At 40.3% G+C, this 53,974-nt stretch overlaps 2 protein-coding genes across 2 annotated transcripts; both read right to left on the bottom strand.

Moving 5' to 3' along the window:
- Positions 1 to 21,173: 21,173 nt before the first annotated feature.
- wnt11 (wingless-type MMTV integration site family, member 11) lies at positions 21,174 to 31,257 on the bottom strand. Its single transcript, XM_026328574.2, has 6 exons — positions 30,968 to 31,257; positions 29,178 to 29,380; positions 27,261 to 27,505; positions 24,950 to 25,227; positions 24,146 to 24,438; positions 21,174 to 22,086 (listed from the first exon to the last, which is right to left on the bottom strand). Exons 2-6 carry the CDS (start codon positions 29,258 to 29,260, stop codon positions 21,912 to 21,914), a joined length of 1,074 nt encoding a protein of 357 aa, XP_026184359.1. The 5' UTR covers positions 29,261 to 29,380; positions 30,968 to 31,257; the 3' UTR covers positions 21,174 to 21,911.
- Positions 31,258 to 37,424: 6,167 nt separating this feature from the next.
- LOC113142629 (uncharacterized) lies at positions 37,425 to 52,864 on the bottom strand. The gene is made up of 12 exons (XM_026327683.2): positions 52,773 to 52,864; positions 52,504 to 52,672; positions 50,626 to 50,746; positions 49,998 to 50,105; positions 49,851 to 49,887; positions 47,903 to 49,701; positions 47,752 to 47,782; positions 45,386 to 47,154; positions 42,148 to 42,196; positions 40,148 to 41,946; positions 39,682 to 39,718; positions 37,425 to 39,579 (listed from the first exon to the last, which is right to left on the bottom strand). The coding sequence occupies exons 2-12, from the start codon at positions 52,590 to 52,592 to the stop codon at positions 38,084 to 38,086; spliced, it is 7,335 nt and encodes a 2,444-aa protein (XP_026183468.1). The 5' UTR covers positions 52,593 to 52,672; positions 52,773 to 52,864; the 3' UTR covers positions 37,425 to 38,083.
- Between the last annotated feature and the right edge of the window lie 1,110 nt (positions 52,865 to 53,974).

Raw genomic sequence — 53,974 nt, 5'->3', positions numbered from 1 at the left:
GACAAGTAAACAGAAAGAGCTGCCGAGAGGAATCTGTTTTCTTCTGTTTTTCTTCTGAGAGCTGTAGGTCATCTGTCCAGAGTGAAGGTCACACCAGAGCCGGCTGCTACTGTGCTATCTGAGTGTGATCAGCCAAAGAAACTGAAGCAGAATGGCCCAAACCGAAGAAGTTTACTGTTGTGTCTGCTTAATTTGACTTTGTTCTGCAAAAATGGACTGAACATTGACACCAAATGGGAATTTTGGAGCTGGTAAATCTCTGTAAAAGAAAAAAAATGTTTGAAATTTCATGCTCTGTCCTTCAAAGAGCAGTTTGGTGTCATTAGTGTATTTTTGTATTTTTTAAATTATTAACAGATTCTTTTGTTGTAGGCCTGAAAGAAGACATCAGTAACTAAGCACTTGTGTGAGAACAGTGGAAATGTCAAAATCAAGGCCACAGATTCTGACATGTTCACCATGTGCTGGCAACCACTTTGGCTAAAACTCCAGCAGTCTGATCTAATTGCACACTGCACAATTCTATAAAGTACACAATATCTACCAATCGTTAAACAGCTGCTGTATTTTAACATATGCTAATGTTTTATACAGAACAACAGAAAGTGATACCAGTGGAGCACAATAATAGTTTAATATAAGGTGATTTTTTTCATGATGTTTTTGGAGCTGTCTCACTATTGTCCACAGTTTGTTTTCCAGCTGAGGGTTCCCCACCCTCTTTGCTCTGCATTGCATTGTGGGGAAATTCGGTGCGTCAGTATTTTAGTAATTCAGTATGCCTTTTGACATATGTGAGATTAGTTATTTAGCTTTACTGTTATATTTTACATTTACGTTTTGTGCTCGAAGTAATATTAACTTTTTTTCTTGAAACTACGGTAACAAACACTGTAAATTCTGATGGGATCAGGCAGAAATGCAAGCAGACTTCGTGCTGTCTTGTGATTACCCAGTGTATGACAGCGTATCAGCTTTCCAAAAATATGTGCTGCACATTTCAGTGTGTCTCTGTAGAAGTCATCTTCAAAGTACACAGAGAACAGCAGTTAGAGTTCTTTGTCCACTTTCACAGAACATCAAATCAAAGCTGCAATTACTGCAGTGAATCTGTTTCCTGTAAAGTCCTGATAAAGAATGAGGATGAATAACATTTAAGGGAGGCATGTCTTGTTGAGTGCTTACAAACAACTCCTGAATGGGGCTAGATAATCTCATGCAGCTCTCTCACTGTACTTTGATGGGCTCCATTGTGAGGATGCTTCTCTGGACTCCTCTATCAACAGCAGGGGATGTTTGACAGCAGCATGGGGCGCAGAGGCAGACAGGAGTGGCTGCAAATGTAATCCACAGAAGCCAAGAGGCCAGATTGTGTCTAAGCTTTGGGGGCTAACGACAGGCCACAGCAGGTACCTGACCCATCAATTTCCCTGCAATAAAGCCTAAGTTACAGCCTGCTCCCCTGAGGCTTTAAAGAAAGAGTCAACATAAGCCAGGACATCCCTGCTGAGGGTCACAGCCACTGAGAAGGAACAAAGTTGCAGCTTATAGAAAATATCAGACTGCCTGTCTGTCTGGTCATCCATATATCTCTCTATAAATGACACCTGTGATATATGCTTCTCTGCTGAGTGATATCCCCCTGATAGCAAGGTTAAAGAGGAGTCCTGAGGTTCTTCGGGGGTCAAGGAGGGAGATCAAGAGGCTGCATTGATGTAGTTGCCCCCTGACATCATGTCTCTAGAGGAGGGTGGGATACCACTCAGTTCATGGCAGCATGTGTCCACAGTCTGACCCAAAATCAAAGCCCTTTCTTGGCGAAAGGTCTTCATCAGGCACCTTCTTCACAGTGCATCCAGGCACTGGGAGTCTCCTATTCAAGTTCCTCAAAACACAGGACATGACATACAGCTCCCATTTAGCACCTTTATCCTCTGAAACAAAATAAACACTTTGTGCTGGGAGCAGAGAAATGAGAGGTCAGCTGAAAGAAAACAATAATGGCAAGTTTTTGACTTTAATGAATAGGAGAGGAAATACCACAGTGTGATGAAGTGGCACAGTTCCTTCAGGATATTAGTTGGTTGCCATGGCAGTCGGGAAAAGTCATCCTCACCCATTTTTCTAAAGTCAACACTCAGGACTGAAGAAATAGGACACATTTTTATCATGTAACATGTGCTGTCCCCTTGGACTAAATACATCAGAAGGCAAAGGAAAAACACAACATTATTTTTTAAAATATATTTATTTATTTATATTTTTCCAAGAAATACCATCTTAGAATCTTACCACAGACAATATCCTTGTTCCTTCAGAAAATGCAATTGCAAATGCAAAAAAGGTTTATATTTTAGTCCAGCTTCCTATTTGTTCCTTATTCAGCTGGATATTTGAAAAAGTAGATTTCATTGAATTTTGGCAGAAAGTGAAGTCACTGTATTAGGTACACTGGCACCATGTTGCTCTGTCAGGCCTTACCATTATGTTCAGACTCTCAAACACTGGGTATGCTTATGAAATTTGGTACAGGCATTTATGGTATCCAGAAGACAAAGCCGAATGACTTTGATGACCTCCTGACCTTTCCTCAAGCACCATGAGGACCTTATGAGCTTAATATTGAAATATCTCAAAATCAGTGGAGTGGATTTAAATAAACACACCTTCAGCTCCCTTCAGGATGATTTTTTAACTTTTCGTCCAGGTCTGTCATGTCATGACATTTTTAAAAATATATTCAATAGTTTTGTTAATAACCAAATACCTACAGTTTTAATGACATTCCCTTCAGCCTTAGCTATTAGGATAGCGACACACTAAACTAAGGTGATGAAAATGACAAACATTATCTATCCAGCCTTTATCTATACCTGCTTATTCCTAACCAGGGTCACAGGGATCTGCTGCAGTCTATCCCAGCTCTCTTTGGGTGAAAGGCAGGGGTCCACCCTGGACAGGTCACCAGTCCATCACTGTAACTGCTAAATATCAGCATGTTAGCATCGTTATTGTATGTTAGCATTTAGTTATTAGCATTTAGTTCAAAGCACTTCTGTGTTTGTGTACAGCCACTCAGCTGATAGCATAGCTGTAGCTTCAACATGTCTTAACTTTATAAGCTACAGGGCACTTTTTGACATTTTAGCTCAGTTTCTCAGGAACATCTGCGAATGTAATACATAATCGGTACAGTGTGCATTATAATACTGATTGGATCCAGATTAATAAAAAAGCTCTGAACATATTCTGTTATTACAGCCAATTTAGAGGAGCTGCAGCTTTGACAGAGGTATGGAGTTCTCTGGCTGCTCTAGTTTCAGTCTAGTAGTCAGCCAGATGTTTAAATCACATAAAAAACTATTTCTCCATCACCGCAGTGGCAACATAGCAGTAACATGATGAAATTATAATACAGTACTGCTCAGAAAAATAAACAGAGAATAATCGCACACTTGACTGCCACATAAATGTTTGCAGGTAAACGATGCCCGTCAGGCGGGAGTCTGCTCAGAGCCTATATGCTATGACAAACTGCTGTATCATGCACGGACCAGCATCTCCCTGTGATGTGATTGATAGCACATCAGTTGGGGCATATAATTAGGACCCGTAAATTTGCTTTGAAAGTACTAAGTGCTTGTATCTCTGCACAGCTGAGTGACATACTGAGCCCCAGGCAGTGCATCTGACCGCTGATGGCAGCAGCTCCCCCACACAGACACTGGAGAGCACACAGCACACCACAACAGCATGACTTATTCCACACTGGAATCACACTTGGAAACTGGAGGAATAGTCACCACAGTGGGAAGCCAAGCAAGTTTTTGCTTTTGCAATGATGGGAAACAACTTACTCAAACGTAATCTTGTTGGATTTTATGATTTCAGTTTACATTGGTTTGCTGGCATATGTGATATTCCTTCTCAGGGGGACTGTCAAAGCCCTTTGCTAAATCTCCCACAGTTTGTGTAAGCTAAATTCTGGTGGTCTCTCTTAACCAGTATTGCCTCCGCTTCTATTTTTCCCAGACTCTCAGTATACCTTATAGAACATTACAGCGATAAGCAGAGAGAAAAGATGAAGAAGAAGAAGAAAAAGAAAAATGAATGGGTCTAATCTGGTACAGATAGCTGAGCTGATCTGTAATATGTAGCTTAGAAACACAAACACAAAAACTGGGTCCAAGTTGGATCAGATGAATGTCGACTTGCTAGTTTGGAAAGCTCCCAGGTTTGGACTGTGTACACACACACACACACACACACACACTCACACAGAACAATAGAAGATTAGAGATTATTGAAATGTTTGAGATTTCTGTCTGATGTGATTAACACCTGCTGGATTCGATCCTGTGGCAGATGCTTACAGTTTCTGTGCATCTTTGTTTGGTGAGTGAAGAATCACCGGCATGTGACCCTTTCCTCTGATCAGCACAAACTAAACAAATCATCCCTAAATGTCAGTTCTGGGTGTTCTGGCTCGCAGGGGCCAACAGTTCTCTGCTAATAAGTCATGTAACAGATGGAAAGACTTTAACACAGAAGTGAAAGCGAGTGAGAAATATTTCAGAGCTGCACAGGCACTGCAAAAACACACCTTATCGTTATTATTAAGTGGAAGTGCAATATCAGGTTAGATGCTGCAACCTCACTCTAATATTATGATGTCATCTTCGTTCACTGCATGTCAAAAACAAAATTTGCTAACTATATATTTCCCCTTATATTAAACTGCTGTTTCAGCTGGAAAAGTAAAACACATCACTTCTTCAGTGAAGTCTGTTCAGGCATGCTGAGCAGAGCAAATATAAAAGGTTTCGTGCACAGCACACAGGCTGAATCAGCTCTTCAGCTAAAAATATATCCCTGATTATTACATTTAAAAGATTATTGGTGTTGATAAACATACAATAAAACAGGGTGTCGGGACGTAAGGCATGCCAGTCTGCATCATGTCTGGGAAAACATAACCGTGTTATGTGTCAGCATCTTTCAGTGACAGAGTCTGAAAAATCAGGACCAGTCAAATGTCGTCATTCAGATAAACTTATGCTAAATATGGTCTTCACAAAAGTAGAAATATAAGTACACTCACGCATACCCACCACTGCAGAGGAATGTTTGGGTGACCTCCACAGATCACTCCATTAGGACTGATGGAACCATCACCGTGTAATCCCACTACAACAGGGAGCACCAGGGACAGCTCAGGCGGCCCAACCTCTGTTAAACCAGAAACTCCCTGCAGGGACAAACTCCAGTAAAATCTCTTTGTTCCCCAGTGAGTGCTGCATCTTAGGTCCTCATCAATGACTGGGGTTTCTAGAGAAACTAAACACCCTGTGGCTGCTTTTTCCTAACTCTCATTGTTACCGTAGTGAAGGAAAGAAAGGAGGGAGAGTGTGCAAAGTTATTAGGCCGAATTTAATGAAGCTGAGTTAGAGTCATAAAAGATTCTTCAATTTTGACACACAGAAAACACTGAACACACTGAGGAAATCTAATTTTATATTTGATCTTTTCCTTAGTTTATTACCATCATTATTATTGTCATTTTGACTGTGGTTCTTATTTTTATTTTGTCCCCATATTGTATAGCATTCATATTTATTGATGCAAATAAATAAATTAATCTCAATGAATGTAGGAAGATTATGAAAAATGACTATCACATATAGATACAAATCAAATTTTGGAAAACATTACCCATTTAAAAAAAAAATCAATGCACGTTTGTAAAACTCGTCGACCTTGATTCAGAGTTCATAGTATAAGGAGATTTAATTAGGTGGATGTCATACTTCTCGTGTAATCAAAATTTGACAAACGCTATAAAACATGTCCCTACAGTGTTTCCTGATTCACTATAAAGTCTTGCAGATGATACTTTTACTTCATCTCCCTCAGGTTTTGCGAAACTATAAGTAAATCAGATAATTCCTTGTAGTTAGAACAGTCTGTAATCACACACTGTCATCGCACTACATGAGGTAGTTTGTGATTACAGAAAAAACGTGACTTCTCTATCTGAGAGGTAATTTTAAAGTGCTGTATGTTTGTTTGTGTTGCTATGGAAATTAAAAAAAATGTGTTTATAGCTGAATACCAGAGGTTTGGCTTCATCTGCTGTGTGGTTAGGGAGGCAACATGTTACAACCTTTTAATTAGCACTTCCACATTTTGGGAAAAAACTTGAAAACTTGAGAGGAATTTGATTTGACACCATGGATTATGATAATATTTGTTCTTCTGCTGCTGATGATCCTCTCAATGTTATACCTCTACATCAGCCGTAAAACTTTGCTAGAATATGCTCATCTACAATTTAGCACATTCCTGGAGAAATCTTTTAGAATCACACTGCGCTATACCCTATTATGACGGGAAGGACTAAACACAGAGAAAACAGTCTTACACACTGTCAGATCGCATTTGTTAATGATTCTTCAGATGACTCTATTTACATCAGTTGGGTACCAGCAAGAGAACAATGGAAAGAGTAAATATTTGAAAGATCCATCTTTCTTCTCTGCTGTGTCTAGCCGTCATTACAAATAAAGGGTGATATACAAAAGATTGCATGGCTCAAGTTTATAATGACTCATAAACAGCTTGTGTGAGAAATGAAATATGGTTTTAAATGATGTATAAATGTTTACAGCATTATATGAACCATCAAAGTCACATGTATATAACTGTGGTTGCTATCAAAAAGTGCTAATAATGTTTATCTGAGTTGATGACAAAATTTTCATTGTTACATTTTTAAAGCAAACAACTTTTCAAATGTGTGTGTCTGTGAAAAGTGTCTCAACCTCCACTGCTCATTATTCACGCCAGTTTCCATTCAGGGGAAGCACAATTAGAGAATCTAAGATAGCAGCAGACCCTAACTCACAATCACAGAGAACCACAGTCACTGAAAGCACTAATCAGTAACAACGGTTTGTGGCCCAGAGGGACCCAGAAAAAAAGCATGTCTGCAAATCACAGGTTAAAAACAAAAAGCCTCTTTGTTCTGGCTCCACAATGGGCATGGTTAAAACCAATTCTTCCAGTCTTGTACTTTACTAATCCCTTCCAACAAAGCACATTATTTATGTGTCCCTCCTATTAAAAATGAATCTTGAGTATTGTTACTGGACCTTGATGATGCAGAATCACACCCTGTACTCACCATAAATGTCAGTTGAAGATATTTACATGTGAGCTTGATTTTGCAGCATCGCAACTAGTGTGGAAGCTTCTTATGGTTCAGAATGAAAGAAATGTGATCTGTACTCGTTAAAACTCCAGTGCACAATAAGGGTATGCCATTTCATATAATAATATTCATATTAATCTGAATATGATCAAACTTTGGCAGCTCATGATATTCACGGTATTGTGGCATGTCAAAGTATTTACACTACGGCTTAGTACAGCAGCACCACATATGGCTGGGGCAATGGATTTAAAAATGAAACAATGTCAGAAAAAACACCAGAGGAAAATAACACAATGTCATGTAACAACTACAATATAACTGCAAAGCAAAGATAATGAAGCAAATACTTGGATCAATAAATACTTTAAGATGACAATCTAAATACTTAAACATTAGGTTCTGCAGTATGTAAAATATGTATCCAGTATTTTAGTATCTGTTTAAAGCCATAAACCTACAGTGGAAGCTGATCCTTCTTTTATCCTTGTAATGTCTTACAGTGGCATAGATAGACTACATTTCCATTCTGCTCCTTTGTCTTCTGTAATGTTTGACCCTCATGTTCACACAGGCAATAAACCTGTGGTCCTGCATTAGTGTAGAACGTGTTTCAACAATGTGTGTGTGACTGGGATCAAACCTTGAGTTTATTTTTAATTGAAGTGAAGCACTGTTTCAGCTCTGGTTTTAATAAAACTACTATACACTATCGTGTATGTTCTAACATTATAGATAACCCTGTCAGCTGTACAAAACCTCCTCTAAGCCACTGCAAATATTTTGCACATAAATGGAATCAGAACGGCCGCACTTAAGGTTTTACCCCGAAAATAAGGACGACCAGATAAACATATTTTCCTACAGTCTCAAGACAGATTAGAGAGCTCTCCAAGTGGCATTAGCGTTATGTGGAGTAGGTCCATGTCTGAAGCAGGCTTATAATTGGTAATGAAAGGGGTCTGGTTTTTCTTGCACAGTACTCTGTTTGGAGGGCTTTTGTGCTCCACAGCTTAATAGACAATTCTGTTAAAAAAAAGCTGTGAAAAAATTATGAGTGTGCAGCAAAGACAGGCAGGACAGTCAGGCAGCACAACAGCAGTCTATATGTTCTGAAACCTAAAGACTGATCTCTGAGGACTTACATATGGACAGAGAGAAGGCTTTCTGGGTTGCCTAATGTTCGTCTGTTTGATTATTTTACAACACATCTCTACCTACAGCAGAAAGATGTGAACATGCAAGAATTCACTTCTCTCTTTCTGTCCTACATTGACATCCACTCCCACACTCGCACATGCGTGCGCACACACACTGACACTACATCCAGATGTGATTTAAGCATCCTCTTTGCATATGTATTTGTAGCTGTGTAGCTTCTGGCATGTACCAAGGTTTTATGTTCCCAGAAGTGTAGAGTTATTTCCATGAGCATGTGGGGAACCAAGTAACCACAAGAGTGCTCAGATTACTGTCAGTAATAACATCTCAATTTGTTACGTGTTTTAATATTATAGGGTAAAGTGGCACCGAAAGAAACTACTGGTATTATAAATTGTCATGGTTGTTTGTCTGAATACAGTGCCACTATATGAGTTTTGAATGACTGAATTCCAGCTCATAATCAAGAGCTGACCATATGTCTGTGACACTGTGCTACACAATTCATGTATGATAAAACTGAATGTTGTACTGTTGTTGCAGTGTCTTTCCTTCCCAGACATAAAACACACTGGTTAATTTGAAGCTGCTACATGGTGAACATGTATTAAACATGATAATTGAACATGACTTGTTTCAGTTATTTTTGTCTAACCTGCAGTGTTTTATGCTAAATGAGAGGAGAATGTATTCTATGAAGCCTATATTTCTAACTCATAATCCTTAAGAGGTTTGTTTCTCTCTGACTCTCTTCCTCTCTCTCTCAGGTAAACTTTAGCCTAATAAACATCTCTGATAAATGAAATGAATCAATCGACCTTGTCCTGGATGGATTTTGGGAGGAAAAGAGTAAAACTGAATTTTAACTTCATTTAAAGATGCATTTTCTTGTTATATATGTTATGTTATTGGACTACCATCGATAGTTTTTACACTTACTGTAAACATTATTACTCATCAATTCCCATCTATGCACTATATTTTATTAGCTCAGACACTTTGTATGTAACAGTCAGTAATCCTGGGTGGGAGTGTATAGTATATATATATATATATATATGATACTCCTTGCCATAATATATTTTAAGGCCAGTCTTTATTGTGCATGTAAATCCACCTGTTTTGTCTCAGCTTCTGCATTTTTACAGTCAGAGTAATGAAACTAACAATATTATTTAGACTGTAGTCATGTCAATAACATCCAAATGTCATTTGTTTATTTTATTTACTGACTAACTTGACTTTATTGAATTTCATTTTGCAGAACCTGGCCTTTTGTAAGGTTTTTATTTAAGTCTTGGTAAAACATAAGTGGAGAAAAAAATATGTTCTTCAGGTAATAATTTCAATTTGAAACATGTTTTGCACCACTGGCAGGCAGCAGGCAGGCAGTGCGCAACCAAAGCGATTAGAGCTACTGTCAGCAGGAGAAAGGGCCAAGCGAGGCACAGGAAATGATCGTGGCTCGTCAGAAGCCGGTGCTGCCAGTCCAGCTGCTGCAACCGAGTACAGAAGGAAACGAGGAAAGTGCAACATCAGTAGGGTGTACAGGGAGCACAAGAGAAACACTCACACAGGCCAACATGTGAAGTGAGGGAGGAAGCTAAAAAAAAGAAAATCACTATTGTAAAAATACACAACTGAGCACACAAGCGCTTCATGGTCCAGAGACTAATGCTGAGATTTTTTCACTTAAACTGGTTAGGATTTGTTAAGTAACCTTGTCCTCTGGGCTGTATGGGGTCAGGCAGGGGGAAGGTCAGTACATAGGTGCTCATAAATCATATGTGCTGGTAATGGCTGCTCAGACACATTGCTCAGGCATGTGGAGAAGGAGGAAGTACGCTAGTTTGATTCCCCGGCTCGTCACTCCATGTAGAAGTAGGGTGTTTTCTGATTCACTGAGCTTTTATTAGCAGCAGCAGCTCTGAAGGTGGTAACTGATTCTGGCGGTAGAGCTATGTCTCACGGTTAGACCAAGGTCTAAATGTAAACAAGTGGAGCCCAGCTAATGTGGAATTTCTTTACTACCCGATACGGCCATTAAAAGGATCAGTGTAACTCATATCACAGGATACCAACAGAGGGTCTGTCCTTTCAGCCAAACCAGTTTCAACAAATGAACACAGCGGCCACGTCAGATCTGAAGAGCGGGCAGAACTGAAAAACTATCATCTATCAAAACAAAAGTGGAAAACAAACAAACATGCAGTTTGAGACTCCAAAAATGCAGACATGAACTGGGTTCCTCCCAGCTAAAGCTAGCAATGATCAAAGCACAGAGCCAGGCAGGGCCTTTCATGTGGAGACCATCTCATGTGCCCCTCTCAGCTTCAAGGCCAGAACTTTTCTTTCTTGTCTTTTCTGGTGACATAGACAGATAATTTCTTCCTCTACACCCCTAACCAACAGTTTAGCTTGGGAATGAAAGCGTTATTGCAAATAATTAGTTTCTATTGTCCTGGTGCTTTTACAACTAAAATACCCCAGTAATGCCGGTCTTGTTTGGCAGAAGAGAAAGAATCTGAGAACAATTGAGTTCTTGGCGCTTTCCAGAGTTTCAGCCCAGAGAAGATTTCCAACCTCTACTTGGAGATCTGTTTACCTTCGGCAGAAATCAGTGACTCGCAGTTAAGAGAAAATGATTTCCTTTGCCAGTTTTTCAGGAGCAGATGTTTGAACCTAACTTTACACAATGTAATGAATGCACATGGACACAGGAACATCTGAAAGAGTAACGAGAGAGATTTGAGAATAATTTAAACCTTTATCAACAAGGTGAGTATGTATGAATGGAGAGCAGAATTTCCAGCCCACAGAGATCTCCTATCTGGCGTTTGTCCTTTGCCCATCAGCCACTATTAAAGCTGTTAACATGGTGTCTGTGCTCTGACCTTCACCATATAAACTCTGTGTGAGACAAAGAGCTCAGTACCATGCAAACCTTTTAACAATTTCCATTCTTTGAAGCACCTGTCACACCAGCACACACCCAACAATGCTGCCAAGGTTAAGAATATAAATACCCTGATTAAAAATCATTCTGATAGACTAAAGGCGTGTCTGTGAAATCCTGAGAGGATGAATGATTTAGAGATTCATTCCACGGTCCTCATCAAAGCCTCCTCAAGTTCACAAGCCAAAATAGAGCCGGACACACAGCTGCACCTCGTTGAGGAACTGGGCTGATTTAATCTTTGCTGAACATGATCTAATTTAAAACTAATGTGGCCCTTGTGTGGTCAAAGTCCAGCACAACTTCAGACAGTCAAATTAAAAAAATTTTTTAAAAAAAAGTGACCTCTGTTGTAAAAGAAAATGTTCTGGGGGCCCTTTAAGGCCCCTGTGGGTAAGACTTCCTGTTCTGCATGATAGCTTGTTACCTGGCGCTCACTTCTCCAGGCCTAATAGGTTTGTTTACTCATTAAAGATACAGTGTGTTCTTCCCCTCTTAACCAGACTCTGAATAAATTTGTACCAATATAGATGGCCTCCCAGTGAGTAGTGGGATGCCCCCGGCCCTGTGTCCACCTGTCACAGCCAGTGATTGCTGAGCAGCAGTAATTGTACCATGCGGGCATGAAAGCCCACAGGAAATCCCTCCAACAAAACGCCCGCCTGGCTGGAATGTTAGCACAGCGCTGGTACTCCAATCTATTGGCACAGGGCAGCACAGAGCTCAAGAGCCTTGGAAAGCAGTGAGAGTGGGAGGAATGCCGAAGGCCCAGTTTTTTTTGTTTTTTTTGTTTTTTTTTTTGGAGGACAGTGGTGGGGAACCAGTGAGGTTGGGGGAGGATTTGGGGCCAGCAGCCGAGGCTGTAGTGCTAATCACCAGTTGGCAGTGTGAGGGGCTCTGTCCTGCGAACACCGTCCATCACTGTGAAGTGCTCTGCATCCTTTCTGTCAAACACACTTAAGGAATGAGGGGTGTTTTGCCTTGACACTGAGCTGATGGAGAATTTTAGATGAATCTAATTCTTTTTGACCTCAGCAAAATTAATAGTGCCTTTTTATGTGACGTCAGAAACTAAGTTAAGTTCTGGGAAGTTGTCCCATTTGGTGGTGCAGATAGCAGGAGTGGGAAACTGAAAGAAAAGACACAGGGACACAGAACAGAGTAACTGAACATTGGTGTAATTAACTAACACAGTCGGGAACCTGTTGAGGCTGGAAATCCAACAGTGGTTAGAAAGTAAACAGAAATCCTATAAAAAACCATGACAGTGCTGTTTTAAAGGCAGAGTGGTCACATACTGATCTGTTTTAGAAATCCTTCTGACTTTTAGTGCCCCAAACTGATGCCATTCATACTCTCTGTTAGTTTCTAAAATAATTTATATTTATATATGTGGCCCTGTGATGGACTGGTGACCTGTCCAGGGTGGACCCCTGCCTTTCACCCCAAGAGAGCTGGGATAGGCTCCAGCTGATCTCTGTGACCCTGGTTAGGAATGAGTGGGTATAGATGATGGATGGATGGATGGATTTATATATTTTCTTGTCTTGGGAAGTAGAGCAGCTGATTGTATTCACCATGACATGAGAAAATTACCATTAAGGATGTGGCAAATCCAATGTTTCCTGCTGGAATCTGTGATCATGGCTTCTGAACCACCACAGTCATGAACTGTAGGACACTGTGGAGCAAAGACTGTGGTGTAAATCCTTATATTCATATTCATGTGTAGTGTAGATTTGTGAAACTGTGGTTCTGACAGAGAAAAAGCTTCCTTAATCATTTACTCTCCACTGGATAAACATTAAATGTGGTCCACTGCTGCACCATGCTAAATAGGTGGTTGTGGAAATTCTGATCTATTGTTGCTATTGTCATTCTACTGTGAAACTGTGTCACTGCTTTATAAACAACAGCAGCAAGAAACATCAAATAAATCAAGGCAGGACAATACAAAACTAAACCATGTAATAGATTTTTTCCAGTGACACGTGTTTCATATAATAAAACAAACTTATAGCTAAGTTTACATTTCACTGATATGCATATTTAGTAGTGAGACATCCACCTCTATATGTATTATCAGGTCAATAGTCCAAGGCACAGTATATTTTGCACCAAAACTATAATACAATAATACAAACTCTGCTACTGGGTCCAAAGCTAGCCCTGAGTTCTTTTCTTGTTTGGCAGGCAAGCTCTGCTCACACACTTATGAATGCACCCACAGCTTCAAGCTCCAAATAAGACCACTCCTGTCAGTCTCTAGCTGTGCCCCTCCACAAAGTCACACAAGGCCCTGAAAGCACAAATGTTTGTTTCCCTCTGCAGAATTAATGAGGGCATCAGTTCCTGCACTGACAGACTGCGCCCAGCTCCCACTCTGCCTGGGCTTGAAAGCCAGAAGTAAATATTAGGACTTCACTATTTAGAAAGACTTGGAAATGTGCAGTCCACAGCAGGGCCATGAGAGGGGCAGCAGGAGAAATGAGGAGTGAGTGGGTCCACTGGCAGAACATCTGAAATCTGCTCCCCAGCAGGATGTGACAGAGATGTGTGCTAATTGCTTTAACCCTTCACACCTACTTGTTCTTTGTAATGGCTATCCAGCTATCCCAGATCAAATAAATATTAACCTCACATGTGTTTGTTTCATTTTTATATGTAGGTAATATGTTATAGGTTAAGGCGCAGAAACTCCTCAGTTAGGTTTAGAAAAAGATCTTGTTTGGGGTTAAAATAGCTGCTGAGACAAGTAACATATGGTGGACAGTCTCAGACAGTCCCTGACTGAATGACAAGGAACAATATTGTCTGCATGCCATGTGCAGTCCTGGATACCTGTGGCCGAATAACAGTATCCACATTGTGTCTGGCTTGGGTTGCCGTCACCGCTAACTTGATTTTACTCTACCCAATCAAAACTCCAGCAAAACATCACTTCCACACTGTCTCCTTGTTAAACAGTAAACTGGCACCCATGTTGTCTTATACCTGTTATAATCTGTCGTAATTATTATATTACAGACTTTTTTAACTTGCTCCATCTATCTTAGTGTTGATCAGGAAAGTTCCACTTTTGATTGTGTTTTGGCAACCTATTTCTCTTCTAATCCAAGCAGGAAATACTCTACACTTTTATACAGCTTAACAATGTGACCAAATGTGATTTGTGTGTCAGATCGTCTGTGAGTTCACACCTTGGTCCCTTGATCAGCAGGTTTGAACAGAACCACGCAGACAGCTGTGAAGCTGTGTGTATACGATTTGAAGGGAGCCTTTTGCTGGAGTTTAGTACATACAAGATTCCTCAGCTGTACTCTTCCTGTGTTGGAAGATGAGCTTTCGGTGAAACAATTTAGTAAGCAGGGCGTATCTGGAAGTGGAGCTGCAGCGACTGCTCCCCTCTTGGCTACATCAGCATATAGATTTTACAGCCCAGCCAATGGTTGGGTCCATTCCAGGGCTAACAGAGGCCAATAAATCAGGCTGGCGTCAGGCTGCAGGTATTATATACAGTGGATCTGCAGCCTGTGACTGAAGCCTCAGGGTCAGAGACAGCACAGTGGAGGGGTTTCCGCACCATCATTGTTACTCAGAGCTCCCCCTACAACAACTTAACAAAATAAACCAAAGAAGTCAGATGCTATTTGTCTAGTCACGCTCCACCTGGAAAAAGTTCACAAACCTTTAAAACTATTACATTTACATTTACATTTACATTTACATTTAAGTTTAATAGGGAAAACCTAAAAATAAAAAAGAGATCCAAGTTATAATAAACCAAAATTAGTATTTAATTTAATAGATTTGAATCCCTTTCTTTTAAGGGTTTAAATAAAGTTTAGAGATTGGATAGCAGATTTTCTATTTTTAAAGGAGTTGGATTACTAGGTGGGAAACACTGGATGCTTTGACAAGAAAATAGAAGCTGTTCAACATCAGCCAAACTTTGTCTTTGCTAATTAGGTTTTGGAAAGTCAAGGGAGGGCCACAGTTGGACATTCTTAAATCATAATAACAATAATAATGATTATTCTTAATAATCATTATTATTGTTATTATTATTATTATTAGTGGTAGTAGTAGTATTGTCGTTGTTGTTGTTACTATATTCCACTGGGTGTGTCACCAATCAGACAATTCCTAAATCAAATCAGTGCTGCAAACAGTGCTAAATCACATATAATGGCTTTGCTGGCTGCCTGTCCCACTCATTCCTTTGCCCAATAAATGGTATTACCTCATTCAAGCAGAGAAATATGGAAGCAATTAAAGAGATTGGGGTAATCTGGCTACCACTCAAATTACCCTTATGTTACAAGTGGAGGAAAAATTAAACAAATATGCGTTTGTTTCAGGCTGATTCCCTCCTGAGATCTATTGCTTTTTTCCTATTAAAAATGGATCTTTTAAATGAGAGTTCAAGTTGAAAGACATGCAAGAAACAAGATTGATTTATTGTGATGCGCTTCAGTTGCAACAAGAGAAGTAACGTCTGAATTTTATGCCTCAGCCATCCATTTGGACAACTTGAGAGAGTAACAGACCTCTAAGCAGATCTGGGGGGATTTGAGCTGTGCACTATACTCATATGGACTGACTGTTCTAAGCCAAGGCTGTGTGCATGTTTCAGCCACTCAACAACTATGGCTGTCAAAGGAAGTGGAAAAGACATTTTATCACTTAAAGCTGAGCTTGTCTTCACATTCTAGTTTTCAACCTGAGTTGTCTGTGTTAACAAAATACCAAAGGTGTGATTAGCAGCTTCCTGAGTTAACTAATACAAAATACAAACCTCAAACAAGAACAATTCTCATAGTTACCTTCCAGGCCAGTCGCAATGAGAGGAGAATATTTGCTAAAAGTAAACAGGACTCACATCTGTTTTAAATATATCTATATATATGACAAACAAAGATCTTTTTCAATAATATCCACTTGTGCATTCATTTTATAAAACTGGACACTGAAACAAAGGAATGCTCAAGCTGTGCTGTGCCTCAAATGGAGATCCACAAATCAGTGCGGAGCAGGGCACTTAGTTTATTCCAAATGTTTCTAAACTTTTGTCTTACTACAGTGAACTCATATCATGTGCTCCTCAGCTCAAAGATGCATCAGAATAAAAAGGTTTGAGTAAATAAATTAACAATAAACATCTGTGACACATGAAAAGACACTGTAAATCTGGCAAACAAATCTGTAAACAAAAAAAACAAAAAAAACAACATTATTTTATTTGCATCAACTGATGGATGGATGAAAACACCATGTAACACCATGTCTTTATCATGTTTTCCTATCAAATGCCACCATTTTTACATATTTCATTAGCCATATTCCTTTGATGTGTTTGATGACATCAGTCAACTCTGCAGCCTATGGCAGCTGACTGCTAGATTAGGATATAACCAGGGAAAAATGCTTCACACAGGGTGATGAAATGCAAAAGCAATTGGCCTGACGCCTTAACTGATCTGTGGTTGGTGTGGGGGGCCAGAGAACTCCATTTCTCAGATCATCACAGCTGATGTTAATGCTTCTGGCTAGCTGAATGTTTTTCATCATTGGCCCTCTCACAGTGGGAGGCTTGAAATCTCCACCATCCTCTTCACAGGACACATACACACACACACACACACACATCCACATTAGGCAAAATCCTCTAAAACCTGGGACTAAAGTCGTCTTTAAATTTGTGACCCTGAATTCTCTCCTGGAATTATATGCTGAAGTTTACCTAGTTTAGCTCGTCCAGACACTGGACAAACATGGCCATGTTGTACTAATCTTCATGTGAATAAAACTGTGCGACTTCCCTCTTTAACCCCTCTCAGTAATGTTAGTTGATTAGCTGTTTTTTTCCCTGCGTTTGTTGACTCCTTGACTAAGGGTGCAGCCTGCTCTTTCGGCCCCTCTGCCAGATTTACTGTGGTTACATGGACCTCTGTTTACTTTTCCCAGAGTACTTTGCTTGCTGTTTCTTTTATTCATATTAATTCGCTCTTTTTCTCTAGCACAGCTCTTTTCTTCTATCCAGTCTTTGTTGGTCTATACTGCTGGTCTCCCATTCAATGCTGCCATGTGGAAATTATAAATGTATTTGTTGTAGCATTTAAATTTAGTCAAATTCATTTTTCTTGAGACAATGTGTTATATTGTTTAACTTATAAAAATGTAAAAGCTTCTACTCTTAAAGGACGTACAAAAAACAAAAACAGATCCAGTTTCTCAGGATTCATTTAAATTGGACTATTTACTGATAGCACTGAGCTTTAAGTTGAAAGGCCTTCATGTCTTCATATATGGCCAAGTTATTATACACATATGATTTTGAATTGTGCTTAGTATTAAAAAAACAGACTTACCGCCATTACCTTCTGAGACTCACTGTGACTCATACTAAAAAAATAAAAATCTGCGCTGTAGCTCAGCTTGTTTGAAATATCTAACCATGAAATGAGATCAAAAATAAAAAGTGATATTCACTTAAAGAAAAAGTATATTCACCAAAATTAACAAAGTTTATTTTTTGTATTACTGTTTTCACATGGGTTAGACTTATCTAAATGAATTGAAAGAATACAGCGTGATCTGATGGTTCTTGGTGTTGTTTATATTTTATTGTCTATCCCAGGGTTTTGTTTTCAGTGTAGTGTAATTGATTATTTAAAATGCAGCTCAAACATGGTTTGGTTTAGACAACAACCTACACAAAACACATGGCTGAATATTCAGAAAGCTAACAAATAAAAAAACCAGAACTAAAGAGATGCAGAGACAAAACATATAAAATAAAATAAAATCAAACAAGCTGTAAATAACATAAAACACAAACAAGCTGCACTGCATAAAATATATGGATGACAAAGAATTCTCAATTCAATTCAATTTATTTAAGCTTTTTAATAAAGAATCATCCCAAGGCATGTTACACAGAAACTCAACAAACCCCTTATGAGCAATAAGTTGGCGACTGTGGAGAGGAAACACTCCCTTTAACAGACAAAACCTCCAGCACAACTGGCCTCAGTTTGGGCGGCCATCTGCCTCGACAGTTTCAATGACTTATTTAAGTTACTGAATCACAGCTCTGCATTTCATGAAAAGAAAATTCTAATCAGCAAACAAACTGCATTAAAATTAAGTTAAAAAGTCTTATAAATTATTAATTTGTGAAATGCTAAAATACGCTAAAGTGCTTAAAAGTATTTGACTAAATGAGTTTAACTATCGTAAACTCCCAGTGGTGTTGCTTTCAGCTCCTCAGCCATTTTGTCTTTATCTAGAGGGGTGCATGCTTTGAATGATCTGCTATCTCCCAGCAACATGCCCGAGGACACACACGCGCGCGCGCGCGCGCGCACACACACACACACACGCACACGCACACACACGCACACGCACACACACGCACACACACACCGACAAACAAAAAATGGCCTTTAATGGCAAATACTGCTAGGTTCCTATTTAAAGGCTGGAGGGTGAGGGTGGGGGTGTGTCCACTAAAGTCCATTTACAGTACGGGTCAGTACATTTGAAAGCCTTTACCACTGCAGCCAAATTCTTTGTCTCCTTCATTCACAGCTAGTTTTCTAGACTGCAGGCTACACAAAGGTAATTGACATTATATTGTCCGGGCTGACATTAACCCCTGATATTGTCACTGCTCTCCATTAAAGTCCTCTTTTCCTTCTCTATTACCAGGCAATTCCCACAGAGTGAGAGGTCACGTCGACTATGAAGAGATACTTAGATACTTCCTGACAAAGACAGACAGAAAAAAATAAACATAAACTGCTGCAGAAATTAGTTCCATTTTTAAGTTATCTTTACTTTTGTTTTGTTTTAGACTCAGAAGTCCTTAGCGGCCCGGATGAGGGCTGCGCTAAAGCTGTTTTTAATCCTGGTCCTACCCAAATGACAGCCCATTCAGCTCCCATTTACTCACACGGTCATTCTTCCGCTCCAACACAATTTTTTGTTGACGGATAGAAAGAGGGAAGAATGTGGAGCAAATTTATTTTAACAACAGGTTCATATTGTTGCCACATTCAGTCCTTACACAAATTCTTGTTTTATTGTGTAAACTATGTACTAGTGAGATATTTCAAAAGGGTTAGGCAGAGGTCAGCTGGATAGTCACACGGCTTAATGATAACAGTGGTTGCTCACAGGGTCACAGTTAGTCAGGTTCAGCATTTCCAGACTAAACAGGTCAAACTTAAGACACTGTCTAATCTTTGAATGCATGATGAAATTATTCTAATGTCATGTTTAGGTTTTGGTCGTGATCATTTCACATAGTTTCGGTGTGTGACCAAGAATTTCTCAACCTGATTTAAACATTTGCATAAGAACCATTTCTCAACTTGTGTAAATTCCTAGAGCTGACAGAATAGACATAAGATGAAAAATAGTGGATAAATAATTTTGCAAGGCATTATCATGGGTCATAGCACAGTACTTTAGAGGGTCAAAACTTCAGTTAATTCCCTCCCTGCCAAAAGTGCTTGAAACATTGCACAATATTTGATCTGTTTAAAATACATGTAGAAATGTGCTAAGAACTGAGTTTTGCATCACACTTAGATTTTCAGCCACTGAACTGTCTGCACGCTGCTTAAAGGACAGTGAGTGCTCACACAGAAGGGAAGGCTTCATGTGTCAAGACAGCAGTTGGTGGACTCACAAACACACGTGGACAGCCAAGCTGAGGAATGCCAGTGACAGGAGAGTCCTCGAGGCTGTCGACGGACAGGCCTGTGTGCAGACAGAGCAGCCCACTGCTCACCTGCACACAGAAGATCCACCCTGCCCCCAAACCAAAAGATCAGTACACTGCCACCAGTCCTCACTGGCTGTTTCTGCTTTTGGCTATCCTTCTGGAGTCACATTTCTTCCTTATTACCTGAAATGGACACGATTTGCAACTTTTCTAATTCTGTTTGTGTGAAGGAAAGAAGATGAAAAGCTATGAAATAAGTCCAGAATCATAAAATGGTCACTAAAATTATGGTAATAGCATAAAACAGTCTTGCTTTTCCAGAGTATGTAGGGTTGTTTTAGTAGTTTTTGTGTGCGTCCGCAGGCTATGGTCAAGAGGTGTCACGGCTTCAGTGAGTGTGAGGCTTGTACTCTATCATGTGAGCTCACAGCATGGGCCCTACATCTTCCACAGCTATTTCTGTCAGTGCAAAACATGAAAACCACTTTACCCAACACAAGGCTGGTCAGAGAGTAATATTTTGGCCCTGCACAGTACTAAGTCTGTTCCCTCTGTCAGTCCTACAGTCTGGCTTCATATTCTAAATAAATTGAGTTTTTTTTTTTTTATTTGATGTTTGTCCATTCCAGGTCTGGCTCTCAGACAGATGAATGTTTGAGTGTTAAAGGCATGATAGGAGTGACAAAAAAACCCTTTGCAATGGCCTTTGTGAGGAACGTGGGATGTCCAAACAAACACTTTCCCAGGGTTTGGGTAATTCAGAGCGTGATCCCTGTAGGTTGTTAGATTGAACCAACCAACTCATTAATGATTTAAAGTCATTCTGTGCTATACGTTGTGGTAAACTACTATTTTATAACTTTTGAGTTTATGGTGAATTACGTTACATGTTTACTTTAAATATAATTAGAGTTGGAGGTTATGGAAATTCCACAAAACTGAGCTATATCCTATGTCAATAAAGGCGCAAAGGAAGAGGAGAAAACATGCAACATTCATGTAAACATGGTGAAAATAATTATTTTATAAATACTTCTTTCTTTATTTCAGTATACAAAATAACAGTATGTACATCCACACATAAGTGGTTTACAAAATCCATGAGATCATATGGTGAGAAAAATAGAACATATTTTGAACTGCCTGCATGTCAGACATGAATGAGCTAATGCACCATTTCACAAAGTCCATAATTCTCTTCTCTCAATCCACAGGGATAAAGGCATGTCATGGTCCACACAGGACACATGGTGAGAGTCCAAATCATCAACCACAAAAATGTTCCATGATTGAAAAGTACTTGAAGTTCCCTTTATGTTCCCCTTTCCTCTATTGTCCATTTCTGCAGAGGAAAAGACTTTTAATAGTACCTAAAAAAGTACCACATGGATCCACCAGAACCCTTTGATTTCCATGGAATAAAGCCAAACATAAGTCTCTGTCTAGTGGGGAGAAAAGACAATCCTTCTACTCCAGCATAAGATCCAATATTATTTCTTTTATTAGCAATATAATAAAATAGACGTTCCGAATCCCCTTTGGGGGAAATTATAATCATTAACAAGAAAAAGAAAATACCCAGAAGGACGGCGATCTTCGTTAAACCGACTGGTACTGTCACCACATTTGCCACGTCCAGATTTCTGAAGCTGAAAAGCTCAATTGGCAGCTTGGAGATTCAATATAAAGATGATACTGACACAAGAATAGACCACCTCCCGTTGAAATACAAATGCTAAAGCTTAACACAAAAGTAAGCCTTCTTGGTACTGTAGTGCTTTGGTTAATCTGAAGCGTCAGGTGGCTGAGTACAAGCAGAGGGCTGCCGCTGTGGCCAGAAACAGCGGGACTCATTTGCAAACGTATTTCTCCACGATCACCTCACACTTCTTGCAGGTCACGTAGCAGCACCAGTGATACTTGCAGTGGCAGCGCTCCACCAGCTTCTCTGTGTATGGGTTGTAGCCACGGCCGCAGCACATCAGGTCACAGCTGTCGCTGCCAACAGAGGTTTTATTGCACTGCCTGAAATTAGCACACAGAAAAGGTTAAGTTTGACATTTTATGTGTTACAACTAAACATTTTCCTTTGACAAGATGGAGACAACTAAACCAATTTTTGGACTTAATACACATATGAACACTGTGACAGGTTTCCCTGCCTTAAACCATCACATTTACGACTTAATTCTAAAACATTTAGCATGATCTTGCAGCATGTGAAGAGCCCACAATAGTCCTTTAAAAGTGCTTGACCAACCAGTGTGCCTTAACCTTTTGTGCACTCCTTCTAAACATTTTCTTCTTTCAGTTTCTTTTTGTTTTGTCATCTCTGAGCCAGCAGATGCTTTGGAGCCTCTTGTTTCAGAGGCCAGAGGCATCTTGAATGAGCAGAGAATAGCCCCGTCGTAAATCACGCTGAACACACAGGGCTGCCCTGCCTCTCTTTAGCTTACCCTCTCCACATAATTGCATTGTTTTATGATGGCAGAGTGTTAATGACCAGTATGGTGAGAAAGACACTGAACTGATGGCTGCTGCGACAAGAGAAGCACAGGGAGGAGGGACAAGAGTCATTGAGAGTGTAAGACAGGTTTATTACAGCAGTGGGAGCTAGGAAACTGACAGAAATCCCAACAGAGTTATGTTTTGTCAGGACTAAGGTCTTGTTACATCACTTCTGTGCTGTAAGTTGAGCAAGAGCACGGGACTGTACATTCTGTAGTTCACATCTGCCGGTTTAAAGGAGACAAAATAATGTAATTTAAGACTAAAGCAGAGGCTTCGAGCAGAGCATGCCTGGTTCCTGAGCCATGACACTGGTTTTGCACAAGTGACCACACTTAATCCATCAGGAAGTGCTGCTAAAGTCCACCATCTCAGTTTTCTCCCAGTCAGTGCACGTGTAAACACTAATATGACTGCTCCTGAACTGGCCACAGTGAGTGAAAAATCATTGAATGATTATGACAAAGCAGACCATGCTATGACTCCGTGATCAAGTGTGAAGGTTTAAGACTCCCACCAATGCAATTGGTGTAAAATAAGTGATAACCATGCACACATTCACAATTGCTCATAATCAAACATCGATATTGCATGTTTATGTACAGCGAGCAGCAAAGCAGGTGCCTCATGATTGGGCAGAAACACTATAGCTGCTGTGTTATCAGTCTGCAAGGGATGTGAGTGTCTTTGACATACAGCATGTTTTCTTGTTATTTGCAATGATGCCTAAGTGCTGAGGGACACATAGACACATATGACATGCATACCATACAACATTACGTGCCATTTAGTGGGCCAGCAAAGTGGTAATGTTGAAGTAGTATGAAGATGCACAAAGTTTTACATGTATTCTTACACAGTAGACTTGGTCTATATGATTAGTGTGTCAGTCACTGAATCACTGCTGAAGCTGCTGATATTTTGTGAACTTCAGCAGCTTCAGCACCTGTCAGCAATAACACCTGTCCTTCTCTGAAGCAGAAATTCAAAATGGTACAGAACTAGTGCTGCCATATCTCTCTAATGTTGGTTAGTCATGAGCTGAGTGTGGGTCTGCCGGCTAACTCCACACAGAGCACAAACCAACGGCACTAAACACCATCCCATCTAAAAGACTGGAGCTGAACAGTGGAAGTACATAGGACTATATCTTTGGGGGACCATTAATTATTTCTCCATTTGTGTGGCCCACTCCAACTGATATCAGCTAGGGTGCACTCAATCCTAAGAATAACCACATTAGTCATTGTTTCAGATAGGAGGACAAGGACTCTAGTCACAGTGGCCTTTTCACTGACACATGCTCAGACAAACCACAGACAGAGCACTCTCAGGGACCAATTGTTGTTATCAGCGAGCCTGCAAACTAAACGGTGCCACCAGGCAGGCCAGCACTTCACTCGAGTCAACATCCTGGATGAGCATACATTCAGGATTGATCATTTCCTATTTGTCATCTGGGTGGATCTGTCACTGATGTGAGTCATGCCATTAAATCCGTGGCCAAACAACAGAGGACCATCATTACCACCACCATCCCATTCTTTTTCATGCACACCAAAAAAGATGATCTCACCTGTCCTGTGTGCCAACAGAGCCCTGTTTTTCATTCTTTGTGCAGAAGTCCGGAGAGCTCTGCAGGTAGACCAGCTCATTCTCCCTCACTGGCCTGATGTCAATGTCTTTAGGTACCAGCTGTTTGCGAGTCCCCATGGGCCGGTGAACCACCTTGGTGGCAGACAGGTATTTGGTCTTCAGGTCCATGGCGATATCCCTCAAGTCTTGCAGACCTCTCCAGCAGGTTCGTACAGAGCACGAGCCGGACACACCATGACATTTACATTTCATCACCAGTGCCTCTCTCAGTACCTAAACATGAGGACATGGAAGTAAACTAGAGCTCAGTGCATGCAATAAATGAAATTAGAATTTAAACTACCATATTTTCTGGGCTATAAGTTGTACCAAAGTATAAGTCTCTTTTAGCAAAAACAGCCATGTTGAATAGAAAAAACATATATAAGTTGCTTCGGTGTATAAGTTGCATTTCTAATTACTACTAGTTATAGTCTAAATTAGCCTATGAAGAAGCTAGGCTGGACATAACAACAAGTAATATTATCTTCAATTGAGTATAGAGTGCCATCTAACTCTTTTGACTATTGACAAATTAGTGTAAATATACACATAAGTCACTTAGCTGTAGTCGCAGGACAAGCCAGAGGAATAAAAAAAGAGCGACTTATAGTCCGAAAACTACGATATAATGTTCAGATTAAAAAACATAAATATTATTTCATTGGAAATAATATCTTTTCATTATTCCTGTTGTTATTCCTGTTAAAATTCACAAAACAAAATAAAATTCCATGTTAATAACCTGTCTGCCGACTTCACTGTTGTGTAGGTGCATAAGTTTGTTGGCATGGGATCCTGAACGCTTCAACTTCATGGGGGCATCAGAGAACTTGGATCCCATGATCAAACCGTATTGCAGGTTGTCAGCGCATCCACCCCAGCGATAGCCGGGCTCTGGGATCTCTGCAGGGATAGGACCGCACGAGCAGAATCTCAGATCTCCAGAGGTGCATGCCCGTGCTATGGTATGGCTGATGGTTGCAGCGGAGAGAGCGTAGACAAATGCAGCTTCCCTTGTTCCTGCCGAAACAGATAAGAAACTCTATTATTGCTCATATCAATTATTCTTAAATCATCTGATCAATTAAATGTCAGAAAATAGTGACATTTTCTGTCATTATTTCCTGAATTAGTCATCAAATAGGTGACACCATCACACGCCTCGTTTTGTCCTATCAACAGCCAAGTCGATAGGTCAAGTTTGATCACCTGACGCGTGACCACCTGGAACAAACGTAGCAAATAATCACAATATATAAGCTGGAACTATAGCACGTTTGGCATCCCTACTTGAAAAATTACTTTAATAATTAACTCATTAATAAATAGTTGCAGATCATTTTTAATTAATCAAGTCAATAGATAAACTGATCATTTCAACTTTAGTAAAAGATTTGCAGGTTGAGAAATTTCTTACATTAAATATAAATATTTAGCCAGTATAGTCATTAGTCGATCTGAGGGTGGATGCCATCCCCTTTGTTAACGAAATGACCAAAATGCATCCCCATTGTTAACTGTTTCACGTGTACAGTTACACCAGTGTGATTTGCTGTTTAGCCCGTACGCTAAAAACCAAGGGGCACACAGGAAATAATAATGGGAAGCTCAGATTATTTTAGTGCCTTAATTCTTTGAATCACATCCAACAAATCTTTCCATTTTTTTTGTTTTGTTTTTGAGTCATTTACTTAATTTCATCCTTTAAGCAGAAATAAAATAAAACATTACGTTTTTATTAAACAGATCCCCCTATGTCTACATAGATGAACTCTGACTATACTTCCAAAAATTTCATGTTTATTTTCAGTAATGTTAAAGTTGTTTCTGAGATCCCATTGGGCCATCCCCCGTGTTAAAAACTGACAAATCTCATACTGAGTATAGGGTGATGTCAGTGTCGTGTGTGTGAATACCTCATGTACTTTTAGCTCTTCGTCCACTGGACGTGTACATTTGTTACCCTGGTTATCAGAGTGTTTTCTTACTGCTAAGCTACAGGTCTACCATCATTCCTCATAACGTATGCCTAAGTGTTAGTTTGTAGTTGGCAGCTTGAATTGTTGGTTTCTGTGGATTCCAATTATAAATCTGACAAAACAGTGAATAAAAAATGAATCAAAAGGTCCATAGAAAGATTTCCTGACTCTTCTGCTGCATAATCAGTCTCCACTCTCTGTCTATCTTATTCCCCCATCTCCCTTTCAGTTTTTCAACTTCTCTCAGTGGAAACTGCCTACCCAGAACATACTTATCAAACACAGACCATCATTGCCCATACTGTAACGCAGAGTGAGCCCTGATGTAATTGCTGGTGAAGTTCTTACACAGAAAGCGCATATGTTAAAGGCCGGAGAGCAATTGGAAATAAAGAAGAACGCATGTATGACCGTAGGCTGGTTAGATCAAAGCAATCCCTGGACAGAGATGAGCCATTTCCATTCATTTGGCAAATGGCAGCCATGTCCTTTCTGCACAGCTCCCCCACTCACAACCTAGTAACTGACTCTGGCTGATTCAAGGTCCTTCAGGCAACATAAACAGTGAAGTTAGACTGTGCTGCAACAGGCAGGCAGTAAGATACTGCAAAATAATAATTTCAAACATAATAAACCAATTATTAAATCATACAGAATATACAGGTTGTGAAGGGGATATTCTCAAATCACGGCTTCAGCACAAGTCACTGGTAAAGGCTCCATAGGAATAATGGAATAATTTTGCTGGAAGTGAAAAAAACGGAACAATAAGGTAACACGTCATCTAAAAATCTAAAATAAATTTCAAAAAATAAATGATTCAGTATCAAAGTCATGTTAATTCATACAGATACATCTATGGTGTCATCTGAGCACAGTCATCATTAAAGGACAAAGGATCATTTCACCAGTTATTGTAAACTGAACTGCAATACATGCAGTATTTAATGACCATGGTTTTGGATATTCACTGAATGTCAAACATGACCATAAACATTAGATTCTTGTGGGTAAGAAACTTGGAGCAGCTCTTTGGAAACTACAGCATACACACTTTCATTCCATACTGCTTACCTCGGTCGAGGTCTGGCCGATACTTTGGGGTATTAGCGGGGATGTCAATGGAAGAGCAGTTCCAGCGCATGTCAGCAAAGGTCTTCTGACACGTTTTCTTGACTTCACGGGCAGCTTGGATAATGGTTTGCATGAGCTCCATGTTGCTGCGGCACAATTGAGCTTGGGAGGACACCAGGCCGGGCAGCAGCTTACAGTTCTGGGTCTGGTTGATGTGTAAAGATGCAGGAGCATGTGACAGTGCTCTGCAAAGGGGGAAAGATCAACAAAAACAGGAGGTACTGGTCAGTTTCATGAGTTGTGAAATTATCACATTTATGGGAATAACAAAGCATACTGTGAGTTTTATTTACCCTGGTGTGTTAGCATTTGAGGACCTTGTGTATACACATTTGAAGCTTGTGAGACATGAACTTTGAACAAACACTTGAAAAATCGAAACAGATAATGCTTCAGGCAGGGAAGTTTTTGGCATGCACCACAGAAACAGACCATCTTATCACAGTAAAATCCCAAAGGAAAGTCAGCTGCAGATTCATAAAATATAAGTGACACGTTCTTGGCACAGGGCTTTGCTTTTGTTAAAGCACAGAAGAGGCCTCAAGATATGGCAAAAACTATAAAAACTCTACTAAATTCTGCGCAACGGTCAGATGAAAAACTACATAGATCCCTCACATTTGCATTCTCCACCACAGGAAACATCGTCCTCTTTGGCCTCATTTGATATTAATCATCTGTTTACAGACTTTTATGGGGTGCACACACAATTGATTTAAACAATTAAATCACTTAAACATACTAAGGCTTAACTTAATAGAGAACCCACAGGCAGAGCAGGTTAGCTCTGATCTCGGCTGTTTCTACCTTGCACTGCGCTGATAGTTCGTGAGAACCAGGCAGCACCGCCTGCACCTTGGCCTGTTTTGCATTAGGAGCCGAGGGGCCACCACTCTGTGCCCAATGATAAGCCATGACTCCACTGGGCTCGTGGTAACCCGGCACTCACAGGTGTTTACAGCCACATCTGTTTTGCATTGCACTGCTTGGGCTATCAAGAGTGTAAGACATCTCGCTTAGATTTAGCTCGTGACATCCCAGCTCTCACAGGCACATCTGCTTAAGTCTTCCCACCGTGAATATTACAATCACTCATTCTGATAAGACACCAAAGGATATTTTTGGTAAAGCCAATGTAGAAAGTTATGTTTTCACACTAATCAGACATAAGGTACAGGCATGAAAACTCCGATAGAGAAATACACAACAGTGTATTCGGAAAAGAACCTCCAAGGGTTTATAAGAATGCCAAACAAAACCATCGAAACCGTTCAACCAAATAACAAATTCAAAAAATAGCAACTTGGGAATTTTACGTACTTTCCAAAATTATTGTGTAAATTATTGTTTACTTTGACGTCAACACGACACTGCAGTTTCTTTTTACAGCCTCCGCGTTTCCACTGATTTGAGGCCTCACTAGACTACAGACAGTAAGCAATCACATCACTGCTCTCTGCGACACCATGACCCCCCGTCATCCCATTTTCTGTCCTTATCTTTTTATTATTGCACAGCAGGGAGTAAATTCCATCTGAATGCTGTTTCTTCTTACTGAAGATGAATTCAAGTTAATAAAACAAAGACAGCCTCAAGAACTGCCAGCTAATCTACTGTCCCCTTCATCAGATCCACATGCACACACAACACACAGCCTTCCCCTCGACTGGGGAACAACTTGAAGAATGTTGGGGCCAGTTTCAAAGCTGCCAAGGGCCCTCAAGGGCCATAAAACACTGAAACATGTGGCAAAGAGCCACACAATATCACGCATCTTTGTCACGTCGTCTGTTGTGAAATGGTCTGAATGTAAAGCAATGCAAAGATGGTGATGGTGGCACTCCTGAGAATACTTACAGCCATTTGATGCCAGAGCAGAGCTGAGACAGCAGCAGGGCTGTGAGCACACCAAGAGGCAGGGCATGAGAGCTGCTCCTCATGGTTGGACAGTGGTTGCAGTTCACAGAGAACAACAAAAAAAAAAAAATTCAAAGGACTGTTGGGCTTCTTGGTTCAGACTCAACAATCAGCATTCATGGCACGGTCTCCTCTTCTATAACCTGAAATAAAGAGGATAAATAACATCAGCGAGCTGGGCCTCAGCGGGCCTGTTTCACCTTCAGTTTTTATTTGGTTTTTATCTGATGAGTGATGATGAAAATTACTGTCCTGGCTTTTATACTTTAAAGCTCATAAACCTTAAACCAAGATTTCCAGAAACACATCAAATCTGATGACTGAAAAATGACTGAGAGTATAATTCCGTATTCTATAACTGTCAATGGCCCACACACTTTACTCACTAAATAATGATACCTATAAAAAACATGAAAATTAGCGTAGCCCAGTTTATGTGCTTTGGAAAAACCCTTTCTGAATCCTTCCAGTCATGACAGAGCAACAGTTCAACTCCCTTACATGCAAATAAACACAACAGAACAGAGTAACTGCATTAAAACCATGAAGACTAATGTAAATGGAGGCACTGCCGTTTCGGCGTTCAAAGTGAAGTCGCTCAGCTTTACGCCGTCTTGTAATCTCCAAAGATATCACCGTGTTCCTGTTGCATTCAACGCGACATTCACTGACAGGGAGGTTTAATAAATGGACGGACCGGTTAGGTTAAAAACCCTCTGATTAACTGCTGCTAAACTTTCACCTCCTCCTCGTGAATAAATGCGCCCCAGCCCGGTGGTTTATTTACGCGTGTATTTAGCGTCTGTAAACAGCGTCTGTAGACATGCGGACAATGGCAGGAAGAGCCAGGCGGAGCGGCGCAGAGGCCGGTGAGGGCAGCGCATCAGACGCATTATCTGCGGGCGCTGGAGCTGCTGATAAGGCGTCTCTTTGAAGACAGCTTTCAGTGAGAAGCGCAGGTAGCTGATAATGGCCTGTTTGTTAATGCACCAGCTCTGTCCTCGGCGCTCATTGGCCGACACGCACTCGAAACCGCGTGAAACCACCGAGATGAATTATTTAAATTAGTTGACTGAAACTCACCAGCCTGCTAGTATTGTGCGCTAACAACGCCAACTTTTGGAGCACTAGCTGTGTGCCGCGGTGGCTCCTTAAAAACAACGTAGCTATTTCCTGCGCATTTTACAGTTTTATTGCTCAGATCTGTTGAAATAAATGGATGTACTGCTTTGAGCCCACATCTGGCCACAGTGGTCTGAATATCATGTGGAAATAAAGTTGATCTGACGTGCGTCTCTCGTCAACCTGGGTCAAGTGACCTGTTGATCACATTTCCGAACGAGGGATTTAATTATCAGGCTCGGACAATGCTATTTTCACAGCAGCCTATTAATAATGTGTGCCAGTCTGCCTGTGGAGCCAAAGCCTTTTGATGAGAGACATTTTTTTAAAATAGGCTACAATTGGGCCTAACCCTAATGCAGCGGGTTGCGCTCAAGTTTTCATATTATTACATGAAATAAAAACAGATACCGGGTCTATAAAATCTGTGAAAATGAAATTGGAAAGAAGACCGTGATTTCTTGTGTCTATAAACCAATCTTGGTCACGGTTCTTAACATACTTTCCCCATCAGATCCTCCTCTAAAGTCTCCAAATAAAGCAATCAATTGTGTGACTCGTTTTACAGCGAGAAGCATAAAGTCGGCCACTAACAGCAGCCTACATACCGTAGCACGGGTCTAACCTCGCCTTTGCCGCAGCGCCCAGGTTTCACCGCTGAATTAAACAACACAAGAAAATGAGAAGTGAAATGTCAGCAGGTCGGAATATCCTGGGTGCGCGCTCTGCGTCGGGATCAGCCTGATGTGGGAGTAAAATCCAGCGCGGGGTGGTAGAATAGCTCCGGACAGGTACGCATGGTGTGTCGGTGAGTGTGAGTGAGCGGGGCAGAGAGGTCTGAGCAGAGCAGAGTGTGTGAGTCTGTGTGGGGGCAGACTCAGCTCTAAAGTACCCCTTCCCTGCTTTGATCTCACTGCTGATGTCAGACCAGTATTAGCATAAGAAAGCAAGCTGCACCGGGGCCAGAGCAGAGCAGCTCGGAAATAATATAACACTATGCTGGTAGATTGATATCCTACTCGAAGCACTCCAAAATAGTCCCATAATATTCCCTCAGGGAGCTAAGTGAGTTACAGTGTGTCTGTGATGATGAACAGCACATACAGTCACCTTACTTAAATGGCGTTTTTATAGTTTCTCTGGTAACATTAACATAAACATTCTCAAACTCTGTTGTGACCCTATGATGTTTAATAGGAACTTACGTTTTCATGTCACTCATTTTTCTACACAGGGTTCACAAAAAAAAAGAAGAAAAAAATCACTAGATTACAATAAGATTAGGCTGGTAGAAATATCTAAACATAGTAGCGTAAAGGTCCTCACACAAGTTGTTTTTGTATTAACATATTTTTAGAGAACACTAAATGCCATTCCATTATCTGTGGGTCTAGTTTTGTTTTGGTAATGTTATACTGTCTTTCTTTTTACATGGTGCATCGCTAGTACAATGAAACCCGACATCAGGTTTAATGCGACAGTCCTAAGTAGATAGATAGATAGATAGATAGATAGATAGATAGATAGATAGATAGATAGATAGATAGATAGATAGATAGATAGATAGATATGGTTACGTTTATTTTTTAAGATGTAAAATTATACACATGAAAACAAACTGAGCCTAATCTATCTAATCTAAATGAATGATGGAAAGGGGCATTATTGTTCCAAAAAAAAAAAAAGTTCAAACAAACTCAAGTGTGCACAGTTACGCTTCTTTCAAATAATTGTTTCTAAGAGGAAAATATCTGTCACAGACATGGTTCTTCTGTCATTATCTGCACTGAAATACGTTTTATTAAAATTTTCAAATTTCGAATTTAAAAAGGAAATTTGTTTTCATTATGACACTAAAAATGTATTTTAGCATATTTATTAGCATGGATGACATATAATAGTTGCAATATATGTACTATAATGCAATATGACATGACCCTCAAATTTCTATCCAACATATGTTCTGAAAAAAGCAAAAAAAAAAAAAAAAAAACTCCATAAAGTTACCCAGGGCATTCCTGGACTTGCTGATTCCTTAAATATTAACCACACTGTAAATGATATGTTGCAGAGCCAGCTGTGGGAAAGTAATGTACAGTTTTCTCTGAGAGTCCTCTTTACTTCAAGCGCTCAGACGAAGGCAATACTGAGCTGCTGTCAGGACCTTGACCTTGCAAATGGTATAGCTGGCAGATCAGGTGTTGTCATGCTGTCTCTGGAGCTGACACATTTACAGACCACAACAAGCTCTTTTCCAGTAGGAAAACCCAGATCCCGTGTCCAAATCTGTTTGCCAGGCAGGGTCCAGTACAATGTTTTCTATACAAAATGATAGCCCCATATGTATGTACTTTATTTACACTGAGCCTGTGATCCTGGTTTTACATTTCAGTCAACTGTGAATGGGCACAGGTCGGCATGTGTGTGGGTGTTGTGGAGCTCCAGCAAGACCAGCCCGTCCACAGTCAAAATTTTACACACAGGCTCTCCATTCCTAAGCTAGGATCAACACGCAGCCCCTTCATCCTCACAGCTTACCTTCTAAGCAATACAGAGGGTCGAGGACACTGTCTGAGGGAGACAGACAGGGGTAAGACAGCCACTGGAGATCATGATAATGAAATAAATCATGTCACACAACGGCAGGTTAAGCGTTGAGTTATATTAGTAAATCCACATAAAAACCAGCTTTATGGATATAATGTTACAGTTACACTCTCACTATTACCAGCTTTTGACATGGAGGGATTACGTAAAAGAAAAGCTGTGCAGTTTTTAAGAAAAAGATGTACTATCATATTATTAGTAAATTAATAATAATCTCGAAGTTTACAAATATTTGTTTAAATGTATTTTTAATAACACACAATTGTTTAACAAAAATTAACCTAAGAACCTAAGATGAAAACTTATTTTCCAATAAGTTTTAATCAGTAAATTCAGTAAATGCCTTGCAGTGATTTAGAACCAGGAAAATATATTTCAAGAGCCCAAAATGTAAATGCACATAAGTACAACATTTACTTTGCCTTTGAATCTATTTGTGTGCTGCAAAAATATTATTTTAAATTTTAAGAAATATACAGAATTTTTATATTTGCAAAATGAAACTGGAGTTACCTCAGCCCAGGCTGATTCAGGTGACTGTTGGGGAAGAATGAGTCCATGGGCTCACAGCACTGAGCCATTGTTCTGAATCTCAAAAGGACCAGGCTGATATCATAAATGTGGAGACCGACTAAGGGTAAGTAAGGACACTCAACTTTCACCCATGAGGATCAGAGTGTGAATGGGTGCAGTTACTATTATACTCCTGGAAAATACTCCCATGCTGACATCAGACCGCATATAAAGCTGAAATGGACTCAGCTGAACAGTCAAATCTATCTGAAACTCAAATGATAAAAGAAAATGTTAAATATTAGTTTAGATTTTTTTTTACAGTCTTATATTTGGTTCAAGATTATTTAAAAGAAAAGAAAAGAAATAAAAAAACACAATGAAGACGATCTCAACAAACACATTTTTATTTTTATATCTAGTCCCTTTTTATTTTTCATTTTTGATTAAGTGATGAAAACATGCAAATTATAAATTATCTGATGAGGTATGTTCATCTCTGCCTGCTCTATATTACCAACTAAACCCATTTGACCATAGAGAATTTTCCAATCAAAATTAAAACCAGGAATTAGATTAAGAGCCTTTATAAAGACAATAAAGGAAGAAGTTAAAAGGGAACTTTCAAATGGAAACAATCAGTGAACCACATTCGAGATGGTTACATTTCATTTTGCTTCTTATCTCCAACCAAACACTGGCTTTGCTGCCAAGTGAGTATTGGCAAATAACAAGAACATTATTTTTATCCGAAGAAGCATTTCTAAATACAAACTGTCAGACTAGACCTGCGGAGGGACAGTGACTTCAGATCAGCCATGTGAAAATCCCATCACCCTCTGGTGTCCCTCCTGTGAAAGCTGCCATAGCTCACAGTGGGGATCGCCAGAGAAACAACAAGCTCCATCCAATCTGTCTGACTGGATCCACATCTTTTGTATACCATTTGTTTATAACCTCTATCTCTATTGTGCTTTGAGGACAGAACCCTTTCAAGTGACAGATGGGTGGCACTTTTGAACATGTCATGTGGTCCTCCAGGAGCCTACACCATGGGCCGTGTGTTTTCATGAAGCCTGTGGCAATTACACTGGTCGGGAGTTTACCAGCACTGAAGGATCATTCCCAAAAAACGACATCACCAGGACTATTCTTGTTGGCTGCATCACGGGTTAACCAGACGAGTGGATTCCAGCAATACAGCTAATTAAGAACATTACAGTTCTGTCATATCAGCAGAGCATCATAAATCTGGAGTTAAATGGGTCCAGTCGCTGGATAAAAATGGGCTCCAACAACCAATTTAAAGAAAACATCGACCCTAAAACAGACTTTAAAGCCATATTTTCATTCCTGTGACGAAATTGTTTTAATACACTAGACTAGGCTATTGTCAACGAAAATGGAGATTACAGCATCAAGAAATTAATAATGGCATCAGGTGACATCATTTGCATTTGTTTCACAGAATAAGTGACTTAGTGGAAAAGTGAAAGTGGAATTTTTCCTCACTTATATTTGAAGCATTCATAGCTGTAAACTAGAAGATATGCCCACAGTCCACTAAAATGTTTTAAAGATTTTTCCCACTCTTTACTACATCTGGAACAGCTGCAGGTTTGTCTCATGATGTCATCACTACTGCCTCTCTATTTGCTCTTCAGCAGGTCTAAGGCCTACGACTTAAAATCAATATATGTGAATCCTATTTTTGGGTGGAGCTCCCTGGAGTGGAGCAGCACTGTCTCACACAGGTCCTTTATCACTCCAGATGAAGCTGTATCATTGTGTCTAAAGAGGTGCTGCTGAAGAGGAGCAAAAGGCGTTGAGGCCAGTGAGTGGTGGTGATGGTTTAGGGAGGCACATCGGTGGGGGGGACAACTTCACCAAAGTCTGGGCTGCTCCCTTCATTTAAAAACATCTCTCCACCAGCACCTCCTGGTAAAACACAGGGCACTGGAGCGATAGAGAAATCACAAGGATAGGCACCAGCTCGGCTACAGGCCTTGAAAAATTACAATAAATATATTGTGCCGATACATCTGGTTCTTATGAATCTAGATGTTGATTGGTGGAGGCGTCACAGCACCAGAGCATTCGTATAAATTATTAAAGCTCACTGCTTTAAAAAGCATTTCTATTGCTTTGTGAAACTGTTCCAGGACCAGATAAATAGATAGGTCCAAAAAGGGACTTGAGCACTTCTTGAAAAGCGTAATTTCAAACAAGCAAATAAAGCTTGTGAGCAATTCTAAAGCACATTTTATTCACCACCTCACGATTGACTGAATCTCTTGAAAAAAGCCTTCACATTTCACTTACCTTAAAAATCACTTAGCTTTTCAGTGGAAGGTATATATGAAATGTTCTTTAGGAACACGAAAAACAAGCTGACATCTAAATTATTCAAACCAAACATTTCATTTGTAGGAAAAGAAGCATCTAAATTTTGGCCTGTCCTGGCAATTTCCTTTGAAAGGGAACCTTGAAAAAAAAAACAAAACACTTAAGCTCGCTGTCTCCCCCTCCAGAGTGCAATTAAATCCTAGCTGTGTATGGACATGATTACTGACTGCCACAGGTCTTACATCAGTGCAGAACCTCCACTTCCAGCAGGAAACTTGCTATATGGGTCAATTATGGCAATACCTTGTTTTGCTTAAAGATGGAGGAAGTGCTCTTCATGCTCAAACACACAGGCTGCACTTGAGATTTCAACTGTAACAATGTCCACTTCTACATCTAAAACACAAATGAATAAATGAATGTGTAAGAGGTGCATTGCTCTTGGTGGTATAGGCATGGGATAGGATGCCTGTGTGCTCCTGTGCTACATATGGCCACAGTGAGGCCAGCATGTGAACACTGCTATGGCCCACAGCGGAGACAGATCTGTTTGCTCAGCAGCTGAGCGGGGACACGGAGATGCTCCTTTTACACTGAGCCGAGCACTGACAATCAGGCCTTTGTCACGGAGGCATCTGTTGTTACAGCTCACAGGAAGAAACATGTTTCTTTAAAAAGTGCACTCAGTGGGGTTATCAGTGTTAAAGATAGGGCGGCATCATGTCAACAAACCTAAAATGCGTGTGTCTGGTAAAGTTTAAACAGTAGCGTACTGTCTCTCTTTTGGAGGGGTAAATAGGTCTGACTTTTTTCAGCAGTGTAGTCATGGTTGAAACTGGAACAAGTTTTTAACTCAAAGACATCAACAGGCTCTGAGGTTTTAAATGTCAGCATAGCTTCACACAATTAACACCAAGAACTGCTTTTACCAATTAGCAGTTGTACTGAACAAACGTGGAATAAAACAGAGGTTCGAACACTTTACAGTGAGAACTGTCAGTACATTAACTGTGCATTATTGAAATTCCTTGAATTCCAGTCTGGAATCCATAGTAATAAACAATAAAGGCATACGCTCTCCAACACCAGACCCACAGACATTTGTTTTAATAAATTACATATAACTAAACCATAATAAGAAGAATGGAGCCTCAAAGCAATAATTTGCTTTACTAGCCAAACCTGTCTCACATAACTGGCATTGTAATGGTCAAACACTTTAAGGACAAAAGGCAACTGTAAAATAATATTTACCAGATATTTAGAGATAACAGGTTATGACTTTAAAAACCCTCCCTTAAAACCCACATTCTAGTTGATCAATAACTGAATCATGAAAGAATTTTTTATGCAATATATAACTTAAGGTGAGGTGCTTTCATTAGCAATTAACACTGTCATCCTGTTTTGTGAATTCACATTCTGTTACAAGAGCATGATTAACATAAAAGCCATATGCATGGAAATGGTAGTATACCTTCCTTTTCTTCATCTAAATCAGGTAAATTACAGCCTCACTACGCCATCTTGTGTTTACTTGCACACATGACTATAAGAAAGCCTACTACACACCGGAGGTTGACGAAAAGTGAAACAAAATGTATTTTGGAGCATTTTATTACTTTTTTGACAAATATATATGAAGGTTTTCCTATCAAGGGAACATTCTTTCAAAGATACGTATACAGCAAATTCATTCCTGTAAAGAGACAGGAAACTGGGGAAATCATCAGAAGACATGATGGAGCTAACCATTTCTATTTGTGCCCAGCAAAGGTAAGGGTGCACATTAATTATAAATTCAGGATAGTGATACAGAAGTCAATACATATGTCATATTGATGACAAAAATAGAGTTATTTTAAACTCCAATGGGACATTTTTATTTGTATTACCATAATACACTGGGTGAATTATTAGATTTGCATCAAGGCACGCAAGCATTGGTAACCATCAGTGGAGCATTGCTTTTTGTTTGCCAAGACATTGGTCCCATTGGGTAGTACAACTGTGCAAACTACAGAATAAAAAAACAGAACAAAGGGCTTTGTTTGCAGGATTACAACAAAAGGAAATCTAAAAAAAAAAAAAAAAAAAAATTAAAAAAAAAAATCTGATCAATAATGTACAGAGAAATGTCAAATACAGAACTTGCAACCCTAATCAGGGTTGAGACACATTAGTTCTTCGGTATGGTGATGGTGACATCTCAAACGCATTGGTCATAATTGCTGTCCTTGACAGAAGACCTGCAACTCTTACAGAGGATGTAGTTCAGTAAGGAATCTCTTTTCCTGCTGTAGGAACTCTTGTAAGCTTCTTTTTCCCTGCCTGAAGTTGCTCTCCCTCCTTGAAAATGGCAAAATGACCTGGAGTCTGAGAAGAGTTTCAATGTTACTAAAACTTCTAATCTGTGATGTCTTGAGGGTATCGAGCACTGTAGTTGGAAGATAGCCTGCCATTGGATCCAGCCATTTCTCCTTCCACAACTTCATCTCAGAGTGCAGGGAAGCGTGGTCTGGCAAGTCATCCTTGTACAGGCGGAACACAAGACCACTAAGAATGCTGGTTTCTACTTTGGACATTGCATAAGGCACAATCTCCAGACATCTCAAGGTATCCAATACCTTTTCTGTGAAGAGGTCATCAATTTCTGCTATTGAGTGTTCGACAACTTTCATGCTTATAGATTCTTTGTAAAACTCACTCAGTGGCTCAAGAAGCACTGAATGCAACATTGTGACATGGAGTTTAGAAGCCAATGTGACAGCTTCCTCAAACCAGGTCTTGTGATAGGTGTCAATATCACTCTTAAGTTTACTGATAGATGCTTTGACATCTGGCAAATTACTCACAGCAAGCAACATATCTAAGGGTTTGCCCTGAAAAGACTGACTTAGCTTTTCAGTTACACTCAAGACATTCTTCTGCACCACTGTTGACAGTACAAACTCAAAGTTTCTCATTGCATCAAAGAACTGTGATGCTTGCTGCTGGTTTGAAATACTTTCCTCAGCTTTCAGCTCATTCAAACAGAGCATGACAGCTTCTAAAATCTCTACCATGACTTCATGCATGTCATGACTCTTCTCCCAGTTCTTGATGAGTTTGTCCCTCAGCTCGTTGCCTTTTCCTTCATCATGCTGGTACACGTGACTGATCATGTCTTCGAGTTTGTTCTGGCGTTCTGCATCCTCTGTTAGCCAGTGTAGTACTTTGCCTATGAGAACTGCTCCATCAGCTGCTTCGTCTGTGGGAGACGATTTAGCTAGCCACACATTAAGAGACAAAGCAGAGCTGACAGTTCTTACAGCCTTGGGATATTTCTTAGCTATAGCTAAACTTACAGCCCTCATTTGTACTCCTACTTCACCAATGCTCAGCAAGGCCTGTCCTCTACAGTACTCCATGTTTAGTCCCCACTTCTCAGAAAGGGCAGCCTCAATAGCATCTGCAAGTACAACTGAGTCTTCACTGTAAGGTATGAAAGCCAATGTTTCCTCACACTGAATGTCCTCTTTGTTTAGGTACTTGATACACAAGGGGACATAGAGCTCACCATGAATTTCAACAGCTTGCTCAGTTATTATTGTGAAGAACTGAGAGTCCCAGAGCTCCTTGAGGATTTGTTCACGTAGTTGTGGATCATAGAAAGAGACTGCATTTCTTGGTCCTTCAGTAACCTCCTGTACCACCTCATTCATCTCACCATCAGCAGGCTCCTCTGCTACACTGCAGCCTTGTGATTCTCCTCCTAATTTAAAAAAAAGATACACACCATATATATATGCTTATTAACAGTTTGTCTTCTCAAAAACCAATACTATCTGCAGTGATGTCTGTGTAATGCACTTACCACTGCCCAGCTTTATTCTTTTCAAAGTTTCCATCACCTAAAAAGATGTACAACATTGGTTATATAGTAGTGATGGCAATGGTTGTTAAAAAAATAAAAAAAGTCTAATTTGCTATATGATTAAGCAAATCATGATATAGAGCTTTAACTAATTATTTTAATTTTTGAGAGATGTATTAATTTCTTGATTAATTTGTTGTTACAAAAAGGCCAGCAAAGGGAACATGTCCATTACACTTGTAAAATGTCTTGTTCTGTTTGACCAATATTCTAAACCTATTAAGATATTTAATTTACTATAAAGATGACTAAGAAAATCAAAATATGGAACCAGTAATTTTTGATAAACAAAAATCACCTAGACAATAACACCATGATTAAAATTGTTGCCAAATTTCCTCTTGACCAATTAATCAACTAATTAGTGTAACTCTAGTATGATCCAAAGAAAATATTTGAGATTTACCTCAGATAACCATATGCGACTCTCTGGATCAACCTCCATACACCTCTGAACAACCTCAGGCAGTCTTTGCAGTGTTGCGCAGTGAAAGAAGAGCATCACATATTCCATTCTGCTGCCTTTGCACAAAGTCTTCTTCAACAGATCCCTCATGACATTCAGTGTTGTCTTCATCAGATCACACTCCATACTGACACTTGGCAGAACAGCAACTAGCCTAAGCAGTAAGGCAACAGTTGGATGGCTCTTCGACTCGGGATGGACTAGTGTTTCTGCAATGGATGATGGGGGAGCAACATCATGGTATTTCTCTCCCCAGACAGTAGCCCAGGCGTTGATTTCCTGCTCAGCTGCTTCAGGATCAGGGAGCTCTGTAAGGTAGAGGCTGAATGGGGTGCCTGTAGACTCTGAAAGAATGGGCTGTGGACTGCAGGAAGGTAGCAATGACAAGACTGATAGGGCCTTTAAGTGGCTGTCAGAAAAGCTGTACTTCATTTCGTCTATGAGACTTCTGAGGAGAGGAACACTCAGATTTTCTCTGTAATATATCTCAGGAGATTCACAGCTGTTGGCTTCCTCTGAAAAGCACACTTGTTCTGGAGCTACCTTGGTTGCTAGCTGAAAGGCCTGCTCAAACCAAGTGGCATGCACAGTGCTCACATTTTCTAACATTTTGTTAAAAGTCTCTATAATTGCAGGAATTTTTTCCACTTCACAGAGAATATCAGCAGGGTTTCCACAGCGGAAGACAGTGCTACAGTTACGAAGAGGGGCACAAGCATTCTTCAAAATCACAAGTGTGACAATAAAGTCCATATTTCTTAGAGCAGTAGAGAGAACTTGTGCATGCACTGACTTGGCACCAGTGGCACTGCACCTAACAGCATCTAGACAGCTGAGAATGCCTTCCAATGTGTCAGCAAGTATGTCAAAGAAGTCCTCTCTCTTTTTCCACCTTGAGCAACATGTTTCTGGAATTTCCTCCAGAGCCTCTCTTGGCATATTTAACAGCCCATCAGCAGCCTGTGCTAACTGTCCCTCCAAACAAGGAGATTCATCAAAGAACAGCAGCAGGTCTTCTGTGATATCCAACATTTTTGCTACTGAAGGGCAAGGCACACTTCTTACCAACCAATGGGCAAGGCCACAAGACTCACTGGGTGTTATAATGGAAAATGGATAACTCTTGATGAAATCCAAAGACATTTTCTTCAGGCTTTGGTAACCTGAGCCCAAATGCATGAATGCTTGTCCTCGACACTGTGACATCGGCAACCCCCAGTCTTCAGTGAGAATCTTTGCAAGGTTATTTGCTTGTTTATCAACATGACAGTTTTCGTCAAATGGTAAAAAACCCATTAGTTCCACTTTTGGAGCAGATTCTCCAACGTACCTGACAAAAACAGGTAGGTGCGTCTTGTCTGCAATTTGAACTGGTTTGTCTGTGATAAGTGAGAAGAAGGGAGAGTCCTGTATTTCCTTGAGTATGACGTTTCTGATTGCATTTATTAAGAGATTCACAATTTCATCATCTCCTATAAAAGATGTGCTTTTGCTTTCACTTCCAAACCAGTGGCACAAGCTAAGTTCCTGAATGAAATACTCTCTGTCCTCTTCTGAGAGGTCAGAAAGACTGCTGTTCTTTTTCCCCAGTAGTGCAGCCAGCCTAAACACTGTTGCCAAACTTTGAGGATTATCCCCTGCGTGCCCTTTCTCATCTGCTGATTTCATTTCTTGGTCCTCAGTCTTGTCAGGAAATTGTTCAGTTTTTGGCTCCTCAGTTTCCTCCTTGACACAATCAACTAAATATATGAAGGAGAAAGATAAAACAGTGAAAAACAGAAATTATGTTAAAAAATACTTGACATAAATATGAGAATATCAGCATGAACATCAATTAAATTGTGTACTTTTATTCCTTAGGAGTTATTAGATGCAAAAAAACAAAACAAAAAACAAACAAAACAAAAAACAACAACAAAAAAAAAAACTATCAACCATACCTTCCACACTATTCTCAGAGTTCCTGACGAAACTTTTGGATTCCTTGTCCTGTGAGTACATCAAAGTACATAAAAATAAGTCCAACATTCATATATATATATATATAGAGAGAGAGAGATAGATGGATACATACAGATACACACACACATATATATATATATATATATATATATACAGTATCTCAGAGAAGTGAGTATACCCTCACATTTTTTGTAAATAGTTTATTTACAAATATTTTTTCATGTGACACAAGAAATGACACTTTGCTACAATGTAGATTGGTGAGTGAACAGCTTGTATAACTGTGTAAATTTGCTGTCCCCTCAAAATAACTCAACACACAGCCATTTATGTCCGTCTGTCTACTGGCAACAAAAGTGAGTACACCCCTAAGTGAAAATGTCCAAATTGGGCCCAACTAGCCATTTTCCCTCCCCGGTGTCATGTGACTCATTAGTGTTACAAGGTCTCAGGTGTGAATGGGGAGCAGGTGTCTTAAATTTGTTATTGCTCTCAGTCTCTCATACTGGTCACTGGAAGTTCACCATGGCACCTCATGGCAAAGCACTCTCAGAGGATCTGAAAAAAAGAATTGTTGCTCTACATGAAGATGGCCTAGGCCAGGGGTATTCAACTAAAATTTAAAGAGGTCCAGTTAGACAAAAATTCTTGAAGCAAAGGTCCGGAAGATCATAATTTCTAACTAGTTAGTGTGATATATATTTAAGTAGCCTAGTAGTTTTATCAACATCTGCATGTAATCAATACCCGACTGTCAAATCAAATGAATTCATAATCTTTATGTTGTGTCTCATAATGGCGTTTCACATTGGCACTTTTAATAAGTGCCACGGTTTCTGAACATATGAGACACACTGGTTTAGTGTTCCCAGTGGGAAGTATGAACAGAAATGAGTCTGTCCATTCCAGATTAAATGCGCTATTTTCGCAGTCCATTTTTCTTTTTTTAGAGGGCGCCATTTGTTCCTTATTTTTCTCTCTCTTTCTCCGTCTCACTCGCCTGTTTCTCTCCCTTTGTTTTCTACATGTAACGCCTTTTTTCTTTTTCTTTGTACCGTCTTTTCATGTGTAACTTGCTTCTAGCTCTGTTTACACTGTAGAGTTGTAATGTTTACCCCCTGGGATGCACAGATTGGCTGAGTGGTATCACGTGGGATGGCTCAACTCGCATGCAATTGGTCTGTGCGTTTCCACTATCATAAAGTCTGCAAAAGCGGCGCCAGTGGAAATAAAAGTGCCCCGTTAATCATAACCTTCTGTTTTGGCTGTAGGTCCGGGACCGTATGGGGCAGCTTTTGGGTCCGCAACCAGACTGCGGTTCGCCTGTTAGTGACCTATGGCCTAGGCTATAAGAAGATTGCCAAGACCTAGAAAGTGAGCTGCAGCCCGGTGGCCAAGACCATACAGGGGTTTAACAGTACAGGTTCCACTCAGAACAGGCTTCGCCATAGTCGACCAAAGAAGTTGAGTGCACGTGCTCAGGTCATATCCAGAGGTTGTCTTTGGGAAATAGACGTATGAGTGCTGCCAGCATTGCTGCAGAGGTTCAAGGGGTGGAGGGTCAGCCTGTCAGTGCTCAGACCATACGCCGCACACTGCATCAAATTGGTCTGCATGGCTGTCGTCCCAGAAGGAAGCAGTTTGCTGAAGACAAGCAGACTAAGGACATGGATTACTGGAACCATGTCCTGTGGTCTGATGAGACCAAGATAAACTTATTTGGTTCAGATGTTGTCAAGCGTGTGAGGTGGCAACCAGGTGAGGAGTACAAAGACAAGTGTGTCTTGATTACAGTCAAGCATGGTGGTGGGAGTGTCATGGTCTGGGGCTGCATGAGTGCTGGGGTGGGGAGCTACCCTAGCACTGGGGAACTACAGTTCACTGAGGGAACCATGAATGCCAACATGTACTGTGACATACTGAAGCAGAGCATGATCCCCTCCCTTCAGAGACTGGGCCACAGGGCAGTATTCCAGCATGATAACGACCCCAAACACACCTCCAAGATGACCACTTCCTTGCTAAAGAAGCTGAGAGTAAAGGCGATGGACTGGCCAAGCATGTCTCCAGACCTAAACCCTATTGAGCATCAGTGGGGCATCCTCAAACGGAAGGTGGAGGAGCGCAAGGTCTGTAACATCCACCAGCTCTGTGATGTCATCATGGAGGAGTGGAAGAGGATTCCAGTGGCAACCTGTGAAGCTCTGGTGAACTCCATGCCCAAGAGGGTTATGGCAGTGCTGGAAAATAATGGTGGTCACACAACTATTGACACTTTGGGCCCAATTTGGACATTTTCACTTAGGGGTGTACTCACTTTTGTTGCCAGCGGTTTAGACATTAATGGCTGTGTGTTGAGTTATTTTGAGGGGACAGCAAATTATACAAGCTGTATATTCACTACTTTACATTGTAACAAAGTGTCGTTTCTTCAGTGTTGTCACATGAAAAAAAATATAATAAACTATTTACAAAAATGTGAGGGGTGTACTCACTTCTGTGAGATACTGTATATATGTGAGTCACTTCGCTGTATAAGTTGCAGGACAAGCCAGAGGAGTTAAAAAAAAAAAAAAAAAAAAAAACCATGACTTATAGTCTACAAAATACCATACACACTCACACACACACACACACACACACGCACGCGCGCGCACACACACACACACACACACACATACACCACTCACAAAGTTAGGGATATTCGACTTTCAGGTGACATTTATGGAAAATGTAAAAAGTTCATACTACAGTGATATTATATCATGAAAGTAGGGCATTTAAGTACAAGTATGCAATGGTAATTTCTTCTTCTCAAACAATTTATTGAAACAAAAGCTAACAGTGGTGGGTATACCACAACAAAAAATGTCAATGTCTCAATAACTTCTCAATTGTTAGGTGTCGTCTTGGTCTCATGATGTCAAAATGTGAACAGCATGATGAAGAGGACTGTTTAAATATGAACTGTCATTGAACCAGAACATTTAGTGGTCGATAGTCATGGATCAGACACTTGTTGTGATTTTTGTGGTTAATCACATTGAACAGTTGGACATGTGCATTCAAGAGTTTAGAGAAGGTCAAATTAAGTTCAGCTGTAAAGGTTATAGTGCATTTTCGGTGCATTATGAAAAAGTCAAATATCCCTAACTTTTTGTGAGTAGTGTATATTGCACAACAGGGTCAAATCTATTAAAGAATAAAAGCACATACCAGACAGATGCCTTCCAAGGCCTGCGGAGTAACCTTCAAACACTGGATCACCATTCGGTCCAGGTCTCTGCTGAAGTCAGTGCCCACCTGCAGCATAGCTAAGCATATGGACCTATCTTTAGGATTTGTATTTCTCAGGTATTCCTGGAACTTCTTGTGGCGCATTATGACGCCGCAGTCCTCCAGTGCTGTGCTGGGTAGCACAGACATAACCCTCAGTAGTGCATTAATGTTTCCAAAGTACTGCATGAGTGGCAGACGCAATGTGTGAAATATGGTGCTTGGGATGGTCACGGATGCCACTTTGGTCTTCCAGGTTACTCTCCAACAACAAAGCTCTGTGAAGAAGTTGTCAGCATCAGGAAGATCGCGGCTATAGAGAGGAGGCTTTGACTTTAAGCTCTCAAACATGTAACTCACTGTGACTGAGCATGGGACCAGGGAAAGGAAATTGAGAGCTTCTTTGTGGTCTTCAGAAAAATGATCCTTCACTGCATTGATAAGGTTATCTACCAGGGGCACACTTAAGCCATCTTTGTAAAACCCAACTGGCTTGATCATGCCATCCCTTGGTAAAGAGTTTTCAGGCACTTCAATCTGCACTCTTAGACTCTGTGCCATTGCACAGGCCTCATCAAACCAGTTCTGGTGAAATATCTTCATATTTGTTTTTACTCGATTCAGAGTGGCTACTATACCACTGATTTGGCAAAGTTGGGATGCAGCACTGAAGTGGTCCTTTTGGAGACCTGCACTCAGCTCTTTGGTAAAAGAGGATGCATTCTTCAAAACCACCATGGCAATGATGAAATCAAACTCCATTACTTTGTGGAGAAGTGCTTCAGCTTGTTCAGACACAAAGGGTTTCCATCTCTGTGGGTTGTTCTTTATTTTCTCCAGACATTCAACGAGGGGCTCCAGCATCTGCACAAACACCTCGTAGGAATCATGCTTCTCTTGCCAAAGGGTGCAGAACTTGCCTTGTAACTCTTGGACCTTTTCGTAGCTCTCCCTAAGACCAAATGCTATTACATGGTCAAGCTGTTTTTCTAACGTAGGACTGCTGCCAAAAAACATCAAAGTCTCTTCAAACGTGTCCAGGGCTCTTTTAACAGCTGGCACTGGGATGGATTTTGACCACCATGTGTTGAAAGAGTAGGAAGAGCAGTGTGTGCTTATAGCAAGAGGATATTTCTCCTGAACTTTGCAGGCAAATGCTTTCAGCTTGTAGGAGACATCACCAGAGCCTAGGTATGCTTGACCTCTGCAATTATTCAAATCAAGATGCCATTCAACTGTAACTATTTCCAGGAGACGCTGTACCATGGTATTACAATCAAGATCTGCCTCAAGGAATCCCATCAACTCCAGTCGCATGACATCAAAACTGTCCACAAACCTAAGGAAGAGTGGAAGGTAATCTTTCTCCCCAAGTTTCACAACACGGTCAATGAACAAGGAGAAGAATGAACTCCCCACTTCCATGAGAATTCCTTCCCTGACAGCATTCTCGCACACAGTAAGAACTTCTTTCATTTCAGACTTGGTAACATATTCCACCTCTCCATCCTGAACAGGAGAGGTGTCACTATGTAGCCTGCTTTGACTGCTGTATGCAGCAGTCACTGCAGCCTGCAAAGCAGATTTAAGAGCTTCTCTATCAGTTTCTGCACACTTCATCTCCACAAGCCTGTCAGCATCCATGTCTAGGTTTATGAGCTGTAATTCCTCTTCAGTGTCCTTTTCAGCATGGTTTCCATGAGCTACCACTGAAATGAAAGGTGGGAATTGTCTTGTAATCTAAAACTTTAGTTATGGGACACACATTGCTGAATAAGCAAAAAAAAAAAAATGCTATTTAACAAAAACACTATTCAACTTATTATTTCCACTCACGTATTTTTACCCCAAAGCTTGCACAACATTTTGCACTGCTTAAAACAATCTGCAGCCCTTATTCTATAGTGCTTTGATTTTATCTGTATTTTTGCCTTAAATTGGATATTATGGATGATTGTGATATAACTGCCTTGTTATTGGCAGTTATATCACATATATAACAAACTTTCACAAACAAAACTCCACAAACAAAAGGGTGCTTCTACTCAATACTGAGCACAGGGTCTGAATACTAATGACCATGTGATATTTCAGTTTTTCTTTTTTAATAAATTTGCAAAAATTTCTACATTTCTGGTTTTTTCTGTCAAGATGGGGTGCTGAGTGTACATTAATGAGAAATAAAATGAACTTTTTTGATTTTGGCAAGTGGCTGCAATGACACAAAGAGTGAAAAATTTAAAGGGGTCTGAATACTTTCCGTACCCACTGTATATTGTTATTGCCTTGTTCTAAATATCACTCACCTTGGGGATGCTTCTCCTTTGTGTCATCATCCTGTAACACACACAAGACGACCACAAACATGCAAAGTATAAAGTATTTTGAGATAGAAAGTTGCTTCATTATCAAAGTGGACTATGACATTTTAGCAGTATTCAGATAATATCTACTTACCATTTGCAGCAACTGCAAGATGTCTGGATGCTGTTGGACATATGACTCCACCATTTGTTCAACACTGAAATGCACATCTTGGTTTACATAGACATATGCCATTCTGCACTGTCTTTGGTCCTCCGGTGTGGCTCTTAAATAGGAGTGGCACCGTTCCAGTACCATATGGTACTGGCCATAGACATCTGCCTCTGCATTTACACATGGGACAGTGCCCAAGACCCTCAGCAGGCTTTGCACATTTGGATAAAACCCAATATCTGGAATTTTGAGTGTCGCAAACACTGTGGTTGGTAAGATTCTACGCTTGCTTGCGTGCCTCCACTTCACTTCCCAACAACCAAGCTCTTCGTAAAATGTGTCCGGCCTTGCAAGATTGTTCAAATTGGCATCTGCTACTTTATCCCTGCGAATGCTGAAATTGTGGTCAGCCATGTAAGATGGCACTAACGAGAGCCATCGGAGAATCCTCACCATCTCAGTGCTGAACACTCTCTTCACTTCTGCAACAAGATACAGCAAGATGGGCCGGCTCAGAGTCTCTCTGTAAAAGTCTTCCAGTGGTATTTCAGTTTTGTCTCCTTGGTCTATCTCTGGTTTAGTGACCTCCACTCCCAGCTTCTTGGCTCGACCAACTGCATCTGAAAACCATTTTCTATGGAATATTGCAAGTTCCTGTTGATATTTGCTTACCAGCTTTAAGGCATTAGAAATTGTGTACTGCAAGGTACTGCTGATGCTAATTATTCCCCTGAGACTCGAGTTGAGTATGCTGACACAACAGAGAGTGTTCTTTAGAACAACAAGTGTGATGATGAAATTGAAATTCTTCAAAACTGGCTTAAGCTTGGCCATCTGTTCAGCAGTATCTTCATCTACCTTTGAAATTGTCTCATTGATGCAATTCAGGAATGGCTCCAAAATATCTAACATGGTCTGAAAGGCATCCGTGCTATATTCCCAATTCCCACCGAGAGCTGCTTTGATCCTGTCCACTTCTCCTTTCACATGCCCATATGTCATCTGTACCTTTCCTTCCAATCTTTTGTACAGTTCTGGTGTTCTCCTGAGTAATGAGGCAACCTCTTCTACGGTGTCTGCAACCTTTTGAATGGAGGGCACAGGCATGCAACGAATAATCCATATGTTGAAGGCATATGGGTCACTTGGTGACAGAACTACTTGTGGGAACTCCTGCAGAATCCTGCAGGTAAGGTCGCGCATTTTTTGACACATACTGCCTGTAACCAGATATGTGAGTCCTCTGCAGTGCTCCATCCTCAGCCCCCACTTGTTTCTCAACTCTGAAAGAAGCATGTAAAACAGATTCTCTGCATCCATATCACAAGGTAGGAACCCAATGAGGTGCTTTTGTGGGAAACCTGCTACTGTGACGGACCTAATGAACACTGGGATCTGCTCCTTTCCCTCTATGCTTGTCACGTCCTGGAGGAGAATGGAGAAGAATCGTGCCAGTCTGAGGCTGTTTTGGATCTCTTCCCGCATGAGGTCTTCACTAAACTGGAGAATTTCTGTTTTGTCAATTTTCTCCACACAGATACGATTGAGAGCTTGTTGACCTCTAGCGCCACCAATTGTCTCATCAGCATTGATGTTTGCACCATTGATGCTGAACCCTGTCAGTGCCAGGATTTCCTTAAAATATACTTTTAGAGTTTCTTTAGCTTTGGCGCTTGCCACCTCCTCTTGAGTTTGGTTTTCTTTTTGCAATTCAGGTGCTGCACTGTTGTCTTCAGACACTTTTGTCTCCTCAATAATTTCTGCTTTTACAGTGTTTTCTGATGAGAAAGAGGGAAAATGAATTGAAAGGCTGAGATCACTTGCAAATTCAACTAGTGAAATCTATATTTATAACAAAAGCACTTTAACATTGACTAAAACTCAAGGGACTTCAGGGGATTTTCAAAGATGAATTAAACCAACATACCTTTTGTTTTCTTCACCGAAGTAGGTTCCTCTTCAGACTGGGAACATAAGGATAATCATAGATATGCATTTTAGCATTTTCATGTTGAATAAAAAATGCTATCCATTTAATTTAAAATGTAGTCTTTTTAAAATCGGAAACACTTACAGGACCTCTAGCTCGTTTTCTGTTGCAGGTTGATTGATTATTCACGGGCATTGTAAAGTCAAATATTGTTGGAACAGCATCTTTCCTTAAGACACAACTAGAGGCACTCTGAAAAAATGTAGGAGACCACATTTACTTTGTCAGCCTAAATATGCTGACAACAAGATCACAACTTCTAACATTTTCTATAATAATTTTAAGCACTTTCATACTTGCTTAAAAAAATAATTCTCTACTGACCTAACTTACCGACTTAACATTAATGTAAAATGATTCAAAAGGTCTTTGAACGATTTGGTGTTACCCTTCAAGCCAAAGCAAACTAAGCAGCACAAAATGCTTTCTGGCAACAGCACAAAACATTAGACATACCTATGTGTTTTAATGTTATAAGCGTCAAAAGGAATTATTACTTGTCTGCTATATTGAGTTCCAAGGATTGTTTGGCTCTACCCAATTATCCTGGCAGTTTTGAACATAATACAAGCGCTGTGGTTATTAGCCCTGAAAGTGTGCTCACCACAACACCAGTGGCACTACAATAACAGCATAATGACAAATTTTCTTCTTCTCACTACTATTATTATGCATTAAAAAAAGGGTAATGGGCAACAGATTTACTTCTTACCTGATTAGAGATCATAGAGGGCTCAAAGTGCTTTGCACAGAGTCTGTACAACTTATGCAGCTGCTCAGGAGGTTCACATGCCAAATCTTGGCGATGACAGTTATTCAACCATTGTTTACAGCTAGAAAATACACAGAGAGAATGGCATTAATATTTGAGGTCACAATCATAAACTTAATGACTAAAATAAGCATTTCATCAAATACTTGTGCAAGGTTTTGTTTGAACTCAGCATTTATTCAATAATGACTCAAGAAACAGCCATACTGTACTAGTTCTAATGTGAAATTGCTTCAGTTTCAAAAGTGGTCATTGTGATGAGTTTAACAATGATCCATCTCACCATGGGATTTTACACTACAAACGGTACACTACAGAGAGCAATTAGAAGACTTGATCTGATTAATGACAAAATAGTGAAGGAACAGGAGTTTCATCAAAATATTTATTGCATAATTATGAAAAGATTGCATTTTTTGTTTCAATGTGCTTCCGTGCGGAAAAGATTAAATTTGCCTAATGTTGTATTTACAGGACCATGCAACAATGCAGTATATTGGTCCAAGATTCTGCAAGGCTAACCATTTCAGCTGTCAACCAACAACTTTAAAAATGTAGGTTGATATGTTGCTTCATCACTCAGCAAATGCAAGATTACCTAACATTGTAGGCAAATGTTTGAGAGTGATGCTTGTGGTGCTTAATACACATGCACACTTCTGTTATGCCACAAAAGGTCATGTCAGCAATTAGATGGCTTTGGCACATTCGCTGATACATGTCTGCTCTAGTTAGCTGCACTTGTAATACAACCTGTCTCAGTGTTTGCAGTGATAAAAAGGAAGAAGCTGTAACTGATTACTGACGGACACTTTACTTCATGATAGCTTTCATTATACTTTTTCTCCACTCATTTTTATTAAGGTATGCATGAAATAATAATATATTAATGATAAAAAAAACAACAAAAAAAACAGCAAATTAGATTTATTTCCTTAAATTTAATACAATATTATTTGGGTGCTGCTTTAAAAAGAGAATACAGCGCAAAACAAAGAAGAAGAAAAAACGGCCTATTCTTTGCAGTGCTGGGTATATAATATTTTGAGACCCTGTGGTTTTTCCTCTGGCTTTGTGGTTATATTTCCTGTGTGCATTTCCAGCGCTGTGATTCAGTTTGCTGAACTGCAGCTGTCAGTCAGTTACACCTAATTTAATTCTACTGAATGTGGTTTTAAGCCAGACAGCACACCTATAATTGCAAAATACTACAGAAACAGCACCAACTTGAAGCAACAACAGAATTAAGGGAGGCGCTAGACTGCTATTTATTCACACGGACATCACCCGTCTGAACACAATATAAGTTTCAATCTACACTGTTCCTAATGAGCTGTGCCGGTGAATGGCGCGGTTTGGTAAACAATAAGGCCAAGCAGACGGTATATCGTCAAATGAAAGGTGAGCTAGTGTTAATGCCAGACCTTCACTAACATAAGTTACCACGCTATTGAGTCGGTAACGCTAGGTGTCGTGTACCGCTGGTGATTTAAATTTCAGCACAGAAAAGTTTTTTAACTATAGTTTATTCTGGTTTGTGATGCGACTGAATACTAACGATAAACTGACAGTGCCTATATCACACACCAGTCTCTGTCTCACAGCCTGAATGAGCGAACGGAGTCTGTTTCTCACGGGTTTCTCTTTCCAGAGTAGCTAACGTTGGTCTGCGCCATTTTCGACGGAGTTGTGTCACTGTTAGCCAACATGATGCTAAGCTAACGCTAGTGTTAACCCGTGGGTAGCAGCCACATTGATTTTGCATGCTAAGTGGCTCATTTTTAACACACATCTCAGTAAAGTAAGTAGAGCTCTTACCGGTCTGGGTCCAAAGGAAAGCTGAAAAGCGTAGTGGTTGATTTCCCTTGCTGGTAGTCACAGTTCGCTGCGGCGCAGCAGTCAGTCATTTTGGGCTGCAATGTAGCTAGCTAGCGATTTAGCTAGCTTAGCAGGCGGTTGCAAGCTGGCAAAGCTACTGTGAGCAAACCTGCAGAAGAGTCTACAGAGTCATGCCTTGGGCAAACTCTGCAGCCAACACAGTTGAATTTCAATATTATTTTTCGCTTAATGGAAAACTAAGAACCTACTCATTTCATGTTCTTAAAGTTGATGTTGCGTGCTGAGCAAAGAGTCGCCGAAAGCGTGTTAACACCAACCAGGAACTAGACCGTGCAGTACAAGATGATCCTCAGCAGAGGGCAGAGCGGCTCCGGGCTGGCCAAAGAGTTTCACCGTCAAGATGAGTCACGCCCTGTTTATTCTACCCCAGAAACGGCATGTTCAACAAAAACAAAGCAGGTGACGGTCTCAAAATATCAGAGGCCCCCAAACCTCAGGCTCGTGGTGTGACACAAACACTGTTCATTTCATAAGTGGTGGGATATTAAGTCATATGGACTACAGCTAATTCTGACAGACGGCACGTGTCTGCTGTGCCAAAGCCACCAGGGCACATGGATTGTTGTGTCGATATCGACAATAATAATAATGAAAACAATGAAATGACAGGTGGAATTATGCATTAAAACGTGTTAACACAGCAAACTACGTTTTCACACTGTAAATTTCTCAAAGTAGCAACTGTTTGCCTGGATGAAAGCTATGCACACTGTGAGAAATATCTTTATAGCTTCGTGGGACATGGAATGATTTTCATTTAACAGGGGTGCCTTTTCAAAAGTTACCTGGTGGAAGCTGTTGTCTTAGTGTGTTTCTGACCCTCAGATGCAGTGTGTTGGTGTGCAGCAAACTGAAGAGACCAATAAGAAGTAGACAACAGCTTAGGGTGAAAAACACACCACAGAATGTTAATTATAGCAGTTGAGACCTACGCTTTTCTAGATGTTAGATTTTTGATTCCAACCACCATGTTTCTGTGAGACAGAGAGGGCAAGTGGCTTGTGAAGCGTGGATGTCTGCCCTCCTGTCCCTACTGGTTAGTGCCGAGCGGGACCATCAATTAACAGGACAATGAGTCAAAACACAGCTCCAGGATGCAAGAGTTCACTGACCAAGGAGAGTGATGGAGCTCTGAAACAGATGACATGATCTCCATAGTCACCTGGCTAAACCCAGCTGAGCTGGATAAGCTGGACCGCAGGGTGAAGAAGGAACCAACAAGGTGTCAGCATATTTTTTTGGCAAAGCATTCCAGATGACCACCTCGTGAAGCTGGCTGGGTTTGTGAAATTTTTTTCAAAGCAAAAGCTGGTTACTTTGTAGACTTAAAATTTAAAACACATTTTTGCTACACACAATGACAAAGTGAAAACAGAATTTTAGGAATGTT

This window comes from Mastacembelus armatus, chromosome 14 (assembly GCF_900324485.2).
Source record: "Mastacembelus armatus chromosome 14, fMasArm1.2, whole genome shotgun sequence".
In the NCBI taxonomy this organism is placed as follows: Eukaryota; Metazoa; Chordata; class Actinopteri; order Synbranchiformes; family Mastacembelidae; genus Mastacembelus; species Mastacembelus armatus.
The sequence above is the reverse complement of the archived record's forward strand: the minus strand, read 5'-3'. Positions and strand labels throughout refer to the sequence as shown.

Coding starts and splice junctions, on each gene's coding strand:
- wnt11 (XM_026328574.2), bottom strand. CDS start 29,260: ATGAGGAGCAGCTCTCATGCCCTGCCTCTTGGTGTGCTCACAGCCCTG. Junction 27,506..29,177: donor TGCTCTGGCATCAAATGGCT/GTAAGTATTCTC, acceptor CCCCCTTTGCAG/AGCACTGTCACATGCTCCTG. Junction 24,439..24,949: donor ACAGTGAAGTCGGCAGACAG/GTTATTAACATG, acceptor CCTCATGTTTAG/GTACTGAGAGAGGCACTGGT.
- LOC113142629 (XM_026327683.2), bottom strand. CDS start 52,592: ATGACTGACTGCTGCGCCGCAGCGAACTGTGACTACCAGCAAGGGAAA. Junction 50,106..50,625: donor CCTCTATGATCTCTAATCAG/GTAAGAAGTAAA, acceptor ACATTTTTTCAG/AGTGCCTCTAGTTGTGTCTT. Junction 39,719..40,147: donor GTCGCATATGGTTATCTGAG/GTAAATCTCAAA, acceptor ACATCTTTTTAG/GTGATGGAAACTTTGAAAAG.